Raw genomic sequence first — 72,089 nt, 5'->3', positions numbered from 1 at the left:
AATTGTTTGTATGATCCCAAAACCCCTTTCTGATGATACTTCCTGTGTGAATTATCGGCCTATCTCTCTGTTAAACCTCGATATTAAATTATTAGCAAAAATAATAGCAAAACGCCTCAATAGCATTATAGGAAAATTAATACATAGAGATCAAGTAGGCTTCATGCCAAATAGACAGGCAGGCGATAATATACGCAGGGCAGTGTTATTGGCACATATTGCTAAAAAACGGAAAATCCCTTTATGTTTTCTATCTCTCGATATTAAGAGGGCATTTGACACAGTATCCTGGCAATATATGCAATATTCATTACAAAAATGGGGTTTTGGACCCCACTTTTTAACATGGATCAAAGCATTATATAATAAACCCAAAGCCTATATAAAATATGCTGGATACAAATCTGAAGCCTTTAATATCGAAAGAGGTACCCGACAGGGTTGCCCATTATCTCCCTTATTATTTGCCCTTATACTCGAACCCATGGCCCAATACATCAGAACAAACCAAACTATAACTGGCATTGAAGTAGGAGGTATTACACACAAATTATGTATATTTGCAGACGATATATTACTTTTTCTATCATCACCACAGGTCTCTGGTCCTAACTTAATACCAGCTCTTGATGGATTTGCAGCCCTATCCGGCCTTATGATTAATCCTAAGAAATGCCGAGTGCTTAATATTTCACTCACAAACATGGAATTGATCCCGGCTAGGGCTGCACTCCCATTCACATGGGCAGAAAAATCAATCCCATATCTTGGAATTCATTTAACAGCATCTCATTCTGACTTATTCTCAACCAATTATCCTCCTGTATTAAGACAGATCACAAATCTAATAAAACAATGGTCGCAACTTCCTTTATCCTGGGTAGGGAAGATTAATGCAATCAAAATGATTATTCTACCCAAATTGCTTTATCTATTCAGAGTCCTCCCTATTCCAATTCCTTCCTATTTTTTGAGAATAGTACAAAAAAGAGCAACTTCGTTTATATGGGGCTCTTCTAAACCACGTATACCTATACACACACTACATCTTCCCAAAAATAAAGGAGGCCTGGGATACCCTAATTTTACTAACTACTACAGAGCAGCACATTTGGCCAGTCTGTCCAAATACCATGCAAAACAGGAAATCCCATTATGGGTATTTATAGAAGCTTCAGAAAATGACCCTCTATTAATATCAAATTTATTATGGCTTGATCCTAAAGACCGCTTTAAAATTCATAATCCCATAACTAAACACTTCTTATCTCTCTGGGATAAACTAAAAACCAAATATCAGTTACAATCTCCACACAATCCTTTCCTTTCTTTTATCAGAAATCCGGCCTTTTATCCGGCATGGATCTACCCAAATTCTTTTAAAGCTTGGACAACATCAGGCATTCAGACACTAAATGACTTCATAGCATCTAAATCATTCCTTTCATTCCCATCGCTTAGAGAAAAATATGATCTACCAAACTCTGAGATATTTAGATATCTCCAAATCAAAAATTTCTATACACCATTCCTAAAGGGGGATACACCATTATCCCAATTATCCATTTTTGAATCAATCTGTACAAAAGATCCATTTGCTAAAGGTACAATTTCATCACTTTATAATCAATTATATGGAGTAGCAAATCTTAATAGACCCTCTTACGTTCAGAGGTGGGAGGAGGACCTGGGACGAACTTTAGAAGACACGGACTGGTCTAACATATGGCTCACATCTAAGTCATCTTCACCCAACATCTTAGCACTGGAGACAAATTATAAAGTCCTAACTCGCTGGTACTTTGTACCCGTCAGAGTGGCAAAATATTCGCCTAATACCTCAGCTCTTTGTTTTCGAGGATGCCCAGAAATAGGCACATATTTACACATATGGTGGATGTGCCCAGTAATCCAAACCTTCTGGAAGGAAGTCTTCGTGATTGCATCTAAAATATTTAAAAAAATAATACAACCAGATCCATATTTAACTTTACTTAATCTAAAACCGGAATGGTTAACACTCTCTCAATTCAAACTTATGATCCAACTAATAACGGCTGCAAAACAAACAGTGGCCAGGGCGTGGAAATCTCCTACATTGGTACTAACAGAAACAATTCACAGAACGAATAATACAATGTCCCATGCTAAGATGGTAGCCATCGATCAAAATCAAATTCCAAAATTTGAAAAACTTTGGCATCCTTGGATAAAACAACAGTTCCTGTCAAACTTCAATGACTCTGTCCTGTTGCCATGGTAACAGATTAAATGACTTACAGAGACACCCATTCTAAGGCTTCAAAGAGAACTAAAAAGAATAATAAACTGACGAGCGGGACAACCTTGTGGACCATACCTCTACCTTTCAACCCTTTTTCTTCTTTCTCTTTCCTTTTCTCCACCTTACGATTAAAGCTCATTATCAGAATTTATTTGACCTATATACACTCTACTTGTAAACAATATGTATAGTAGGTATAAATCATTTAAATACCTACAAAAGTAACTAAGGAAATGATATATATCTTTAATCTAGGTTTACGTGAACCCAATGTTTAATATTTGAAATTTCATGATATTTACCTATATAAACCCTACTGTAAAACAATGAGCTTACTTTATAGATCCTTGTAAACTTACTTTATGTATCTTTATAACATTGTATACTCAATAAACTTCTTTTGACAAGGAAAAACAACTGTTGAGCTCGATCATTCATTTCTTGTAATTTATTCTATAGTGACACTTTTCACTGGGTGTTAAAGAAATTTTTTTCATGATAAAAATAATTTTTTTCATGACACTATTATTATTATTTTTATGTATAAGTAGAGGGTCATAGGCATTATGCTGCTCTGACCCATTATTTTACACAATTTATATTAGCGCCGCTGTCTCTATCTGTACACATGTGAGAGGTATAGTTTTAGGATTCTGATCAATTTACGTATTTATTTAAGTGGCAGCTTTTTTCACTGTACACTGTGTATGTACACACATTTTGTATTCATTTACACATCTTTTATACAGCTTTGCACTTTTCTTTGGCGCAGTGGAGTAAGAGAGGTTCGGGGGTGGTTTATTTGTACATCTCTTGCTACAAACCATTAACCCCTTGATCGCCCCAGTTAACCCTTTCACTCCCTGTCACAGTGCAACTAGCATAGTGTACAGATCTACAGTATATTTTGGGCAAAATGTATGAAAAAGGAAAGAACACTCCTATTGCCATGTCTGTATAATGAAATGTAGAAAAGAGGAAGGGGGAAGGGAAAGAGGTATGATATACATAACCCCCTAGTTGGCCTTTAATGGCACAGCAAATCAAGGAGATCATATGCAAAAAAATAAAATAAATTTTATTACAAATATAAATAACAAAGACATTGACAAGCAATAAAAAAGGGCATCTGTGTGAGAGATATACGTAATATGAGCCCTGGTGCGTCTACGCGTTTCGTTCTAAAGACTTCCTCAGGACACATCCAGGTTTCAAATAATACAGAAAAAAGGTCTCACTATCTAAAATAAGAAGCAGAAAAAGACACATAAGCATATAATACCATATAAAACCAGATGGGGCGCAATGAGCATTATACAAGGGGCAATTACTGTTCATATTACCTTAGAAGAGGCTCCCATAGACTCAAACGATTAGATGAGTAGAGAAAAAACTCTATAATTCATATTTTCATTGCTGATGCAAGATCTCATATCATAAGGGTAACCGTCAGCTAAAAAAAACAAACAAAAAAAACAAACACAGCACCAATGAGATAGAACTGCTGAAAAATGCATGAGAACCATTGTATGAATGAAAAAGGTAATATATACCTGTTGCCATATATCTAAACAGCTCTGGGTTAATTTCTATCAGGGGAGGCAATCAAAAGGTTGCCAATAGGCCATCAAAGTGAATTGTTAACAACGCCATAGCTTCCCCAACCATCACAGGGCGTCAAAGAAACCCATATGAGATATCCATTTAAAGGTCCATGTGGAGTCATAGGATAAACATTGGAGGAGCCTACAAAAGTGTTGAAAGAAGGTTCTAGAATGAGCATTCAAGGTCCATCCATTTTGTGGCAAAAGCGACCAAAGTAAACTGATAAAAGGTGAAACAGAGTACTTACTATTGATTGAGTTAGACGTACATCCCCCGGAGGGCACAGAGATGCTCACAGGCTGAAGGTCAGAAAGCAGATGCTGAAATAGTTAGCTCTGGCACCAAAAGAAGGGGGGTGGAGACTAAACAGAAATCAAAATTGGCGCCAAAACTAACATCCCAGAAGCCCCAATAAAACCCACAATAAAACCCACAATCCTGCGGGCGGGTAAAAGGGAGGGGTGGAGCCAACTGCAATACACAGTGCACATATGCAACCCGGCCTCTTGGGTCATCATATATACAATCAAGAACGGCAATTTCAAACGTATGTGGGTCATAGTTATGCTCAAATGCCACATGGTACCCAATGGCTTTATTGAGTATGCCATTGGTGGTATAGTATACATGATCCTTCACTCTTTTCCACAAGGGCATAATTGTTTTGCCGATGTAGAATGCACCACATCGGCAAAGAATAATATAGATAACTCCCTTAGTTAGACAGGTGATATGGTGACGCAGAAAATGCGTCCGACCATTAGGCAGAGTAAAAGAGGGTCCCTCCAAAAGAAGATGACAAAAGTCGCAACTGCCACATCGAAACAAACCAAGTGATTCATCTTGTCTGTCCCAAGATTTATGATAGTGGCTGTGTAAAAGACAGTCCTTGATAGATCTGGAACGTCTATATGTGATCTCAGGATGTGGCCCTAGATATTTGGAGAGTGTGGGATCAGCCAATAGAATGTGCCAGTGTTTGCTGAGAATAGAATGTACGGTCTGGTGCTGGTCAGAAAAAGTAGTGATAAATCTCACTGCATCCAATTTAATCTGTTTGGAATCAGAGAACAGGATCTCATGTCTGGAACGGCTACATGCCTTATTATAGGCCTTTTTTAAGCAAGTTTTTGTGTATCCCCTGGCCAGAAGATGCTTGTATAATGAGTCGGCCTCTTGTTTAAAATGAATATCATTAGAACAGTTTCTTCTGAGGCGTAGATATTGGCCGAAGGGGATACTACGAACAAGTTATAAATACGAATATTCCGCGCTTAGGACAGACACCAATAGGAACTGCAGCCCCCCCAAAAAAGGAAAACACCAAGGTGAAGTCCAAGGTGAAGTGCTAAAAACTCAAATAGGGGAATTGGCGCTGTTCACAAATCAAATAATTATTAAAAATCTCACCATAAAAATTGTATGTGCAACAAGGTGTATCATCAAACTAGGTGAAAAACCTGTGAAGAAACTAGAAAACCTATTAAAATCTATTAAAATATGTGTCATATAAATTGTGCACAAATCACCACAAAAGATGAAAAAATAAAAAAATTAAAATAGGTGTAGCTGAAACAACATAAATCACACTGTAAAAGGTGTAACACCTAAAGGCAGCAGAAAAAAGAGAAAAAAGCTTTCTGATGTTGATTGAAACAATCCAAAAAGTGATACAAAAAATATAAAATATATACCAAAAATGAATAAAATCTATGGTGAAAATATATGTGATAATCTTCTTTGCAACCAAATACTCCAAAATATATATATTATGTATGTCCAAAAATTGTCCTATGTATGAAAAAAAAAATGGCTTGTAGCCAGCCGGTGGAGCACTGCCAGCTCCCATTTTTATTTTATTTTATTTTAATTTATTTTATTTGTAAGCTGTATTGGTACAATAAAAATATTGTTTTGGATTTACGCTATGAGGCTCCTCTCTTCTCCATGTATATGGACACCTCCCGGTGGATACTACTAAAAAGACAGCAGTGATACAGGTGGGAAGGAGACTGCGGAGTCGGTGCGGGGGACATCGATCGTTCAGGAATCCGGCTACTGGATCTACATTCACATGCCCATTACCCCTGCAGGGGTTGGGCGTTCCGGTGAGTGAGGGCACAAGTGGGGGTTCCACTCAAGATGGTTAACACCAGCGACAGCAAATCTGTTTGGGATCGTTTGGATGCACACACCATTTGTTCACAGGGATTTTTTTTTTCATACATAGGACAATTTTTGGACATACATAATATATATTTTTTGGAGTATTTGGTTGCAAAGAAGATTATCACATATATTTTCACCATAGATTTTATACATTTTTGGTATATATTTTATATTTTTTGTATCACTTTTTGGATTGTTCCAATCAACATCAGAAAGCTTTTTTCTCTTTTTTCTGCTGCCTTTAGGTGTTACACCTTTTACAGTGTGATTTATGTTGTTTCAGCTACACCTATATTAATTTTTTTATTTTTTCATCTTGTGTGGTGATTTGTACACAATTTATATGACACACACATTTTAATAGATTTTAATAGGTTTTCTAGTTTCTTCACAGGTTTTTCACCTAGTTTGATGATACACCTTGTTGCACATACAATTTTTATGGTGAGATTTTTAATAACTACGAACAAGTGCACTGGGATGTGCACTGGAGGCATGCAATATCGTGTTACCCGCGGTGGGTTTACAATATAGTCATGTAGCGATAGTGCCATCAGCCTCAACAGTGATGGTAATGCCCAGAAAGGAGATCCTGCTCTCATGAAAATCCATTGTAAATTTTAAATTATAATTATTCCCAGCAAGCATCTGCATGAAACATTCAAGTATAGCCAAAGACCTGCCCCATATCATGAAGACGTCGTCTATGAAATGTCTCCATAAAAGGATATGATAAAGGAGGTTACTATGATCGTCACTAGAAAAAAGGTCTTGTTCCCACCCCCCCAGGTACAAGTTGGCATAAGAGGGGGCGCAGCATGTGCCCATGGCGACCCCCTGTACCTGGAGGAAGTGGGACTCATCAAAAGAAAACACATTTCTAGTGAGGATATGAGATAACAGTTGTAATATAAACTGGTTCATGCCAGAAAATTTGGGACCGCGTTCATCGAGGAATTTGGAGATAATTTGTATGCCTATACTGTGTGGAATGGAGGAGTAAAGTGCCTCGATGTCAATGGCGACAAGGAGGCAACCGTCCGGCACAGTCAGGCCATCAAGATTTTTCAAGAGATCAGTAGTATCCCTAATGTAAGAAGGCAATGTGATAACATGGGGCAAAGAAATTCATCCACCAGCTTACTAGCCCGTTCAGTGATAGAACCCACACCAGAGACAATTGATCGTCCCGGTGGATTTCGAAGACTCTTATGCGTTTTTGGAAGTGCATAAAATGTAGGGGTCTTGGGGTGTGGGACCTGTATGCCCTCAAGGATCTCATTGGTGATCAAGCCCTCCGCATGGGCCGAATGTATAGTTTGTTCATATTCAAGATTATATTTGGCAATGATGTTGGCTGAGATTGGTTTGTACCACTGTCTGTTCTTGAGTATATCCCAGCACATATTGCGATATTGGAGTTCATCCTATAGAACTACATTGCCTCCCTTGTCGGAGGGCTTGATCACCAATTGAGAGTTCCTGCTAAGTCCAACAAGTGCATTTCTATGGGCTTGACTCAGGTTGTGACTGCTCAGTTTTTTAGAAACCGTGAGTTCAATTTCTTTAGTTGTCTGCATCAAGAAAGTCCAAAAGGGGGGTTCTCTGGTTGTTGGGGAATTGATGTCTACATTTGCCTGGGATTGTCTGCATTCGGTGAGATTATTCATGAATACTGTGCTCTGTATTTGAGGGAGGAGAAGTCTGGAGCTCCGTGTTTTTTTTTTCTTCTTCTTTTTTGTTGTCCATATCTCAAGAGCGGAAGGACCCCCAGTTTTCTCCTATCTTTAATTTATGGAGGTAAATCTTAAAATTTTGGCCTGGAATGTCAGGGGCCTAAATGCAAAATTTAAACGCTCACTAGTTTTGACTACATTAAAAAGTATAAACCCCATCTAATACTTTTCAGGAGACACATCTCCAAGGCTCCAGGCTTCTCTCTCTAAAAAGGGCTCACATTGCCGGGGCTTATCATGCCAGTTACTCCTCGTATGTGAGGGGGGTTTCTACTTTAGTTACTAAGGCTCTGCCTATATCCATTCATGCTGTCCGAACGGACATTAAAGGGAGGTATGTTATTTTGGTAATAAAGGTGATGAATAGATTACTAACAATTGTAAACATATATGTCCCTCCTCCCTTTTCAGTAGCTCATTTGGATGACATGATACAAGCTACTTATGAGATAGCGGAGGGAAAAATATTCATTTTGGGTGATTTCAATTCTGTGTCTGTACCATCTTTGGATAGATTGGGGGCAGCAGCTGACACTCCAACCCCCCTTGTGGGGTGGATGTCTACTCAAGGACTTAGAGATGTCTGGTGCTTTCATTATTCTGATACTAGGGAGTACTCCTGTTATTTGGAAATGCACAAGACTCTCTCCAGAATAGACAATATCCTGTCAGAGGGGGAGTAAATGGATATGGTGGGCAAGGTTTCCTATCTACCCAGAGCAATATCTGACGGTAGATTACCTCCATCAATGCGGGAGGCCTTGGTTGTCCTGATCCCCAAAGGGGGAAAGGACCCCCGAGAATGTGACTCCCACCGGCCGATTTTGTTGATGAATGTTGACAATAAGATTCTGGCCAAAATACCTACAAGCAGGTTACAAACAGTCATCCCGAAGTTGGTCGATGCGGATCAAACAGGATTCATACAGGGAAGATGTGCGCAAATGAACATTAGAAGACTCTTTTTAAACCTTCAAACTGCTCATGACAACTCTGGGACTAGAATGGTGGCCTCTTTGGATACTAAGAAGGCCTTTGACTCCGTGGAGTGGTCTTATTTGTTCCACCTCTTGGGGTCATATGGCTTTGGACCTGTTTTACTTTCATGGATACGGCTCTTGTACATGGATCCATTGATTAGACTGAGGGTCGATGGTATTATTTCGGACCCTTTCCCAATATTCCGGGGCACTAGGCAGGGGTGTCCTCTTTCACCCCTCCTGTTTGCCTTGGCAATTGAGCCTTTAGCGGTTAAGATAAGATCTACCTCAGATTTGACTGGTCTGAGGATTGGGGAGTTTGAGGAACGAGTGTCACTCTATGCAGATGACATGCTGTTATATTTACAGGATCTGGGACCCTCACTCTCAGAAGCCTTCAGATTGATTCAGGAGTTTGGAGACTACTCCGGATTTCGAATAAATTGGAAGAAATCCTCCCTTTTCCCTATTGATGAGGCGGTGGTAGTTCCACCAGATTGTCCTATCCCTTTATCCAACTCTTTCAGGTACCTGGGGGTTGAGGTGCAGCTTCCCATCTCTAGGTACCTGGAGAGCAATTTGTTGCCTATTGTGGGAACTTTTTGAGAGAGGGTACAGAAATGGAGGATTTTACCGTTCAGCCTGTTGGGAAGGATAAATTTGTTTAAGATGATCTTCCTCCCTAAGTTTCTTTACATTCTCTCGAATTCCCCTGTTTTTGTGACATATTCAGACACATTGATTCTATCATTGTGGGATTACTTTGGGGCGCTAAAGCTCCCAGGGTATCCCAGGCGCTATTGAAACTACCAATTACATTGGGGGGTTGGCCCTTCCTGATCTCATCTCCTATTTTATGGCCTCACAATTCGTTTTTTTGCACTGGAGACTTTTCCTGCAGAAGCCTAATGTCACCATGTTGTTGGAGGCAGCAGTTGCTACCTCCCAAAAAACCCTCCAGAATATGCTCTATAGGAAGGGGATTCTGGGGAGGAGGGCGGGATCAGTTATGGCACTCCCTGGGAAGGTATTTCATTTGTGCTCCCAATGGCGAAAAGATGCACCCTTGTCAATGTCTCCGAACAGCCCTCTATGGTGTAATGGATCTTTGGGGGAGTTTTTAAAATTACCAGATGGACAAAGAACCTGGGCACAATATGGTATTAAAAACTTACACCACATCTGCCAGAATGACCATTTGTCCACTTTTGATCAGTTAAGAGCACAATTTGAAGTACCCAAAACTTGACTTTTCCGATATACGCAGCTGAGACATGCAGCGAAGGCACAGTTTGGGGGGAATACAATACTGGTCCAGAACACGGACTTGGAGAAGGTTCTAGGACCAAGGAGCGGTGGGTGGTGATTGTCTCGGAGTTGTCTGAAGAACAGTGGCAGGAGGTACTGGACACGTATTTGGTGTCTCTTATCTCCTCTACGGACAAAATGATTCAGTTTCGGTATCTTCGTCAACAGTATTATACTCCAGTTAGACTCTACCGAATGCAAAGAAAGGAAACTGCTATCTGTCATAAGTGTATGGAGGAGGAAGGCACTTTCCTACACATGATATGGGAGTGCAAAAAGGTGAGACCACTGTGGTCACAGGTGAAGGAATTTCCGATAAGTTTGCTTTGCCTAATATTTGCTCCCCCTTACGTTGCCTCCTTGGGGTATTTGATCAGGAGGAGATGAATACATGTACTAAATTGTTCCTTAGGATTCTATACTTTGAGGTGAGGAACTGATTGCCAGACGCTGGATTCATGATGAACAATTGACTCTGGGAATGTGGATAAAAATAGTAAATGCGGATGTGATGATGTAAAAGATGACCTATGAAGCTAGAGGAGCTCCCAAGAAGTTTAGGAAGGTTTGGTTTAGATGGGTGGATTCGAAAAACACACTGGAGGAGCAAGAACCACTGAATATTAGATAGTAAGGACTGTTTTTTTGCTGTTTTTTGTTGTCAATCAGATGGTGATAAGGTGGTAGGGCATAGATTCTCATGATTATTGCACAGAACACTGAGTGCAGACATCTCAGGGGGGGAAAGGTTGTTGTTTTTTTCTCTTATCTGGTTGGGGTGTGCGGAGGGGGCGTTTCACCTTCTAGGGTGGGATACCTGGTCTGTAGTCTCTCCCAGGAAGAGCACTGGGTGGGGGGACGGGGGGGGGGGTGTTTTAATGTTATGAATGGTTCTCTTTTGTTTTAAAAAGAAAATGCACATATACTACAAAAGTAGAATAGGGTCGGAAATCCATGTGGCATATGAAGGATAGATGGATATGTGCAATGGTGATGTAATGGATATGCAATTTCTGTTTTCTGGTTGATGTTGTAACATTAACTACTATAATGTATGATTATTCTGCTATGTGCACAATAAAAAATTTCATATGACAACACTGAAGAAATGACACTTTGCTACAATGTAAAGTAGTGAGTGTACAGCTTGTATAACAGTGTATATTTTCTGTCCCCTCAAAATAATTCAACACACAGCCATTAATGTCTAAACCACTGGAAACAAAAGTGAGTACACCCCTAAGTGAAAATGTCCAAATTGGGCCCAAAGTGTCAATATTTTGTATGGCCACCTATATTTTCCAGCACTGCCTGAACTCTCTTGGGCATAGAGTTCAGCAGAGCTTCCCAGGTTGCCACTGGAGTCCTTTTCCACTCCTCCATGACGACATCATGGAGTTGGTGGATGTTAGAGACCTTGAGCTCCTCCACCTTGCTTTTGAGGATGCCCCACAGATGCTCAATAGGGTTTAGGTCTGGAGACATGCTTGGCCAGTCCAACACCTTTATCCTCAGCTTCTTTAGCAAGGCAGTGGTCATCTTGGAGGCGTGATTGGGGTTGTTATCATGTTGGAATACCACCCTGCAGCCCAGTCTCTGAAGGGAGGCGATAATGCTCTGCTTTAGTATGTCACAGTACATGTTGGCATTCATGGTTCCCTGAATGAACTGTAGCTCCCCAGTGCCAGCAGCACTCATGCAGCCCCAGACCATGACACTCCCAGCACCATGCTTGACTGTAGGCAAGACACACTTGTCTTTGTACTCCTCACCTGTTTGCTGCCACACACGCTTGACACCATCTAAACCAAATAAGTTTATCTCGGTCTCAGAAGACTACAAGACATGGTTCCAGTAATCCATGTCCTTAGTCTGCTTGTCCTCAGCAAACTGCAGGCTTTCTTGTGCATCATCTTTAGAAGAGGCATGCTTCTGGGACGACAGCCATGCAGACCAATTTAATGCAGTGTGTGGCGTATGGTCTGAGCACTGACAGGCTGACCCCCCACCCCTTCAGCCTCTGCAGCAATGCTGGCAGCACTCATATGTCTATTTCGCAAAGACAACCTCTGGATATGAGTACGTGCACTTAACCACTTTGGTCGACCATGACGAGGCCTGTTCTGAGTGGAACCTGTCCTGTTAAACCACTGTATGGTCTTGGCCACTGTGCTGCAGCTCAGTTTCAGGGTCTTGGCAATCTTCTTATAGCCTAGGCCATCTTTATGTAGAGCAACAATTCTTTTTTTTAGGTCCTCAGAGAGTTCTTTGCCATGAGGTGCCATGTTGAACTTCCAGTGACCAGTATGAGAGAGTGAGAGCGATAACACTAAATTTAACACACCTGCTCCCCATTCACACCTGAGACCTTGTAACACTAATGGGTCACATGACACCAGGGAGGGAAAATGGCTAATTGGGCCCAATTTGGACTTTTTCACTTAGAGGTGTACTCACTTTTGTTGCCAGCGGTTTAGACATTAATGGCTGTGTGTTGAGTTATTTTGATGGGACAGCAAATTTACACTGTTATACAAGCTGTAGACTCACTACTTTACATTATAGCAAAGTGTCATTTCTTCAGAGTATATAGTGCAGTCTGTATAGTATATATAATACAGTTCAGAGTATACAGTGCAGTCCGTGTAGTATATATAATACATTTCAGAGTTCAGAGTACACATGGGCTGTGAGTGCACATGGACTACGAGTCACATGGGCTGCGAGTGCGCATGGACTGAGAGTACACGTGGGCTGTGAGTGCACGTGGACTGCGAATACACGTGGGCTGCGAGTGCACATGAACTACGAGTGCACATGGGCTGTGAGTGCACGTGGGCTGCGAGTGCATGTGGGCTGTGAGTGCACGTGGGCTGTGAGTACCTGTGTATTGTCTTGTTGAGTACCTGTGTATTGTTGAGTATTAGTGTCAGGAAGCTAGTTGTTAGTTAATTTGGATAGGGTATAATCCCCACTCCCATTAAATTAGTAGGTACGATGCCCGGCGAGTGTGGAGATGCGACTCGGTCTACAACTTGCGGCATGTATTCGTTCCTTGATCATTTGATCGAGGGCGAATACTACTGTGCAAAATGTAATTGTTTAACTGGAAGCCCAGGTTCTGAATCTAGGGAAGCAACTGTCAGCACTGAGAAGACCCTTCATACTAAAGGAGAGCCAGGAACGTACCTGGCAGGTACGGCAGGGGACAGCACAGAGGCGGGTGGGGACAAAGGGGTGCAGGCACTAGAAAAGATTAGATGGGTGACAGTTAGGAATGTTAGAGGGGAAAGTGCCAGGGAGGCCGATCCTGGGCTGGAACATCCCAATAAGTACGCTCCATTGAGTGACATTGGTAAAACCAGTCAGGGACCAGCACTGCTGGAGCTGAGGGATACCCCTACCTGCCAGGGGAAGAACTCCTCCAGTGAGAGTGGGGGGGAAGCGAAGGGAAAGGAAAGACAGATTCTGGTGTTAGGGGACTCAATTCTTATGCCCCGTACACACGATCGGACATCCATGGCTCAAACTTGTTTTGCATACACAGGGTCGCACAAAGTTGTTGGAATTTCCGATCGCCAAGAACGTGGTCACGTACACCACGTACGACGAGACTAGAAAAGGGCAGGTCCGATTCAAGCGCTGCACCCTTTGGGCTCCTTTTGCTAATCTCGTGTTAGTAAAAGTTTGGTGAGAGGCGATTCGTGCTTTTTCAGACTCGTGGCTTTCAGATCGTTTTCTGCTGTTCAGTTTGTGCTTGTGGGTTTGTATCTGGTCTTCAGTGCTTGCAGCGAGTTACACGCGACTCTGTCATTGTGTTCTTGTTCATTCGTTACTGTTTTTCAGGTCGCTCTTCACAGGCCTTGTTGTTCTTCAGTGCAATATTCTGTGAATGTCCCCTTTGTTTTCATGCATGCTGGATTTTTATGTAATTATTTTTTTGTCCATCATACATATTTGCCTTCACTTACCTCCCCAGCATGGTCTCCTGGCCCTATATTCACCTTATATAGTCACTTAACAATGTATTTTATCAGCTCCATAGTAGTGCTTTACCCTAAATACCCTCTAAAATGTTTAAAAATGTGATTTGTGCTTTAAATTCAGGCAGAGTGCCAGAGGCTTTTTGTTTGGGTTTCCCAAATCAATTGGAACCCTCCCTCCCCCCAACTGCTAAGTCAGCTGATACCAATTCTCTATCTATCCTCAATCATCTATCTGCTGACTTTGCCAAACCCATACACACTATACCCATCTCTTTTGTGGTCAGATGTATGGATGAATTCCCCAAAGCATGTAGTGCAAGGGCCTGTCTGTATACTTTCAAATGGTACTGTATAAAGTTTTGATATACTATTATTATCTTGATAGGTAATAGCAGAATGTCCAAATGTGCTAAAATGTGTACAGTGTGTATTTATATCTTTGTATTATGATACTTCTTACCTGTCCAGTGGGCTGTCAATAGTGTAAGTAAGGAGGGCCTGGCCAAAGTAATACACATCATTTAGGCATTCATCTTTCAATGAAGTGGAGAGGGTTACCTGTCCAAAAGATACCCCCCTAAAATGTTAGAAATGGCCCATGAGGGGGGGGGGGGGAATCTGATAGGTGGACCTTATACCTTGGTCTTTCAAAACTCCTTAAAATAAATGTTATACTGATGTTGGCCAAGAATGTTTGTGTCTAATCTGCTTTCCCTGTTTAGGTGCAAAATGATTAATTTTTTTCCTTCTTTGACTCCACAGTTTCCTTCCAACCCACAGGAATGGCAGACTGTGGCCTCCCACTTTACCCAGCGGTGGGACAATTGATGGGAAACACGTCCACATCGTCCCTCCAACCAACTTGGGGTTATACTATTATAATTATAAGGGGTTCAATAGTATTTTGATGTTGGCCCTGGTGTCGGTTACTTATGTGTTCCTGTATGTGGATGTGGGGAAGAATGGCCGGATGTCCGATGGTGGAGTCATCGCCCAGACGGAGTTCTACAGGCGTCTCCAGAATGGCAGCTTGGACTTGCCACCTCCTGAAGACAATGTGGAAGGACTCCCATTCGTCTTCATTGCTGATGAAGCGTTTGCGCTGGGGGACCAACTTATGTGGCTATTCCCGATGAGAACCCTCACCCTGGACCAGAGGGTTTTTAATTACCGGCTGGCCAGAGCCAGAAGAGTGGTGGAGAACACGTTTGGAATCATGGCCAGCCGGTTCCGCCTATTTCTTACACCCATACACATGGCGGAGTACAAACTGAATCATATTATCCTGGCGTGCTGTGTTCTACACAACTATTTACGCAAAATTCTGCCAACTATGCTGGCTCAGTTGGGCCTGGCTTGCCCCCCCTGAGTGCCCGCGAGGTCCGTCTAAGATACCTTGATTACTTTGCGGGTAGGGGGGCCATCAATATGCCAGACAATGTCTGAAACTCTCCCTAAAACATCAATGATGTTCTTCATTTTTTTTTGAACATCATTGATGTTTTCCAGGATGTTTTCCAAGTCCCTATTACACCCCATGATCTCCCCGATCAGGATCTGTGCACTTTCAGAGGTGAAATGATCTGGATCCACAACATCACGATCACCTAAAAAGATAGAAACAAAAGCACACCATGTATTATAAATATGCCGGCATCCATCTCTTACCTGAGCCTGTGGTCGCAGACACTCACCTGTTGTGGTGACAATTTCCACCACATCTCCCTCCTCCTCCTGTTGTCTTTGATGGGCCTCCACTTCTTCCTGAGGTGGGGGGTCTGTTGTCTCCTTGGATGAGGGGTGTCCTCCGAGTCTTTTATCCCTATGTAAAAAAAAAATAGGTATACTTAGCACACAGATATTTGATGGCAGAAATTGGAATATGAAACATTGCTTGGAAGTAGGGTACAATTGTCTATTTTGGCAGAGTTCCAAGATTAAGAAATTTTTTTGTCCTTTGTCAAGCTTGAATACGTACCTGTTTTGTACAAGCTTCACAGATGGAGTCACCCCTATAGTATACACTGGTGGGACACACTGGTGTGGGACCCCCTAATAAAAAGGGTGTTCTGGGGTCCCATACTAGTGCTTCAGTGTCCAGATGTGTAAACTGCTGCTGAGTGTCCTCTCCTTACACAGAATCTAGTTTGCATTTCATTCCACTTACAAACCCATCTACACAACCAAATTATTTTAAGAGAAGTAGGCCATAAAAAATCTATTCAAATGCATATGGCCAAAAAAATGGTGTTTTCTAGGCCGAACGAGCAATGTTTCATACGAATGAATAATGTGCCCATGAACATGAAAGTTGCCATTTTAAACTGTACAACAGTTAAGAAAAGCACATGGAGCAGCACGAACGTAATAAAAATAAAGAATAGGAACACAGCACAACTACTTACTTTTTTGCAGCACTCTCCTGATCCTCCTGTACTGCTCGTGCTCCCTTAATTTCAGGTCCGACCACCGCTTCCTGAGCTGATCTTTCGATCGTCGTACCCCGAAATTCCGGTGCAGACTCTTGACTACTTTCGTCATGATCTTGGCCTTTCGGACATTGGGATTTGGGTAAGGTCCATACTTCCCGTCATAGTCGGCCCTCTTCAGTATGTCGACCATCTCCAACATCTCCCCAAAGGACATATTTGAGGCCTTAAATCGTCTCCTTCTGGATCGGGACGTTTCAGGCTCCGGGCTTTTCTCCTCCTCCTCCTCGTTGCTGTAATTAGCACGCACCTGCTGTGTCTCAGCCATGTGCTCTTCCCCCACTGCGCCGAACGAGAAGGGGTGGGGAATAGACTAGAAAGAACGTCAGGGGCGGGCGAAGTTTCACGCATGCGCAGTGTATATAAAGCATAACACGCATGCGTAGTACGTATGATCTGTGAGTGGAGGAAGGAGTATCGGAGGCGCCGATCGTGATAATGAAGGTAAGATCTAAACTTGGGCCTATACTGCTTCTAGATTGAGGCCTATATTGTTACAAGATTAGGAGAGTTTCACCTGACATTAGGGTTTGTCTTGTGACTTGCAGATAAAATGGATGGCTTCAATGACCACAACTTCCTCCCCCTGTTCCTAGATAAATACAGAGAGCTGCCCTGTCTGTGGCAGGTGAAACAGCCACATTATAATCATAAACAAAAGAGGCAGACAGCGCTGGAGAAACTGCTGGAGTTGGTGAAGCCGGTGGTCCCCACGGCAACCATCCCCTATTTAAAAGCCAAAATTGGTGGCCTGAGGAGCACTTATCTAACGGAGCGCAAGAAGGTCACGGATTCCCAGAGATCCGGAGCTGCAGCAGATGACGTTTATGTCCCCAGACTGTGGTACTATGAGAGACTGCAATTTCTGTTAGACCAGACTGTCAGGGAATCCCTCTCAACTCTTCCTTCCACTCTTCCTTCCAACCCAGCTGAGGCTTCCGATGTCCAACCTGGGACTTCCAGCCAGGAAGAAGTGGAGGAGCCCAGCTGGAGCCAGGTATAGCATTGTTCTATAGATTTCTGGTCAATAAATAAATTATGTTTACCAGATGTTATTATTGATCACTAATTGTTGATTTAATAAAGTGTTTTACATATCCATAGACAGTAGTGGGCAAAAATAATTGAGACAAGAATGAAAAATGCTGGGCTCAGAATGATAGTCTGTTATATTTGTTAACATTCAATTTGCAACAATCATGAGGTGAAAATTGTGTATGACTGATGAATAAAAAACTAAAACTATGCCCCTTTTTCATACACAGGAAGACCTCAGCCAGGACGAGGCTGTGGAATGTGCCACACAGGAGGAGGCTGTGGAATGTGGCAGCCAGGAGGAGGCGGGGCTAAGTGGCAGCCAGGAGAAGCCTGGGTCCAGTAGGAGTCTGACCGAATTGCAGGTTCCTCCCCTCCGCCTTCCAAACAAAAGACCCAGGAAGGGGAGTCACATGCAGGATTCAGCACTCAGGCTGATTCAGGAGGCTTCTGCGTCGCTCAGAGCCACCCCCACTCCTGAAGAGGCCTTTGCCTGCATGGCTGCCACCAAACTGCAGGGCATGCAGGAGGGCCAACGCCTCCTGTGTGAGGACCTTATTTATAAAGTCTTAACTAAGTGGGTGAGGGGCGAAATCACACACAAAACCCACCTGAGTGAGTTGGACCATCCTCCTCCTGCCACAACTTCACCACCAGAGCCACAGCGTGGAAGGAAGCGTGGAAGGAAGACCAGAGAGAGATGACCTGGGTTCAGTCTGGTCTGACAAAAGATGCAGGCTCTTGTATGACCACAGCCTGGGGACACAGATGTCATCTGCTGCTTTCATGATCTCTGGGACTTCTGGACCAGACTGCACTCCCTTAGATACGGACTCCTCAGGCCACCAATTTTGCCATGAAATAATTCATGTGTGCCTTGGGGGCCAAAAGCTTTACCAATTGCTGCTGTTTCTCCAGCGTTGCCTCCCTCTTTGTTTGGTTTGGATCCCTTAATAAAGGAATTTTTGTTTCAATTATACTTGCCTATGTGTGTTTACTTCAAAAAGGACAGTTTTTTTGTGAGGAGGCAGGTACATTTCAAAAATACAATGTGAAATTAACAAGGGACACCAACAACAACCAATCTCCTTGAGATTAAAGATTACATAATACCAGATAATAATGGTGTTGTGGTAACTTGACACACAAAACACACCCAAAAATATTCAGGATCTAAAATAAAAAAAAAAAAATTAACAACAAGATCAAGCTTGAAAACAATACAAACCAAAAAATAAAATATATTTTTTCTGATGTGACAAATCTAAATATATTGATGAAATCACGATAAATAATAAAGAAAGAAGTTTGTGAGAAGTCTGTGTGAATATGAGCAGCAAAAATACTTAATTCTTCTAGCATTATAAAGAAGAAGAGAGTGCGCTGTATTAAACAATTTTAAACATTGCAGCCTGACAAAAGTGCTATATCCATTCCGAAAGCTAATTTTACCAGACCGAGCTGTTCCGTCTTGGAATTTCTTCTGAGCATGCGTGGCACTTTGTGCGTCGGAATTGGCCACACACGGTCGGAACTGACGCGATCGGATTTTGTTGTGGGAACGTTTTATAGCCTGCTCTCAAACTTTGTGTGTCGGAAAATCCAATGGAAAATGTCCGATGGAGCCCACACATGGTCGGAATTTCCGACAACAAGCTCCGATCGCACATTTTCCATCGGAAAATCCGACCGTGTGTACGGGGCATTAGAAGGACAGAGAGGGCAATCTGGGACAAAGACCTGAAGCGCCAAACTGTCTACCGGGCGCTTGGGTTTGGCACATCACAGATCTGGTGGACAGATTACTGGAAGGGGCTGGGGAAAACCCGGCTGTCATGGTGAACATTGGCACCAATGACGAAGTCAGAGGCAGATGGAGTGTCGTAAAGAATGATTTTAGGGACTTAGGAGCTAAATGGGGGAAAAGGACCTCCAAGGTAGTATTCAAAGAAATACTACCAGTACCTTGAGCCACATCAGAAAGGCAGAGGAAGATTAGGGAAGTAAACAAGTGGCCGAGAAGCTGGTGTAGTAAGGAGGGGTTTGGGTTCCTAGAAAACTAGGCCGACTTCTCAGTCGGTCACCAGTTCTATAGAAGGGATGGACTGCACCTAAATGAGGAGGGTGCAGATCTGCTGGGAGAGAAGATGGCCAAAAAGTCATGGGGGAGATGGTCCAGAGGTAGAGATAGTCAGCGCGGAACATATTGCAGAGGATAGTATTGGGGGCATTAGTGGTAGGTTGAATAAAGCACATAAACCCGAAGTAAGTAGTAACAAGTTCTATTTGCAATCTCGGAACACCCAATAAGAGGACAGTATGCGACCGGTTTAAACTACATGGCATGTTCACCAGTGCCAGGAGCCTGGCAGACAAGATTGGAGAATTAGAGATACTGTTGTACAAGGAGGATTTTGTGGGAATTTCAGAGACTTGGTTCAACAGCTCTCACGATTGGCTGGCAACCATTCAAGGGTATTCCCTTTATCGCAGGGATAGAGAGGGTAAAAAAGGGGGAGGGGTATGCCCGTATATCAATAATAATGTACAAGTGAACAACAAGTGAATGTGAGAGATGACATCACTAAGGAAGCTAGGGAGGAGGTAGAATTCTTATGGGAAGAGCTCCAAAGGGATGAAACGAAGGGGGAAAAAATACTGGGAGTATGCTATAGGCCCCTAACCTGAGGGAGGAGGGGGAGACGGACCTCCTATCACAATTTGGATTATCAGCAAGGATGGGAAGTGTCATCATAATGGGGGATTTTAATTATCCAGACATAGACTGGGCGAAAGGAACCGCACATTCGTCTAAGGCTCGCCAGTTCCTAAATGTCTTGCAGCACAATTTCATGGGTCAGATGGTTGATGCACCAACTAGAAACAAAGTGTTACTAGACCTACTGATTATCAACAATACAAACTTGATCAGGGATGTGGAAATATGGGGCAATTTAGGAAACAACGATCACAGGTCAATTAGCTTCAGTATAAATCACACAAATAGGAAACATAAGGGCAATACAAAGACAATGAATTTCAAAGGAGCAAACTTCCCTAAACTACAAACCTTGCTAGAAGATATAAATTGGGATAAAATCTTAGGAACAAAGAACACGGAGCAATGGGTTTGCTTTAAGAGCATATTAAATAAAGGCATTAGCCAGTGCATGGGAAATAAATTTAAAAGAGCCAACAAAAGTTCTGGATGGCTTAACTCTAATGTAAAAATGCATATAAAAGCAAAGGAGAAGACCTTCAAAAAATACAAAACTGAGGGATCATCATTGGCATTCAGACTTTACAAAGAATACAACAAGAAATGTAAGAGTGATATTAGGGCGGCTAAGATAGAGCACGAAAGACACATAGCGGAGGAAAACAAAAAAAATCCCAAGAAATTCTTTAAATATATAAAAGGTAAAAAAGGGAGGACAGACCATATTGGCCCCATAAAGAGTGAGGAAGGAAATCTGGTTACAAAGGATGGGGATATGGTGAAGGTATTGAATTTATACCTAAAGTATGCTGATCAGTCTGGGCACCAGTCCTCAGGAAGGATGTACTGGAAATGGAGCGAGTACAAAGAAGAGCAACAAAGCTAATAAAGGGTCTGGAGGATATTAGTTATGAGGAAAGGTTGCGAGCACTGAACTTATTCTTTCTGGAGAAGAGACGCTTGAGAGGGGATATGATTTCAATATACAAATGCCATACTGGTGACCCCACAATAGGGATAAAACTTTTTCGCGGAAGGGAGTCTAACAAGACTCGTGGCCACTCATTACAATTAGAAGAAACAAGGTTTAACCTTAAACTACATAGAGGGTTCTTTACTGTAAGAGCGGAAGGATGTGGAATTCTCTTTCACAGGCGTTGGTCTCAGCGGGGGGCATCGATAGTTTCAAGAAACTATTAGATAATCATCTGAACGACTGCAACATACAGGGATATACAATGTAATACTGACATATAATCACACACATAGGTTGGACTTGATGGACTTGTGTCTTTTTTCGACCTCATCTACTATGTAACTATGTAACTATTCTTCTCCTCAGTCTTTACGAGGGAATCGGGTGACTTCAGTAACCAAAACTGCAGTGTTTATCCTCATGACACATCACAGGAAGCACCCTCATGGCTAACAGAGAACAGAATTAGAAAAAGACTTGGAAAACTTAACATTAATAAGTCACCGGGACCAAATGGATTGCACCCGAGGGTCCTTAGGGAACTCAGTTAAGTAATTGCCAGACCATTGTTCCTAATTTTTACTGGCAGTCAACTGACTGGAATAGTACCAGCTGATTGGAGAAAAGCCAATGTAGCACCGATATTTAAAAAAGGGCCAAAACACATCCCTGGAATTACAGACCAGTTAGCCTAACATCAATAGTATGTAAGCTCTTGGAGGGGATGATAAGGGACTATATACAAGATTTTAGTAATGAAAACTGTATCATTAGCAGTAATCAGCATGGATTCATGAAGAATCGTTCTTGCCAAACTAATCTATTAACATTCTATGAGGAGGTGAGCTGCCATCTAGATAAAGGAAGGCCCGTAGATGTGGTGTATCTGGATTTTGCAAAAGCATTTGACACAGCTCCCCATAAAAGTTTACTGTACAAAGTAAGGTCCATTGGCATGGACCATAGGGTGAGTACATGGATTGAAAACTGGCTACACGGCGAGTTCAGAGGGTGGTCATAAATGGGGAGTACTTGGAATGATCAGGGGTGGAAAGTGGGGTCCCACAGGGTTCTGTGCTGGCACCAATCCTATTTAATTTGTTCATAAATGACCTGGAGGATGGGATAAACAGTTCAATCTTTGTATTTGCGGACGATACTAAGCTAAGCAGGACAATAACTTCTCCACAAGACCTTGCAAGAAGATCTGAACAAATTAATGGGGTGGGCAACTACATGACAAATGAGGTTTAATGTGGACAAATTAAAAATTTAATGCATTTGAGTGGAAAAAATATGAATGCAATCTACTCACTGGGGGGAGAACCTCTGGGGAAATCAAGGATGGAAAAGGACCTGGGGGTCCTAGTAGATGATAGGCTCAGCAAAGGCATGCAATGCCAAGCTGCTGCTAACAAAGGAAACAGAATATTGGCATGCATTAAAAAGGGGATTAACTCCAGAGATAAAGCGATAATTCTCCCACTTTACAAGATTTGTTCCGGCCTCACCTGGAGTATGCTGTACAGTTCTAGGCACCAGTCCTCAGGAGGGATGTACTGGAATTGAGCGAGTCCAGAGAAGGGCACCAAAAATAATAAAGGGACTGGAGGATATTCGTTGTGAAGAAAGGTTACAAGCACTGAACTTATTCTCTCTGGAGAAGAGACACTTGAGAGGGGATATGATTTAAATTTACAAATACCATACTGGTGACTAGGGATGAGCCGAACACGCCCCGGTTCAGTTTGCAGCAGAATATGCGAACAGGCAAAAGATTAGTTCAAACACGCGAACACCATTAAAGTCTATGGGACATGAACTTGAAAAATCAGATGTGCTAATTTTAAGGGTTAATATGCAAGTTATTGTCATAAAAAGTGTTCGGGGACCTGGGTCCTGCCCCAGGGGACATGTATCAATGCAAGCCGTTTTTTTCAGGAGCAGTAATTTTAATAATGCTTAAAGTGAAACAATAAAAGTGAAATATTCCTTTAAATTTCGTACCTGGGGGGTGTCTATAGTATGTCTGTAAAGTGGCACATTTTTCCCATGTTTAGAACAGTCCCTGCACAAAATGACATTTCTAAAGGAAAAAAAGTCATTTAAAACTACTCGTGGCTATAATGAATTGTCGGGTCCCAGCAATACAGATAAAAGTCATTGAAAAAAATGGCATGGGATCCCCCCAGTCCATTACCAGGCCCTTTGGGTCTGGTATGAATATTAAGGGGAACTCCGAACCAAAATTTTAAAAAAATTGCGTGGGGGTCCCCCCAAATTCCATACCAGGCCCTTCAGGTCTGTTATGGATATTAAGGGGAACCCTGCGCCAATTTTTTTTTAAAAAATGGCATAGGGGTCCTAACTTTTATTGTTTCACTTAGCATTATTAAAATCACTGCTCCCGAAAAAACTGCCTTTTTTAAAACTTTTTTTTTGCATTGATACATGTCCCCTGGGGCAGGACCCAGGTCCCCAAACACTTTTTATGACAATATCATTCATATAAGCCTTTAAAATTAGCACTTTTGATTTCTCCCATAGACAATTCATTATAGCCGCGAGTAGTTTTAAATGACTTTTTTTTACTTTAGAAATGTCATTTTGTGCAGGGACTGTTCTAAACACGGGAAAAATGCGCCACTTTACAGGCATACCATAGAAACCCCCAGGTACAAAATTTTAAAGGAATATTTCACTTTTATTGTTTCACTTTAAGCATTATTAAAATCACTGCTCCCGAAAAAACGGCCGTTTTTAAAACTTTTTTTTGCATTGATACATGTCCCCTGGGGCAGGACCCAGGTTCCCATTATGACATTACCATGCACATAACCCTTTAAAATTAGCACTTTTGATTTCTCCCATAGACTTTTGAAGGGTGTTCGCGGCTTTCGAATTTGCTGCAAACACCCCAAATTGATCGCTATTCGCCGAACAGGCAAACACCCGATGTTCGATTCGAACTTACGTTCGACTCAAACATCGGGCTCATCCCTATTGGTGACCCCACAATAGGGATAAAACTTTTCCGTGGAAGGGAGTTTAATAAGACATGTGGCCACTCATTAAGATTAGAAGGAAAGAGGTTTAACCTTAGACTGCGTAGAGGGTTCTTTATTGTAGAAGCGGCAAGTTGGCATTCCCTTCCACATGTAGTGGTTTCAGCGAGGATCATCTATACTTTGAAAAAACTATTAGATAAGCACCTGAACGACCACAACATACAGAAATATAAAATGTAATACTGATATATAATCACACACATAGTTTGGACTTGATGGACTTGTGTCTTTTTTCAACCTCGCCTACTATGTAACTATGAGAGGACTGGGAGAATGCAGTTTGGGATGGGTGCAGAACCAGAGGAACGGACTGTGGTGTCATGGGCAGTGGAGAAGGGCAGCTGCAGCCAGGAGGGCTAGCAGGGCCTGAAGATGGCTGACTGGGCTCAGTCTCTGGTGCTAGCTGGTGCACAGCTAGCACCAGAGACTTTCTATCTTGCTACAAAGGGCAATTTCTAAGGCCTAGCTGAGGCAGTGTCAGGCCTAACCATGTGGTGCTAGCTGCCCCTGGAAGCTCATGCAAGTAGAGTGCTGGAGGAGCTGAGAAGTAATAGTCTGCAGTAAGAGTTGTGCTGGAGGAAGAGAGGCCTGTATATACCTGAGAGTATAGTTGTCCCAATTGATTGTTCTAAAATTCACTAATTGATTGTTCTAAAATTCACTAATTGATTATTCTAAAATTCATTAATTGATTGTTCTAAAATTCACCAATTGATTATTCTAAAATTCACTGGGCACCCCATACTTCCTTTACCCTATCCAAGTTCAATCCCCTAAATAAAAATAAAAACAAAGCTAATGGACTGTTCATTGCCTTGGAGTGACTGAGGATTGAATGCCGTGCTGGGCAGGGTGACAGGTGGGCCACAGCACTCAGCAGCCCCTACGGGGGTATAATGTATAATATATATATATATATATATATATATATATATATATATATATATATATATATATATATATATATATATATATATATATATATATTACAGTAGACAGTATATAGTGCCATCAGTATAGTATATATAATACATTGCAGAGTATATAGTGCAGTCAGTGTAGTATATATAATACAGTGGAGAATATATAGTGCAGTCAGTGTGGTATATATAATACAGTGCAAGGTATATAGTGCAGTGCAGAGTATATAATACAGAGTATTGAAGTGGTTAAGGGGAACCCTATGACAGAATTAAGAAAAAAACAGTGTGGGGTCCCCCCAAAATTCATACCAGGCCCTTTGGGTCTGGCATTGATTTTAACGGGAACTCCATGGCAAAATTTAAAAAAATTGGTGTGGGCCCCCCTCCAAATCCATACCAAACTCTTATCTAAGCAAGAAGTCTGACAGGACGAGTGAGCGCCCCCCCTCCTGAACCATACCAGGCTGCTTGCCCTCAACATGGGTAGGGTGCTTTGGGGTGCCCCCCAAAGCACCTTGTCCCCATGTTGATGGGGACAAGAGACTCTTCCCAACAACCCTGATCATTGGTTGTCAAGGTCTGTGGGCGGGGGCTTATCAGATTCTGGAAGCCCCCTATAGCAAGGGGACCCCCAGATCCTGACCCCCCACCTATGTGAATGGGTAGTGGGTACATTGTCACCGGATGGCCTCCCATGGAGGCAGAGTTTTTTTGTTTTTTCTTTCAATTTTTCGTGTCTTTCAGGCAGCTTGATTGACAATGAATGTACACCGCGGGACACTAGCCTGGCTAATTTGTAGTCTTTGATATACTGGTTTCTGTCCTAAGCTTGAGTTTAATTTGTAGTCTCTCTCTTCTGTCAATAGGTGGTACTGTTGCCTTTGACATTAGGATGATGGATTACAGTGAATTCAGGTAATGAGTAAATATGTTGTCTCAGCCAATTAGCAGGAGTTCTCTTTGGCCGCTTTTCATGCTGGGATAAGCTATTTACTTGGAAGAAATCAGGTGATCGGGGTTCTTTCTACCCAGGCTGCGGCCTTGGGTGATGTGTGTGTGAAGCAGCAGCAGAGGTGTAGGTCTGAAGCCTGAGGCCTACCCACGTGTAAAAATGCACAGCCTGACGGGAGACTGATCGTTGCTGCAGGTAAAGGAGAGGCAGTTACCAGAGGGACGACCTCTCCTGTTAACAGAGGCAAGTACAGAAGGGATGGAGTTCTGAAGGAGTACCAGACTAGCCGGGAATGGTGAAGTAAGTGCGAAAGCTTCAGTAGAGACTCATCCAAAGATACAGGGGGTAACTGTTAGCAAAGTTTGAAGGAGTATGGCGAGTGGCTGTAAGTAAAGCTTGACGGGAAATACAGCGGTTAGCTGTGAGTACAGCGGGTAGCTGTGAGTCAAGAAAATAGTGGGAGTGCTGAGAATATATAAATTAAGTATATAAACCAAATGTTGAACACAAATAATGAAATTCTTATATATAATTCACAATACACCAGCCTACCTAAGTGGACCAAAAATAAATTTGGATAATATGACTATAACCATTAGAGGTGACAGTACAAAGTGATTGCTAAACAACCATAGCACACTGAGTGATTACAATATAAATAAATCAAGTGAAAAACCAAAATGTAGCAAGTGATGAATAAAAACAAAAAAATTAAAAGTCCATCAATAAATAACCAAATGATAGAAATAAAATCCTTGTCTGAATCTTGGTATCAAAGCGTGGACAGCAGAATCCCTTCACCATCACTGTAAATCACCCAAAAAAGTGCTAATGGAACGGGTGTCAGCTTACCAGATGGAGTTGATCAATTTAATGAAAAAAAGGTCAAATCGGCTTTAGCAAGATAATGCTTGCTGCAATGGAGAAAGGTGGACCGGACTCCTGTCCTCACATCACAGGGTCTCACATAAGGTATATAAAACAGATGGAGAGGAACCGAACATAGTGTAACACCGTTTATTGTAAAAATAGATAAAAACAAACATAGCCAAAGGGCTACTCACATAACAAGTGCCATCGCACGGCACTGAGGCTGGAAAGTGTGTCTATGACAATGGGTAACCTGCTCTACACGAAGTTCCCAGCAGATCGCGGCAGCAACGTGCGTTCCACCCACCACTTTTTTGGGTGATTTACAGTGATGGTGAAGGGATTCTGCTGTCCACGCTTTGATACCAAGATTCAGACAAGGATTTTATTTCTATCATTTGGTTATTTATTGATAGACTTTTAATTTTTTTGTTTTCATTCATCGCTTGCTACATTTTGGATTTTCACTTGATTTATTTATATTGTAATCACTCAGTGTGCTATGGTTGTTTAGCAATCACTTTGTACTGTCACCTCTAATGGTTATAGTCATATTATCCAAATTTATTTTTGGTCCACTTAGGTAGGCTGGTGTATTGTGAATTATATATAAGAATTTCATTATTTGTGTTCAACATTTGGTTTATATACTTAGTTTATATATTCTCAGCGCTCCCCACTATTTTCTTCTCTCACTTATGCACTGATGATTTTTTCATCTAGTTAGGGTGTAGCTGCTATCATCACTTTATTTAATTTATCAACACATTTTTGGCGCAGAATTTTGTTTATATTTGTTTTTTCACTAGCTGTGAGTCAAACCTGAGGGATCTAGCGGGTAGCGTGGGTTAAGCTTGAAGATTATAGTGGGTAGCTGTGAGTTGAGCTTGAGGGATCCAGCAGGTAGCTGAGAGTCCAAGAAGTCCAATGGAATACTGCGAGCCCGAGCTTGAAAAATACAGCAGGTAGCTGTGAGTAAAGCTTGAGAAATCCAGCAGGCAGCTGGGAGCTAAGCTTGAGGATCTACAGTGGGATACTGTGAGAGAAGTTGTTGCTATAGGAGACAGCAGTTGCTACAAGATCACTGCATTCAGCATAAAGGCCCTTTTCTGTATTGCTGTCTGCCTAGTTTTATTTTTGTCTGCGGAGTCTGCCAAGTTGCTATTGCATTTGCCTAATGCCGCGTACACATGAGCGGAATTTCCGTCAGAAAAATCTTGGATGGTTTTTCAGGCGGATTTCCGCTCAAGCTTGTCTTGCATACACACAGTCACATCAAATTCCGCCAGTGCGCCACCCTTTAGGCTCCTTCTGCTAATCTCGAGTTTATCTCGTGTTAGTAGAAATTTGGTGAGAGACGATTCACACTTTTTAGACTCGTGCTTTTCAGTCCATTGCTGCTCTTCAGTTTGTGCTTGTGGGTTTGTATCTGGTTCCCAGTGCGTTCTTGTCCGCTTGTTTCTGATTTTCAGCTCGCTCTTCACAGGCCTTGCTGTTCTTCAGTGTGTTTTGTTAGTTTGTTCTGACCAGCCGACCATTTTGAAGCCATGTTGCAGGTACGTACTCATTGTAGAGTTCGTGCCATGCGGGGGCTTGGTGTTGGGGTTCTTGCTTTGACCCAAGACCAGTCCATGAACAGGGTGGTAGTTCATGGACCAAGAATTGTTTGCTTCAGCGTGACCAATTCTCTCATATGCCTTTGTTGCGGGAGATCCAGAAGAATAACCCGGATGATTTCAGGAATTTTCTCCGGATGATGGACCCCCTTTTTCACCGTCTGTTGGCTTTGCTGTCCCCTTATATTACGAAGCAGGACACCTGCATTTGGCAAGCCATCACTCCGGAGCAGAGGCTAGTCACCACGTTGTGGTACTTGGCGATGGGAAAAGTCTACAGGAACCCAAGTTCTCTACAGGCATCTCCCCCCCAGGCTCTGGGGATCATTATTCCAGAGACCTGTTCTGCCATCATACAGGTCCCGCACAAGGGATATATTAGGGTAAGTTTTCTCCTTTAACATCACATTCTATGTATTTAATGTATGGTAATGTTTTGTATTTCTTTCATCATTCCCTAATTGTCATGATTGTAATATGCTGTGAATGTCCCCTTTGTGCCCATGCATGCTGTAAGCTTTTAATGCTCCTTTTTTGTCCTTCATGCATATTTGCCTTCACTAACCTCCCCGGCACGCTATCCTGGGCCCATATACACCTTGCCTAGTCACTTAGCAATGTATTTTGTCAGCTCCATTGTAGTGCTTTACTCTAAATACCCCCTAAAATGTGTCCAAATGTTATTGTTGTCCTTAAATTCAGGCAGAGTGCCAGAGGCTTTTTTTGGGGTCCAAAACTCATTTATAACCTTCCCCCCTAAAATGTTTCCAATGGGCCATCAGAGGGGGTGAGGAATCTGATAAGTGGACCTTATATTTTTGTCTTTAAAAACTCCTTAAAATAAATGTTATACTGATGTTGGCCAAGAATGTTTGTGTCTAATCTGCTTACAATGTTATGTGCAAAAGTACTAATATTTTTTTTTAATTTTTTGACTCCACAGTTTCCTTTAACACCACAGGAATGGCAGACTGTGGCTTCCCAATTTGCTCTGCACTGGGACTTTCCTAACTGCGGAGGGGCAATCGATTGGAACCATGTCCACATCGTCCCACCACCCCACTTGGGGTCATACTATTTTAATTATAAGGGTTTCAATAGTATTGTGTTGATGGCGGTGGTGTCGGCAACATACGAGTTTCTCTATGTGGACGTGGGGAAGAATGGCAGGATGTCAGATGGTGGCGTCTTTGCCCAGACCGAGTTCTACTGACATCTCCAGAGTGATGGCTTGAGATTGCCACCTGCGGAAGAGAACGTTGAAGGACTCTTATTTCTTTTTATCGCTGATGAAGCATTTGGTCTGGGTGATCACCTGATGAGGCCATTCCCCCAAAGGACCCTCACCCCGGAGAAGAGGGTTTTTAATTACTGGCTGGCCAGAGCCAGAAAAGTCGTGGAGAATGCCTTTGGGATAATGGCCAGCCGATTCCGCCTATTTCTTATGGCAATAAATATGGCAGAGTACAAACTGAACCACATAGTTCTAGCATGCTGCATATTTCACAACTTTTTAAAGAGAAATGCTCCGAATTATGTTGCCTCAGTTGGGCCTGAGGCCGGACTTCCAGAAACTACAATGACGGCCCTAGGAGCTGGCCATCCTGACTTGCCCCCCCAAAGCGCCCATGAAGTGCGTCAAAAATATGTAGATTATTTTACGGGTGGGGGGGCCATTGTTATTTTCGATATTAAAAAAATATTTTATCTGATAAAATCTTAATTTTTATTTACTGCTTGTGTTTCTTTTAGCTGTCTCCTAGGTTCTCCTAGTGCACTTGTAGTGCCAAGTGGTTTTTCAATTATTAAATAACACCCATTGTCACTGTAAATACCAACTTAATACAAAAACTGGTATTGAGCATTGAAAGAAGAAGCCACACATTGTTGAGTATAAAACCTTTCACTCCGTGCACATTCACATGTGTGTTGTAAAACTTATTTAAAAAAACATCTTGTTTTTATAAAGTTTTACCTTTTAGTACATAAACAGGCATGTTTCAAAACATAACATACACAACTCAGGAACTTACAAAGTTCAACATTGAAAAACTGAAGGCAATATTAGACATTATAGTGTCAAAATGTGTTGATATTGCCTTCATCAGATGGGGTGATGTCACCCCTGTAAAAGCCAAATTTTGGAGATGCACACAAATTGGGAGTCAAACTGGGGATTTCCCTCCTGATCCCATGTCTAATGGCAACATGTGCTATCTCCCTTCATGAGGGATCAATGGACGTGTTTTGGGGGTGCAACCACTTCCTCTCACCTACTTGAGTTATGAGAAAGGGGTTGCACCCAAAAAACACGTACATTGATATCCCCTGATGGCAGATAGCACATGTTGACACACTGTGTGCATCTTCAAAATTTGGCTTTTAAGATGCGTCAAAAATTAGAAAAAAATGGTCCCCAAAAATAGAAAATGGTGTCATTTTGTTGTTATTTAGATTCTTCCTAGTACATCAATCATGTTCTTCAGTTTTTGTTTTATGTCATTTGTTTTTTGCTTTATGATGTCTAAATCCTGACTACAAAACATTATGTCCTGGATTAGCCTTTGTGCACTGTCACTCGTGAAATGAGGAGATTGTTCTTCCACAACATGCACATCACCTAAAAGAAAAAATACACACAATGTATTATAAATATGCAGGAATACATCTATTACCTGAATCTGTGGTCTCAGACACTCACCTGTTGTGGTGACAATTTCAACCACCTCTCCTTCCTTCACATCCTCTGGTTGTGGTGTCCTCTGTTCCCCTTCTTCAGGAGGTGGGGGGTTCCTGGTGTCCTCAAACGTCCGGAGTCTTTTCTCCCCTATGAGAAAGAAACAAAAGGTATACTTAACACACCGATATTTGAGGCCAGAAATAGGAATATGAAAGATTGCTTGGAAGTGGGGTACAATTGTCTTTTTTGGCAGAGTTCCAAGCTGAAGATGTGATTTTTTTCCCTTACCAAAGCTGGAATACTTACCTTTTTTGGACAAGTTTCACACATGGAGACACCCCAAGTATCCACTGGAGTACCTGTGTGGAACTCCCTAAAAAGTTTGTTCTTGTGTCCCACAGTAGTGCTCCAGATGTATAAACAGTTGCTTAGTGTCCTCTACTTACATTACACTGAATCAAGTTTGCAATTCTTTCTAGTTTCAAACACATCTGGACAACAATGTCCTAAACTTCTTTTAATACAAATTAGCATGACCAAATGTAGTTAACCCTGTATCTGCCCAAAACATTGTATTTAGTTATCAAATGAACGATATTTCCTACTACCGATTACTGTGCCCATGAACATGAAAGTAGCCATTTTAAACTGTACAGCAGTAAAGAAAAGCACATGGAGCAGCATGCAAGTAATAATAATAATAGAAACACATGACAAGTACTTACTTTTTAGAAGCACTTTCTTGATCCTTCTGTACTGATCCTGCTCCCTCAATTTCAGGTCTGACCAGTGTTTCCTCAATTGCTCCTTGGATCGTCGTACTCCAAAATTCCTGTGCAGGCTCTTCACAACTTTAGACATGATCTTGGCCTTTCTCACTTTTGGGTTTATACTTCCCGTCATAGTCTGCCGTCTTCAAGATGTCCACCATCTCCACCATCTCTACAAAGGCCATATTTGAGGTCTTAAATCTCCTGTGGGATGATGTTTCTGGCTCTGGGCTTTCCTCCTCGTTACTGCTATTATGCACCTGCTGTGTCTCTGCCATGTTCCTCTCCCACTGCGACAAAAGAGAAGGGGCGGGGAATATTCTAGAAAGAACGTCAGGGGCGGGCGATACGGGCGGAGTTTCATGCATGCGTAGTGTATATAAGGCTGTGAGTGGAGGAAGTGCCAATTGTGAGAACGAAGGTAACATTGTAGCTTGGGATATCAGTGGCCTATACTGATTCGAGATTGAGGCCTATATTGGGATAAGATTAGGAGAGTTTAGCCTGATATTAGTGTTTTTGTCTTGTGTTTTGTCTTGCAGCAAATTTGAAACAATTCAAAGACTCGGAATTCATGGGCCAGTTCATAAACAGATACAGGGATATGAGAAATTTGTGGTAGCTTAAAACCCCCTTATATCGAAATAACCAGCTAGGAAGGCATCGCTGGAGAAACTGCTGCAATTTGTGAAGACACAGATCCCCGATGCAGACATCAAGTTTGTGGAGAAAAAAATTGGTAGCTTGAGAAGCACGTATAGGAAGGAGCTTAATAAGGTCCAGGCTTCCATGAAATCAGGAGCAGCAGCAAAGGATGTGTATGTACCCAATCTGTGGTACTACAATAGGATGCGGTTTCTGGAAGACCAGATTGAAGCCAGGGAATCACTTTCTACACTTCCATCCGCCCTTCCCTCAAACCTTCCCTCAACCACAGCTGAGGCTTCCGAGGACTAACCTGGGACTTCCATCCTGGAAGAAGTTGAGGAGCCCAGCTGGAGCCAGGTATAGTATTTTTGAACATATTTATTGTCCGAAAATTATTGTTGTTAACTAGATGTTATTATTGATAACAAATGAACGAAAAGTGTTTGACATATCAATAGACAGTAGAGGCCAAAATGATTGGGACAATAATGAAAAATGCTGGGCTCAGAATTATAGCCTTTTCTATTTATTAACATTCAATTTGCAACAGTCATGAGCTGAAAATTGTGTGTGATTGATGAACCAAAAACTAAAACTATATAACTTTTTCATACACAGGAAGACCTCAGCCAGGACGAGGCTCTGGAATGTGGCAGACAGGAGGAGGCAGGGGTAAGTGTCAGCCAGGAGGAGGCAGGGGTAAGTGTTAGCCAGGAGGTGGCCAGGCCCAGTAGCCTCAGCCAACCCCAGGTGCCTCCCCTCCGCCTTACAAAAAAAGGGCCAGGAAGGGGAGTAACGTGGAGGAGGCAGCACTGGGCCTCATTAAGGACGCTAATGCGGCCCTGAAAACACCCCCCGACGCTGAAGAGGCCTATGGCTGCTATGTAGCTGCAAAATTGCAGCAAATGGAGGAGGGTCAACGCCTCATGTGTGAGAATATTATTTTTTAGGCCCTTCAGAAGGGGTTGAGGGGCCAAATTAGTGAGAACATGCACTTATGTGCGCTCGCCCATCCTCCTCCTCCTCCTCCTGCCACAAGTCCACCTCCGGAGCCACAGCCTCCAAGGAAGACTGCAGGAAAGGCTGCAGGGAAGGCTGCAGGGAAGCCTGGAGGTAAGGCTGCAAGAAAGACATGAAAGTGATGGCCTAGGTTCAGTCTGGTCTGACAGAAGACGCAGGCTGTTGTAGTACTACAGCCTGGGGACATATATGTCATCTTCTGCTGTTCCTGATCTCTGGGAGTCCTGGACCAGATTGTGCTCCCTATTATATGGACTTCTCAGGCTACCAATTTTTATTTACAAAGAGTTGATGTGTGCCCTGGATCACAAAGGCTTCGCAAATTCAAGCAGTTTCTCCAGCGTTGCCTTCCTCTTTATTTTGTTATGAGCCAGAATAAACGGAGATTTTTTTATATGAAAATACTCGCCTATGTGTTTTTCTTCAAAACGGACAGTTTGTGAGTAGGAAGGTACATTTCAAAAATGTCAAATTAACAAGGGACAACAATCAACCTCCTTGAGCTTTACAAATACAAGATGATAATTTTGTTGTGGAAACTTGACACACACACAAAAAAAAAAAATATGGAGATCACTAGAAAAAAATTAAAGAATAATCAAAAAACCAGGAGATCTTAAATAAAAAAAAAAATATGACTATAAAAAATAATTCTAAACATTATTATGGAGATCTGGCTTTAAGAACAAAAAAGATTATTCAGGAGATCATACAAAATAATAAAGAAATAAGTTTGTCAGAACTCTGTGTGAATATCAGCAGTAAAAAAATTAATTCTTCTAGCATTATAAAGAACAAAAGAATGTGCTGCATTAAAAGATCCAAAAATTTACAGCGTGATGAATGTGCTGTCTCCATTACGAACGCTAGTTTTACCAGACAGAGTGGTTCCGTCTCGTACTTGATTCTGAGCATGTGTGATTTTTTTCGCACCCGAATTGCATACAGACGATCACATTTTCGCATAGGAACTTTTTCCGACTGGAAAACAGAGAACATGCTCCCAATCTTTTGCTGGCTGGAATTGCGCCAGCAAAAGTCCAATGGAGCATACACACGGTCGCATTTTCAAACCAAAAGCTCTCATCGGATTCCGATCGTGTGTACGCGGCATAAGGCTGTCCTGTGCCCTAACCTTCTCTCCCTTGTTCCTGTTAAGAGAAATAAAATATCTTTGTACATTTTTAAAAGTGACTGGCGCCCATCTTTCCATCTTGCACTACACCCGCCATGCCTAGTAACCTGCACCCTGAGGAGGAATGTCAGCTCTCCCTGACTCTGGGGGTCACCATCAGGTCCTTAGAGGTCAGGGAGACTGCTACATAATCATAGTGAGATGGATAATAACAAAAAAAAATAATTACCATGTGTATGTTATTGATTTCTACAGTGCCTTAAAAAAGTATTCATACCCCTTGAAATTTTCCGCATTTTTCATGTTACAACCAAAAACATAGATGTATTTTATTGGGATTTAATGTGATAGACCAACACAAAGTGGCGCATAATTGTGAAGTGAAAGGAAAATGATAAATAGTTTTCAACATTTTTTACAAATAAATATCTGAAAAGTGTGGCATGCATATGTTTTCAGCCCCCCCCCCAGTCAATACTTTGTAAAACCACCTTTCGCTGCAATTACAGCTGCAAGTCTTTTTGGGTATGTCTCTACCAGCTTTGTACATCTAGAGTGTGACATTTTTGCCCATTCTTCTTTGCAAAATAGCTCAAGCTCGGTCAGATTGGACAGAAAGCGTCTGTGAACAGCAATTTTCAAGTCTTGCCACAGATTCTCAATTGTATTTAGGTCTGGACTTTGACTGGGCCATTTTAACACATAAATATTCTTTGATCTAAACCATTCCATTGTAGCTTTGGCTGTATATTTAGGGTCGTTGTCCCGCTGGAAAGTGAATGTCCGCCTCAGTCTTAAGTCTTTTGCAGACTCTAATGCCGCGTACACGCGATTGGAATTTCGGCCCGTAAAAGACTGATGAGAGTTTTTTGTTGGAAAATGCGACCGTGTGTATGCTCCATCGGACTCCGAATGCAAGCCAGCAAAAGATTGAGAGCATGTTCTTAATTTTTCGGTCGGAAAAAGTTCCTATCCGAAAATGCGATCGTCTGTGGCAATTCTGACATGTAAAATTCCTACGCATGCTTGGAAACAATTCGACGCATGCTCGGAAGCATTGAACTTAATTTTCTCGGCTCATCATAGTGTTGTACATCACCGTGTTCTTGACGGTCGTAAGTTCAGCAAACTTTTGCGTGACCGTGTGTATGCAAGGCAAACTTGAGTGGAATCCCGTCGGAAAAGCCATCATATCTTTTTCCAACGAGAAGTCCGATCGTGTGTCCATTACAGGTTTTCCCTGTATTTGGCTGCATCCATCTTCCCATCAACTCTGACCAGCTTCCCTGTCCTTGCTGAAGCAAAACATCCCCACAACATCTTGCTGCCACCACCATGTTTCAAGGTATGGATGGTGTGTTCAGGGTTATATGCAGTGTTAGTTTTCTACCACACATAGTGTTTTGCTTTTAGGCCAAAAAGTTCAATTTTTGGTCTCATCTGACCAGAGCACCTTCTCCCACATGTTTGCGGTATCCCCTACATGGCTTCTCGCAAACTGCAAACAGGAATTCTTATGGCTTTCTTTCAACAATGGCTTTCTTCTTGCCACTCTTCCATAAAGGCCAGATTTGTGGAGTGTACGACTAATAGATGTCCTGTGAACAGATTCTCCCACCTGAGCTGTGGATCTCTGTAGCTCCTCCAGAGTTACCATGGGCCTCTTGGCTGCTTCTCTGATTAATGCTCTCCTTGCCTGGCCTGTTAGTTTAGGTGGATGGCCATGTCTTGGTAGGTTTGCAGTTGAGCCATACTCTTTCCATTTTCGGATGATCAATTGAACAGTGCTCCGTGAGATGTTCAAAGCCTGGGATATTTTTTTATAATGTAACCCTGCTTTAAACGTCTCCACAACTTTATCCCTGACCTGTTTGGTGTGTTCCTTGGCCTTCATGATGCTGTTTGTTCACTAAAGTTCTCTAACAAACCCCTCTAAAGGGGGCTGATTACAAATGCAAGCCACACTTTACAGATATTTATTTGTAAAAGAAATTGAAAACCGTTTATCATTTTCCTTCCACTTCACAATTATGTGCCACTTTATATTGGTCTATGTAACGGAAGTCGCTTTTGGGCACAGGGTGACTGAGAAAATATATCTTAGATTACTTAAAATGGTACAGTAATATTTATACACAATATCTCCCAGGATATGTGTAAAGACTATTCTTGGTTTGTTTTATTCTGAACTCAACATGTTAGTTGAGACAGCTGATCACATTGGCCTCTAGAACTGGGTAGGAGCCAGAAAGTCTACTCCTAGTATAGTTTGTTGCCTACTAGGCTGAGGAGGGGGGGAGATCACTGTTTGTATTGTGAATTGTAATCAGCTCCTGCTATTGTGAGAAGGTGTCCTGTGTTTATATTAATGTGTGAAGCTCGGTGACAACAAGTCTGACCTGTAGTGAAATCCTGATTAATCATACAATGCTCAGGAGGGCACAAAGTAACATCCACTGCTTTAAATGATTAGTTAATTAGCTCATGTTAATTGTGTTTCTGGTTACAGTTGTATTGTTAGAGTAATATGAGCAAGAGGGGGGACCTCCTTTTCTACTGTATATAAGACTGTATTTTGGTTATAATAAAAGAGTCTGATTCCTGTTTGACCCTCCGGACAGAGCCTCGTCTCGTACTTGGGGGGAAGAATTATTTGTATGGGTTTCTTGTTCGGCTGATTGGAGTGTTCGGTAGCTGCCTTTGTGTTCGGAAATGGAAAATTGAGTACTGTCCATGATACTTTTTTATTTGCACTAACATACAATTTTTCAGGACAAGCTTTCGGGGTATGTCCCCTTCTTCAAGGTCCAAGAAGTACTGATTCACACATTTTTAAGCAGAATGTTAAAGAAAAAAAAGAGAAAAACAAACACATACAAATCAATGGTAATAAAGATAGCAGCAGAGTTAGTGAGATAAGACAGAGGGAGAGCTATAGACTGGAGGAGGGGGGGGGGGATACTGGTCACAGAGGGGGTCGTAAAACTTTAGCATAATGTGTAAGGAAACCAATATCTAAATTCAGGCCATTATTTTTCATGTCAAAAAGAAGTATCATTCTTAGTTCAAACGTTTTCCTTTTCTGGATAGTTCTGAAACCCCCTTTAAGAACTAAAACATTGAGGTCTTCTATAGTGTGGTCTGGTTGTGAGAAATGGTTTCCCACAGGTGTGCATAAACTGTCTTCTTTATGTTCTTTGATGGTATGTCTGTGCAAATTCATCCTCGCTTGCAACTTCTGTCCTGTTTCACCAACATAAGATCCTTTGCTGCACCTTTTCCATTGGATGAGGTACACAACATTACTGGAGGTACAGTTGTAAGATCCCATGATATTGAAGGTCCCATTTGTGTGTGTAACACTTTTGGATGGATTGATCTGGTTGCTTAGTTTGCAGCGTTTTTTATTGCAGGGTTTGCTTCCATTATTTGTGACTTCATAATCAGAGTGAAGTTTCCTGCTGATTAGTTTGTGTCTGAGGTTGGGTGGTTGTCTGAAAGCCAATAATGGGGGTTGTTTTTATATTCCTTTTAGAGTTTCATCCTCTGTTATAATGGGTTGTAAATCTTTGATTATCTTTTTGATCCCTTCAAGTGCTGGGTTGTATGTGGTGACTAGAGGTACTCGGTTATTTGTTTTTTTACTCTGTGTATTGGAGGAGATTTTCTCTTCGGGTTTTCAAGGCTGTGTTTATGCTGTTGTTGATGGTTTTGTCTTTGTAACCCTTCCATAAGACATTCTGCTTAAAAATGTGTGAATCAGTACTGCTTGGACCTTGAAGAAGGGGACATACCCCGAAAGCTTGTCCTGAAAAATTGTATGTTAGTGCAAATAAAAAAAGTATCACGGACAGTACTCAATTTTCTATGTCACAATTGCACTAATACGGCTACAATCAAATCAAGCATGTTCGGAAATGGAATGTCCTAAATGGCTTTAACCCCTTTCATACTCGGGGGGTTGTTACAATTGGTGGCAAGCAGTGGGATGATTCCCACAGTCCAGAAGGACAACTACAAGAGGACACAGGCCAATGGAAGCATAGTATGAACAGCTAAAGCGCTCTACCCTCAAGGACTTACTGGAGAACTGGGGCCGATTTGCCAACAACCGTAAGAAGAGGGACATTATCGCAGAACTAGTCAAAATGGATAGAGCCAAAAGACCCAACATAATTGAAAGGCCCGGCGCAACAGACAGGACACCCGAAGAGGCAATTTTTGATTGGTCCGTTAACATGAGACTGGCACATTATGGCCCTAACCCTACAGCGGAGATCATAGACCGAGTTATAGCGACTGTGGAGGCAAATTGGCTACAGCAAAGAGGTGTTGTAGCAGCAGGAGTCACAGCATCACCAACTGAAAGGAGAAAGGTACATTTTGCTGCTTTTAAAAATTTCATTGAAACAGAAGGGGAGATTGATGGGTACCTTGCCGATTTTGAACGACAATGTGCCCTAAACCGGGTGCCCACAAATAAATGGGTTACCATTATGTCTGGGAAATTGTCTGGCCGGGCCAGTGAAGTGTTCAGGACCATCCCAGACGAGGAGATTATAAACTATGGGCTGGTAAAAGAAGCACTTTTGGCCAGGTATGCCTTCACACTGGAGGCATACCGGAGGCGGTACCGAGAGACGAGCAAGCAGACTGGAGACTCATATACCGAGTGGGCATACCCACTCGGTATATGAGTCTCAACTCGGGAGTCACTTTTGGGCACAGGGTGACTGAGAAAATATATCTTGGATTACTTAAAATGGGACAGTAATATTTATCTACAATATCTCCCAGGATATATGTAAAGACAATTCTTGGTTTGTTTGATTCTGAACTCATCATGTTAGTTGCGAGAGCTGATCACATTGACCTCTAGAACTGGGTAGGAGCCGGACAGTCTACTCCTACAATTTTTTTGTTGCCTACTAGGCTGAGGATGGAGGAGATCACTGTTTGTATTGTTAATTGTAATTAGCTCCTGCTATTGTGAGAAGGTGTCCTGGGTTTATACTAACGTGTGAAGCTTGGTGACAAGTCTGACCTGTAGTGAAATCCTGATTAATCATACAATGCTCAGGAGGGCACGGAGTCACATCGGCTGCTTTAAGAGATTAGTTAATTAGCTCATGTTAATTCTGTTTCTGGTTACAGTTGTTTGTTAGAGTAATATGAGCAGGAGGGGGGACCTCCTCTTCTGTATATAAGACTGTATTCTGGTTCTAATAAAAGAATCTGATTCCTGTTTGACCCTCTGTACAGAGCTTCGTCTTGTACTGGGGGGGAAGAATTATTTGTATGGGTTTCTTGTTCGGCTGATTGGAGTGTTCGGTAGCTACCTTTGTGTTCGGAAATGGAATGTCCTAAACCCCTTTCATACTCGGGGGGTCGTTACAGTCTATAACCTAAAATCCCAATAAAATACATTTACATTTTTGGTTGTAACATAACAAAATGTGGAAAATTTCTAGGGGTATGAATACTTTTTCAAGTCGCTCTGCTGTTATACCAGAGGAGCGGGAGGGAATGTCCCCTCCTCCCGCTGCCTCCCGCCGCTCTTACCAGGCCTCCCGTTCGATCGGGAGGCCTGATCACCAATCTGCCACCTCCGGCGGCTACTGACAGTTTGGAACGAGGCTGTGAGTGGCTTTGTTCCAGCCTCCTAATAGTAAACACGGAAGCAACGTCATGACGTCACTTCCTGTTTACTTGGCTGTCAACGGCGCAGGTTTTAAAAAAATATACAGTATTCAGAATCGCCGCTTTCAGCGATCTGAATACTTTGAAGTGCATACTTTGAAGTTTCTTTTAGACCCTTGATCCCTCCATAAAGAGTACCTGTCACCACCTATTACTGCCACAAGGGATGTTTACATTCCTTGTGACAGCAATAAAAGTGATCAAAAAGGTTTTTTTTTTTTAAAACACAATTTATTAATATAAAAATAAATAATAAGAAAAATTTTTTAAAACGCCCACGTCCCTGCGAGCTCGTGCAGCAAAGAAAACGCAAACGGAAGTCGAGCCCTCATATGTAAACAGTGTTCAAATAACACATGTGAGGTATCGCCGCGATTGTCAGAGCGAGAGCAATAATTCTAGCACTAGACCTCCTCTGTAACCCTAACCTGGTAACCGTAAAAAAATTTTAAAGCGTCGCCTATGGAGATTTTTAGGTACCGTAGTTTGTCGCCATTCCACGAGTGCGTGCAATTATAAAGCGTGACATGTTTAGTATCTATTTACTCGGTGTAACATCATCTTTCACATTATATAAAAAAATTGGGCTAACTTTACTGTTTTGTTTTTTTTTTAATTCATGAAAGTCCCTTTTCCCAAAAAGTTGCGTTTAAAACACCGCTGCATAAATACCGCATGATATAAAATATTGCAACAATCGCAATTTTATTCTCTACATTCTCTGCTAAAAAATATATATAATGTTTGGGGGCTCTAAGTAATTTTCTAGCAAAAAATATGGATTTTAACTTGTAAACACCAAATGTCAAAAATAGGCTTAGTCATGAAAGGGTTAAATATACATCTAAGGGTGCATATATAAGCATCTCTTAAAATATATAAAAGGAATTTTCCCCCCCTATAATACTTCATGTATTTGTTTGTATTTTTATCTATCATAATCTTTAGCATGATTTTCACACCCAACCAGTATATATAGATTATAATCATGAATTTATATTTTATCTTTTATTTTTTATCATCATTTTAATTTTAATTTTTTTATTTTATATTTGTTACTTCTGATTTCCCATTTATCATCATTATCATTTTATATATAATATTGATTGTAAGCATCTCCTATTATTTTGTTGTTTGACCAGATATTTACCGTAATTATTTTTAATGCATAATAATGTATCATGTTTATACGTATATTATGTTTTTACAATGGTCTCATATAGATATGCTAGAGTCTCGCTTTATATGCTAGACTACTAAGTAATCCTTCGGTCTGCCCCCCTCCACTTGTTTTTGTATAGTAAATTGACATATGTATTAGCGAATCAAATCTGTTCCTCCATCCACTCTACCTCTATTAGACTGACATGTCCGTCAGCCAATCAGGTCTGAAGAAGAAGCCGTTGCTTCGAAACGCGTTACCGCCCATCCACACGTCAGCACACCCTCCATAGTGACGTCACGTCTGGCATGGCTCCCTCTTGCATTCCACGCTTATTACAGCAGTGATCCTGCTTCCATCCAGTGATACAACCAGTGCTTGAGGCTGCCATGACACCCAGACGATTGGAGAGGCCTGGAAACTGAGGAGTCCTAACTATTTGAGCCTGTATTACTCATCTATCTTGTAAGTTGCCACTTGTCTTGCTTTTAATAAATGACTGATTTTAATGCTGCACTTAGTCTGCCACCCCTCTGTTCCTGTTTCCACTATAGAGTCATTTGCTTTGCTCTAAGGGTGCTGCCGCCAGGTGCTGTCTGATTACTTTTCATCTCATGGACTTCCATAATGGAATTACCTATTATATCATAATGTCTTGCTAATTTTATGTTTGTGATACATCCCTCTAGTGCCAATATATATTTTTCAAGGGGGAACAGATACACTGTATCTTTTCCTCCCTGCTAGCAGAGAAGTCTGTTGTCTCTCCTCTTCATAGAGGAAAGACAACACAGGCATTAGTTGTAAAACGAATGATCACTGTAGCTAGAATGATCACTGTAGCCAATCAGAGACTATCACAGCGATCATGTGATAGGTAATTTCCATTGGGTCCCGATTGTTAGTAGGGGACCAGGGCTGTGTCACACAGCCTGGTCTCAGTGCTGAGAGCATGAGATCAAGCATGCTTCCAGCACAAATATAGGAACATATACTCTATATTCGGTGACCAGGTTTAAAGCCCCTTTTCTGGATACAGCATATATGTGTTAGGTGGCCAGAAAGGGGTTAAACTCTTTCAAATAAAAACTGAAAATATTCTTCTTTAGACAAACCTTTAGCTAACTGTTCCTTTTTGTTCCTTTTCTTGTGTATCATATGCTTTTGTTTTCTTTTATAAAGAACTTTGAGACAGTTCCTTTAACCACTTCAGCCCTGGAAGAATTTACCCCCTTCCTGACCAGGCCATTTTTTGCGATATGGCACTGCGCTGCTTTAACTGACAATTGCACGGTCATGCGACGCTGTACCCAAACAAAAGTTATGTCCTTTTTTCCCCACAAATAGAGCTTTCTTTTGATGGTATTTGATCACTTCTGCGGTTTTTATTTTTTTGCGCTATAAACAAAAAATGAGCGACAATTTTGAAAAAAAAAAAAACACAATATTTTGTACTTTTTGCTATAATAAATATCCCAAAAAATTAAAAAAAAAAAAAAAATTTCTTCATCAGTTTAGGCCAATAAGTATGCTTCTACATATCTTTGGTAAAAAAAATTGCAATAAGCATATATTAATTGGTTTGCGCAAAAGTTATAGCGTCTACAAACTAGGGGATAGTTTTTTGGCATTGTTATTATTATTTTTTTTTTTTACTAGTAATGGCAGTGATCTGCGATTTTTATCAGGACTGCACCATTGGGACGGATACATCGAACGCTTTTGACACTTTTTTGGGACCAGTGACATTTATACAGTGATCAGAGCTAAAAATAGCCACTGATTACTGTATAAATGTCACTGGCGGGGAAGGGGTTAACACTAGGGGCGATCAAGGGGTTAAATTTGTTCCCTAGATGTGTTCGAACTGTGGGGGGAATGTGGCTGACTAGAGGAGGAGAGAGATCGTTGTTCCCACTTAGTAGGAACACACAATCTGTCTCCTCTATACTGATAGAACCGGGATCTGTGTGTTTACACATACAGATCCCAGTTTTCACTCTGTCAGTAGCGATCGCGGGTGCCCAGCGCTCATCGCGCCTGCCGCGCGCGCGTCGGCTCTGGGGACACGCTTCTGCTACAGCATCTTAAAGAGCCAACAAACAGCTACGACGGCTCGGGCAGCAGTGCCATCCTGCAGCAGTATAACTGCTGTATCTGGTCGGGAAGTGGATAAAGGTGCTATATAAACTAAGGTTTATTATTATTAAAATGTTACTAAACTTAGGACCCTGCATTCACTGTATCTGATCTCCCACAGTGCACAGAATATGGAAATGCAATAGTTTTAGTACATATAAACTGCTAAATACCTAATACCTAATACCTAAATACATCAGCAGTTAGAGCAGTCTTGTGACTTCTATCAGTATTCAGCAGAGCACTGTTTAAAGCTTGTAGGAGGAGTTTTCCTTCTCCTTGACTGTCCTATGAGGCTGCAGGACCACTGACCCTCTGTCTGGACAGTGCTGATTAGCCCTGTGTTGATCATACGCAGTCTCCCAAGAAAAAAAGAATCTCTACAGCAATACACACTGAACTGGGCATGTGCAGCTTGCCCCCAAGATTCTGTTCTATCAGCAGATGGTTTGGGGACTGTGGGAGAAGGGGAGGATCAGAGAAGACAGGATGAAACAGCCGTTTTACACAATACAGAGGATAACCCCTTAGGTTTCACAGTGACAATAACATGCATGCTTCACTGAATATACAGACTGAGTTTACTGTTGTGGGTTTAGTAACACTTTAAAATAAAAGTGATAAATTCACTATTTTAATTTGTAGATAGGTTAGCGCATTGCAAATTGCGCACGCATGCATGCATGCACACACGCACATAACTTACTGTATATATTTATTATATTAGTGAAGCCTGTTCAGTGCTGAAGGACCTTTTCAGATTGCCCCAATAAGTTATCCATGGCATTTTAGAGGTACCCCTTTTTGCATAAATGTGTTAATCACATAAAAGAATAATGTTATTTTCCTTTTTCTCCTGAAAGAGATCATTTCTACTTCAACAGCCAAACCAAGGTCACATTAAACTCACTTCAATTCCAACTGATGCACAAGTTAATGTCAATAGTACAGCTCCATGCCGAGCTTTAGAGTGATGGTAAGACATAGCCATTTACACAAGACTGGACCTTTCATCGTCTCATCGCTTGTGACATAAAAAAAAAGTATTAAAGTTGCTCTTATCTACAAGCAAAGACAGACAAATTTGATAAAATGCTTTTTTTCCCATTTGTCATAGCACATCGTCTAAAGAAAGGTTTTTGCCTTATGAGGTCACAGAATAATTCCACCTCCTCTCAAAAGGTTACTGAAAGGTATCCTAATTTAAACATCATCCTAATAAAAAAGAAAAGAAAAATCTATACACTGCATATATAATATATACCCATGAGGGATACACTTTGGAAAAAAAGAGTATGACGTATGTATTATTTTAAATTACTGGAAAGTACCAGTTAGAATTTAGATGTCAAAAGTACTGTTTTAAATAAAATCTAGAATGTCATGAGCTTACTTGTCAGGGTTGGATTTTCCACACAGGTGTGCTTTAGGCACACAAGTTCTGGGACCCAAAGCTCCACCCTTCCACTGAAAACATGTTTTACATACAAAGCATTTTCTTGGTGTACTAGGCCTAATCTGGTTTATACTTTTATGGTTATCTATAAATAAAAATATGAGATGACTGATTATGAGTAAAAAATGTGTAATTAATAACTTACTAACTTCCTTTATGCCTCTGCCACCTCAAGCCTAATGTGCTTAATGGTAAATCTGTTTATGTTACTGATAATATATAATTACTTATTTATTTATTACAGGTCTTTAAAAATCATCGGCATCACTTTCTTGTTATCCACTTACAAAGCATAAATGGATCCATACATAAGCTAAACACTAGATATGATTTCAGGTGCATAAATATCTAATGGGTTGTTTATTAAAGGTGTTGCCTTCAAACTGGGTTCAGGAGAGTATCAAGTTCAAGAGAAACTTCTACCTCTTAGCTTCTTTTGAAAGTAACTGAAGTGTATGTTTTCCTTTTTCTTTTTTTTCTTGAAAATTCTTTTTATTAGAAGTTTTTCACACAAGTTACATAAAACCGTATGAAACATTCAGCACTACCATTCAACAGCACCAGTGTACACTGTACTTTAGCTCCCAGATAAATGGAAGCAGCAATCTTCCCAGAGCAAATATATAAATATATATAAAGGGTACATATAGCATAAGTACAGTATCCAACACTATATCCCCCTTGCGATAACAAGAGATATCAAAGCGCCCATCAAGACCGACATAGACCCAGCATCTCGCCACGAAAAAAGCACCCCTAACCAGGGGGCAATTAATCAGATGAAGAGAGTAATTTATTTATTTATTTATTTCAGGTACTTATATAGCGCCGTCAATTTACGCAGCACTTTTACATATACATTGTACATTCACATCAGTCCCTACCCTCAAGGAGCTTACAATCTAAGGTCCCTATCTCACATTCATACATACTAGGGACAATTTAGACAGGATCCAATTAACCTACCAGCATGTCTTTGGAGTGTGGGAGGAAACCGGAGTACCCGGAGGAAACCCACGCAGGCACAGGGAGAACATGCAAACTCCAAGTAGGTAGTGTTGTGGTTGGGATTCGAACCAGCGACCCTTCTTGCTGCTAGGCGAAAGTGCTACCCACTACACCACTGTACCGCCCTTGTGCGCACACCCAGAAGGATTTAAAAAAAAAAGTAAATATTGCTAAAGGATTAATTTAACACAGGCTAATAATATTATATATATAGTAGCTGCCACAAATAAAAGTGTTCACACACCAATTAACAGGATGATTAAATAATGAATTGCGGCGCTAAACTGAGTGCTACATATGTGCAACTCTCACCATACCAAGAAGATCCAAAAATAGAAGCTCCAGGTATAAATACAGTCTACACAATTAATCTTCCACCATATTGTGCAAACAAAGGTCACAAAAAAAACAATATTGCATCAATCAATGAATCAGATAACTGCCATGAAATCCTTATAATAAGGATCGTAAGAGAAGTAATTTCCAATCAAAAGATTCCAGTTGTTTCCAATCAATAAAGGTTCCTCAAAGTAGATAAAAAACTGGGGAAAAAACTACTAAAATTGTCAACAATAAAAACTCCAAAAAATATTAAATTAACCAATATAAAATGTGAGGAGGATCAAACCCCGTTCAAGTGCCAAAGTGTCCTCACACAAATGTTCAAACATATAAGGAATATTGCAAAAAAAAGGGGGTATTTAATATAATAAATATTTCTAACAATAATATATGAAATTGTCAAAGAACAATCGTGCATAAATCCAAAGAGTGTGGCATTAAATAATCTCCAGCTACATAATAGTGAGTGCACAAAAACCAAGCAATGTGTGCAGCGTTCAGTTTGCAACTAATAATTAACCTAACAACCAGTTATAAAAACAAGTAAAAATACACAGTAACTAAATGTGACAAAGTGAATCCCTCCAAGTGTAGCAAATATTTGTGAAAGAATATGAAATAAGGTGACAAAAATTATTAAATAGTAAATAACATAAATAGTCCATAAAGAGTCCCATACACAGTTAAACCCCCAATCGTGACAATTAAAAAAAGAGATGTGTCCAAGATAGGTTCTTCCAGGTGCAACCGATAATGAAACAGTGTGATGGTTCCCCCAGCCTCTCACCTCACGGCTGAATACCAACTGCCAAGCCAGCAAAGGATGACCCAGGCAGCTCCCGATCTCCCCGATGACGGATCCCCCCGGGGGGTCACCCGACCTCCGCTTCCAGAGACCTCAGGCAAATTCAGCTCCAAGAACAAAGAAAAGGAAGGGCTCCATAGTGTAATCAATTAAAATACTTTATTTAAGCCTCTAAATCACTTACATAAGGCTCCAAAAACAGCGATAAAGGATGGCAACTGCTCACTGCTCACCGATCCCGGCCGTGATCGGGGAGCCGAGCAGCCAAGCAACTCGCCTCTCTCCTCCCTGATGCGTTGCGTGACTGTCACGTCACTTTCTCAAATCCACAATTCATTATTTAATCAATTAATCAGATGCTGCTGATTACCTTTCTAAACTTATCAGGTACCCCTCTGTTTAGATATTCCTACAACGGCAAAGCCTTATTTATCAATGCCTTCCAGGCCATTATGGTGGGGGACGTCGGCTTCTTCCAGGACAGAATAATTATTTTGCATGCATAATACAGGAGCAGGGTGAGCAAAGTGCAAATTACCTGCTTGGGTACCAACGTATCTACCAGGCCTAACAGACAGACCTCTATAGACGGTCTTATAGCGATTGTAGTGACAGACCCAACACAGTCCACCACCTCCACCCAAAACTGCCAGATGTGCGGGCAATGCCAAAAAAAGGGCAGAAAATTTGTTTCAAGGGCATCACACCTCCAACAGTTCGAAGGACGCACAGGGAAAATCCTCGCTAGTTTAGCAGGAGTGTAGTATATCTTATGGAGGAACTTAAACTGTATCAAGTAATCACATGCTGACACCAATCTAGCCAAAAAGGCACTCCATACATTGTCCCAATCATCATTGTCCAGCTGCGGGAAATCCAACAACCATGCAGTATGACAGGAGGCCAAAACCGTGGTAGTATCTATAAATAATTCCTTATAAATAATAGACAGGGCTTTAGGTAGATCTTTAGCTGTGAGCAGTGACTCCAGGTTCCCAAACCGCACCTCCAAATTGGAAGACCCAAATTGGGCAGAAAAAGCATGCCTAAACTGGAGAAAACAGATATGAGTTGGGAAGCCTGTATCTACTTTTAAGCTCATCGAATGTCAACAACATCCCATTGCTGACCACTGCGCCTACTGTTTTATTCCAATATCTGGTCCAAGTGACTGGATCCGTATATGAGAAAAAATGAGACAGCTAAGGATTGCGCCAGAGGGGAGTATGTGGAGACACCACACTGGAGGGGTTCAGCCCCTCCAGCCAAATCGCACACTCGGTTGACTGACCGCATGGACCTTTTCTTTAAAGGCTAACTATACTTTCATGGGAAAAAAATAGCAAATAAAAAAAATATATATAGCATATACAATGTCAGGGCCATGAAAAAATAAGATAGAGAAGTGGCCCAATGCGATTGTCACCCCTAACACCCATTTGTTTTATAAATAAATGTTACTCCTAATAGAGGGCTATGATGACTGTTAAGTACTATAGTTGCTTTGCTGGTTCTTTCTGTTTTGTGCTTCAGGTGAAAAGCTGCCTGCTTTTGCTAGGAAGATTTACCTCAGCTGCTGAGCACTGGATTGGTGACAAATCCTTTGGCGGGAAACATCTAGCCAATGAGTTTAACCTTTTACTTATATCATCTCCTGTCTCTGGGCAGAGTCAGCATTTACCTCAGGTCTGTCAGCTGGACTCACCTCTTGATTCTCCTCAGCCTTCCTTCTGGATCTTTTGACCTGTTCTCAGCCCATAATGAATATTGTACTTCATGTACTGTTTCAAAGGATAAATTCCCCTGGAGGAAAGCTTGGCTCAGTCATTTAATTTGTTTATTTTTTACTTTTCCCCCTTCAGTTTTTACTGGTGACAGCTGTATGATCACTTACATCTGTGGGCCCTGTGTACCTGTATTGTGCCTCTCATTCCTAAAGTGAAAAGCACACCCTGTATATGGATGGTAATAGCTTACCTGAGGTCAGCAGGGAACTTTTCACCCACCTGTAGGCAAACCAGGACCTGAGGCAAGACCATCACATCCCCACTGGGACTTTACAGGGACCAGAAGAGGAGGACCGCAGACTGGAAGTGTCAACAGACAAGCTGACAAAGCAGGCGCTACCATGAAAGAATATGCAGGACGGGGATTGGATTCAAAATATTAGACCTTCTAAATAAAATGGGAACTGTTCTGTCTACAAATAAGTGGTTTTCTAGGCCTGGGCTTCAGTTCATGGTAAAGTTACCATAAGATGTGAAGTGATTGATATGCTGATTTACTATATAATCATTATTAGTGACTTCATTTTTTTCTATTTTAAACTGGAGAGTTTCATCAGAGGTCTAGCAGTTTTTGGCTTAGCACCCAATTGTCCCTCCTTTGGGACCAAATCCCTCTGTCCCTCATACAGCTTCCGTTGTCCCTCGTTTTGGTCTGATGTGTACATCTCTATACAAAATGTACTATTTTACTGCCAAAAGTGTTATGCTGCACTAAACTTTTTATCCAGCCTCTAGATTACTGCATTTGTTATTTTGAAAAGCCATTATAAAGGAAAAGTAGAGGTAAGAACAATGCTTTTGTGTTGTTTATCCAATCATTTCCTGCATATTACATATTTGAGGTCCCTGAAACAGGGGACATGTCCTTTGCTACTTGTTGTTTAACCTTTTCGCCGCCAGGTCCATACGTCATATGGACCTAATGGCGATGGGTATCACACTCAATCTGGTGGCTGCAGCCACTGGGAATGTGTGTGAAACTGACAGGCAGGCTACTACCTGTCAGGAGAGAGCATTTGGCAGCTCCGCTGCCGCCCAATTGCTTGTGCACGCCCTGGTACCAGTGCTCCCCCTCACCACAGCGCACCGCCATGCTTACCGGGCTCCGCTTGCCCATCTGCAGCCACTGGGATTGTGTGTGAAACTGACAGGCAGACTCCTGCCTGTCAGGAGAGAGCATTTGGCATCTCCGCTGCCGCCCAATCGCTTGCGCACGCCCTGGTACTAGTGCTCCCCCTCACCACAGCGCATTGCCATGCTTACCGGACTCCGCTTGCCCATCTGTGGGCCCGGGATCTCCATAGCAGGTTTCACTTCCGGGTCAAGCTCTTGGTGTCCCTAGCTCACTTTGCCGAGAAAGGTTTTTATTCCAATGCGATCTGCATTGCAAAACATTCAATAGAGTACTGGGGAGACATGCAGGTTCTTTTAGACCCAGCATATATCAATAAATAGAACCTATCACCTAAAAATCATCACATGACTCTCTATGACTGCTTTGCTGGTTCTATCCGTTTTGCGTTTCAGGTGACAAGCTGCCTGCTGTTGCTAGGAAAATTTACCTCAGCTGCTGAGCACTGGATTGGTGACCTATCCTTTGGCGGGAAACATCTAGCCAATGAGTGTAACCTTTTACTTATATCTTCTCCTGTCACTGGGTGGAGTCAGCATTTACCTCAGGTCTGTCAGCTGGACTCACCTCTGGATTCTCCTCAGCCTTCCTTCTGGATCTTTTGACCTGCTCTCCCACCATCCCTCCTCTTGGTTATTTCCCCTTGTCACGGTCCACCTGTATTTGGGTAATGTCACCCACTTTGTGGATGGACAGTGATTGGTACGCTGTTACTTGGTTTTTATAAGATATTGCTGTTTATGTGTTAGTGCTGATTCACACAGGGGCAACTCGACTTACAGAGCGACTTTACAAAGAGATTTGGAGGTGATTTCAGCATGACTTTGAGCGACTTACAACACGACTTTAAGTCGCCTCCAGGACAGGCGACTTTGCCTGTGGCTAATAAGAGCTAATCAGCTCTTGTGACATAATTGTTGTTCCTGTTCTCTTCCTTGTTCCCTGTTTCCTTTGTCCTGTGACCACAATGTTCTCTTTGTGTTATTTAATGACAGCTGTCATAACAGCTGGTGTGGCAGTGTTGCTGGAAGAGGATGAGAGGAAGCGGAGGATGAGGATAAGAAGAAGATGTCTCTACTGGATCCATCCAATCATTGCTAATAGAGATAACAGAGGCCAGTTCTGGGCCATGTATTAGAATTTGCGTGCTTATGAGGGCAACTTTTTCAACTATACCTGGATGTTTATTGCAAGGTAAGTACATATGCCATATGTGAATATGCACATATTAACTAGCCTTTTTTTTTTTTTATATTTGTTGCTTACTCCGTATCTTTTGCTAGATAAAATCTTTATGAGCCCCAAACATTAGATATATATTTTTTTAGCATTGACCCTAGAGAATAAAATGGTGATCATTGCTATTTAGCTCATCATAAAAGAAACCCAAAGGTTATTAAGTTAAAATAAAATAAGGATGCAGTGCTAATAAAGTGGTGTAGAAAAATAATAATATTAATCCAAAAGAGTGATGGTGAAAAAACTCTCAATATGTAAAAACGAAGGCAGCTAACACACCCAAATGACTTATGCCCCGTACACACGGTCGGATTTTCCGATGGAAAATGTCCGATCGGAGCGTGTTGTAGGAAATTCCGACCGTGTGTGGGCTCCATCGGACATTTTCCATCGGATTTTCCGACACACAAAGTTGGAGAGCAGGAGATAAAATTTTCCGACAACAAAATCCGATCGCTTCAATTCCGACCGTGTGTGGCCTGTTCCGACGCACAAAGCGCCACGCATGCTCAGAAGAAATTCCGACACGGAACAGCTCGGTCTGGTAAAATTAGCGTTCGCAATGGATACAGCACTTTCGTCACGCTGCAATGTTAAAAATGGTTTAATACAGCGCACTCTCTTCTTCTTTATAATGTGACAAGAATTAAGTACTTTTGCTGCTCATATTCACACACACTTCTCACAAACTTATTTTTTTGTTTTTTTCTCGGGATTCCCTGAATATATTGTTATTTGTCACATCTGAAAGATTTTTTTTTTTTTTTGGTTTTCTTTTTTTTTTATTTAAAGCCATTTTTGGTTTAGATTTTATGTTTGTATTTTTTCCAAGGCTGATCTTTGTTTAATGTTATTTTTAGTTTTACTCCAGACTATTTTTGTGTGTGTTTTGTGTGTCAAGTTACCACAACACCATTGATATCTTTTATTATTTAATCTCAAGGAGATTGCTTGGTGTTGGTGTCCCTTGTTAATTTCACATTGTATTTTTTAAATGTACCTGAATCCTCACAAACCAACTGTCCTTTTTGAAGTAAAACACACATAGGCAAGTATAATTCAAAACAAAATTCCTTTATTAAGGGCTCAGAACCAAACAAAGAGGGAGGCAACGCTGGATAAACAGCAGAAATTAGCGAAGCCTGTGACCCCCAGGGCAAACATCAATTCTTGAACATCAAAATTGGTGGCCTGAGGAGTCCATATGTAAAGGAGGGCAGTCTGGTCCAGAAGTCCCAGAGATCCAGAAAGCAGCAGATGACATCTGTGTCCCCAGGCTGTGGTACCACAAGAGGCTGCATCTTTTGGCCGACCAGACTGGATCCAGGGTCCTCACTTTCTGGTCTTCCTTCCACGCTTCATTCCAGGCTGTGGCTGTGCTGTTGGAGATGTGGCAGGAGGAGGAGTAGGACCTGGAGGAGGAGGACTGGGAGGACCTGGAGGAGAAGGAGGAGGAGGACCTGCAGGAGGAGGAGGAAGACCATCTGTGAGTTCGCAAAGGTGTGTCTGAGATGTAATTTGGGCCCTCATACCTTTATTAAGAGCCTCCAATATGAGCGACTCACATATGAGTTGTTGTCCCTCCTCCATCCTCTGCATTTTAGAGGCAATGATGGCAGCGAAGTCATCCTCCACGGTGTGTGGTGCTCCCAGGGCCTCTGTAGCCCTCCAAAAGAGGCCTATGGCAGCCTCCTCTAGGGCACTCCTCCTCCTGCCACTTTCTCTTTCCAGGTGTAGGGGAGGGACCGGCATATCAGGCAGCCGTCTGGGCCCGGCCACCTCCTGGCTGCGACTTTCCTGTGTATGAAAAAGGGACATGGTTTTAGTTTTTGCTTCATCAATCACAATCATAAATTAGTACTCCAAACTAACATCTAGTTAACATCATTGATTGGACAACCAGCAATATTTAGAGGAATGCTATACCTGGCTCAAGCTGGGCTCCTCCACATGTTGCTGCCTGGAAGGCCCAGGTTGGGCGTCAGAAGCCTCAGCCGGAGGGGAAGGAAGCGTGGAAGGAAGACTGGAGAGTGATGACCTGGGTTCAGTCTGGCCTGCCAGAAAATGCAGCCTGTCATAGTACCACATCTTGGGGACATAGATGTCATCTGCTGCTCCGGATCTCTGAGAATCCTGGACTTTCTGGCGCTCCCTTACATATGTGCTCCTCAGGCCACCAATTAAGATCTTCAAATATGTGATGTCTGCCGTGGGGATCACCTGCTTCACAATTTCCAACAATTGATCCAGCGCTGCCTTCCTCTTTGTTTGGTTCCTGTAATGTGGGTGGTTGATTTCCCACAAACAGGGCAGCTCCCTGAACATGTCAATGAATATTGACATGAAGTCATTATCTTGTAATAAGATATCCATGTTCACTGCAAGACACAACACAAGACAAAGCCTAATGTCAGACAAAACTCTCCTAATCTTGTTACAATATAGGCCTCAATCTAGAAGCAGTATAGGCCCAAGTATGTCTCTTACCTTCGTTCTTAAGATCGGTGCGTCCAATGCTCCTTCCTCCGCTCACAGATCGCACGTAATACGCACGTGTGTTACGCTTAATACACACTGCGCATGCGTGTAACTCCGCCCGCCCCTGACGTTCTTTCTAGTCTATTCCCCGCCCCTTTTCATTCAGCGCAGTGGGTGAAGAGCACATGGCGGAGTCAGAGCAGGTGCGTGCTAATTATAACAAAGAGGAGGAGGAGGAGGAGGAGGAAAGCCCGGATCCGGACACGTCCCGATCCAAAAGGAGAAGATTTAAGGCCACAAATATGTCCTTTGGGGAGATGTTGGAGATGGTCGACATCCTGAACAAGGCTGACTATGACAGGAAGTATGGACCTTAACCCAACCCCAATATCAGAAAGGCCAAGATAATGGCGAAAGTGGTCAAGAGTCTGCACCGGAATTTCGTGGTACGACGATCGAAAGATCAGCTTAGGAAGCGGTGGTCGGACCTGAAATTAAGAGAGCCCGAGCAGTACCGAAAGATCCGGAGAGTGCTGCAAAAAAGTAAGTAGTTTTGCTGTGTTCCTATTCTTTTTGTCTTTATTACGTTCGTGCTGCTCCATATGCTTTTCTTAATTGTACAGTTTAAAATGTCAATTTTAACCACTTGCCGCCCGCCATATAGCAAAATGACGTCGGCAAAGTGGTTTCAATATCCTGACTGGACGTCATATGACGTCCTCAGGATATTGAGCCGCTGCGCGCCCCCGGGGGCGCGCATCGTGGCGATCGTTGTTGCGGGGTGTCAGTCTGACACCCCGCAACACCGATCTAGGTAAAGAGTCTCTGACGGAGACTCTTTACCACGTGATCAGCCGTGTCCAATCACTGCTGATCACGATGTAAATAGGAAGAGCCGGTGATCGGCTTTTCCTCACTCGCGTCTGACAGACGCGAGTAGAGGAGCGCCGATCGGCTGCTCTCCTGACAGGGGGGGTCTGTGCTGATTGTTTATCAGCACAGCCCCCCCTCGGATCCTACCCAGGACCACCAGGGAAGCCGCCCAGGACCACCAGGGAAGCCGCCCAGGACCACCAGGGAAACCAGACACACTGGACCACCAGGTATGCCCCCTAGACCCCCAGGGAAATATTGATCTGTACAAAGGCAGCTGCCAATCAATGCCCAGGCAGCTGCCAATCAGTGCCCACTCTCATGCCTACCACTGCCAGTGCCACCAGGGTTGCCCATCAGTGCCGCGTATCAGTGCCCATCAGTGCCGCGTATCAGTGCCCATCAGTGCCCATCAGTGCCACGTATCAGTGCCCATCAGTGCCGCCTATCAGTGCCCGGCAGTGCCGCCTATCAGTGCCCAGCAGTGCCACCCATAAGAACCCATCTGTGCAGCCTTTCAGTGCCCATAAGTGTTGCCTAACAGTGCCCATCAGTGCCACCCAGTGCCACCCATAAGTGCCCATCAGTGCCGCCTATCAATGCCCATCAGTGCTGTATATCAGTGCCACCCATCAGTGCCGCCTACCAGTGCCCATCAGTGCCGCATATCAGTGCCCATCGTCAGTGCCCGTCAGTGCCCGCTCATTGGTGCTACCTCATCGCTGCCGCCTTATCAGTGCCCGTCAGTGCCGCCTTATCAGTGCCCATCAGTGAAAGAGAAAACTTACTTATTTACAAAATTTTTAAACAAAAACAAAAGCAAAACTTTTATTTTTTTCAGAATTTTCGGTCTTTTTTTATCTGTTTCGCAAAAAATAAAAACCGCAGAGGTGATCAAATACCACCAAAAGAAAGCTCTATTTGTGGGAACAAAATGATAAAAATTTAGTTTGGGTACAGTGATGGATGACCGCGCAATTGTCATTCAAACTGCGACAGTGCTGAAAGCTGAAAATTGGTCTGGGCAGGAAGTTGTATAAGTGCCCTGTATTGAAGTGGTTAATGTTCATGGGCCCATTATTCGTTCGTATCAAACATTTTTTTTTCGGCCTCTAAAACACCATTGTTTAGGCCATATGCATTTTCATACATTTTTTAGGGCCTACTTGGATGCAAAATATTTGGTTGTGTAGATGGGTTTGTTACTAGAATGAAATGCAAACTAGATTCTGTGTAAGGAGAGGACACTCAGCAGCTGTTTTCACATCTGGACACTGGAGCACTAGTGTAGGACACCAGAACACCCTTTTTATTAGGGGGCCCCATACAGGTGCTCCAGTGTATACTATAGGGGGGTCTCCATCTGTGAAGCTTGTACAAAACAGGTAAAGTATTGCAGGTTGACAAAGGACAATAAAAAAGCTACATCTTGGAACTCTGCTAAAATTGACAATTGTACCACACTTCCCAAGCAATGTTTCCTATTTATAGTTCTGCCATCAAATATCTGTTTGCTAATTATACCATTTTTGTTTTACATAGGGGAGAAAAGACTCGGAGGACACCCCTCATCCGAGGAGACCAGAGACCCCCCACCTCTGGAAGAAGGTGAAATACCCCCAACACAAGTGGAGCAGGAGGAGGAAGAAGATGTGGTGGAAATTGGCACCACAACAGGTGAGTGTCTGCGACCACAGACTCAGGTAAGAGATGGATGCTGGCAGATTTTTGATACCTGTTTTTGTTTGGTTTCTCTCGTTTTAGCTGATCGTGATGTTAGGGATCGAGATCCTTTCACATCAGAAAGTGCCCAGATCCTGATCGGGGAGATCATGGGGTGTAATTTAGAAGTTGAAAACATCAAGAAAAAAATCAATGATGTTATTAAAAAAATAATAACATCATTGATGTTTTGGGGCGAATTTAAAACCCCACAAAATCACTTTTTTTGTGTGTGGTACAATGTTTTAAATTTTTTAGCAATGTTTCGAAAAGCCAAATTTGGAGGATGCACACAGTGTGCCAACATGTGCTATCTGCCATCACGGGAGATCAATGGATGCGTTTTAGGGGTGCAACCCCTTCCTAATAAAGTAGCTGAGAGGAAGGGGTTGCTCCCACAAAACACGTCCCTTGATCCCCCGTGATGGCAGCTAGCACATGTTGACATTCGTAAATTGGTGTGCATCTTCCAAATTTGGCTTTTCAAGGGGTTACTTCACCCCATCTGAACGCAATATCAAACACAGTTCCTAAATACTCATGTCTGATATTGCCTTCAAGTTTTACCATATGTGAACTTTGTAAGTTCAAGTTTTTTGTCTTTCTTGTTGGTTTTACACAGGCCTGTTTTATCGTAAATGGACATTTCTATTTTTGATAATGCCACCCCAAAAATTGTTATACAACAAACATGTTGGTTTGTTTTAAAAACCGTTTCTAAATGCACATGTGATTGTGCATGTATTAAAAAGTTTGTTAATCAAGAATGTGTGGATTATTGTCTCAACGCTACAACACTTTTGTGGTGATGTAATTGCTGTTTTCTGAGAAAATGGTGGGTATTTCCTAAGGGCAATTCCTCTTTGCACTACAAGAGCATTTTTATTGCAGTTTCAAGAGCACTTGTAGTATAAAAAGTGTATACGCCTTTAGTAAATAAAAGCCAACAGTGCTTTGTATAAAGGTTACACAATCATTTTCTGGACTCAACACATTTCTGTCAGGGTCAGCTAAAACAAACACAAGCAGTAAATGTCCACAAAGAATTTCTTTTTTTTGCTTTTTTATTTGAAAAAGGCTTCACAAATTTGCAGGCATATTGATGGCCCCCCTACCCGCAAAGAACTCCAGGTATCGTAACCGTACATCACGGGCACTCAGGGAGGGCAAGCCAGGACGGCCACTTTCAAGCGCCGTCAGTGTTGTTTCAGGTATCACTCCAGCCTCAGGCCCAACTGAGCCAGCATAGTTGACCGAATGTTTCCGTAAAAAGTTATGGAGAATACAGCACGCCATGATTATATGATTAAGTTTATACTCCACCATATGGATAGGTGTCAGAAATAGGCGGAACCGGCTGGCCAGGATTCCAAATGTGTTCTCCACCACTCTTCGGGCTCTGGCCAGCCGGTAATAAAAAACCCTCTGTTCCGGGGTGAGGGTCCTCATAGGGAATGGCCGCATAAGATGGTCCCCCAGCGCAAACGCTTCATCAGCAACGAACACAAATGGGAGTCCTTCCACATTGTCCTCTGGAGCTGGCAAGTCCAAGCTGCCATTCTGGAGATGCCTGTAGAACTCCGTCTTGGCGATGACTCCACCATCGGACATCCGGCCATTCTTCCCCACGTCCACATACAAGAAGTCGTAATTAGCCGACACCACCGCCAACATCACAAAACTAGTTGAAATAGTACGACCCTGAGTTGGGTGGTGGGATGATGTGGACGTGTTTCCCATCAATTGCCCCTCCGCAGTTAGGAAAGTCCCATCGCTGGGCAAAGTGGGAGGCCACAGTCTGCCATTCCTGTGGCGTGGAAGGAAACTGTTGAGGAAAAAAAATAAATTAATATTTTTGCTCAGAAACATGGCAAGCAGATTAGGCACAAACATTCTGGGGCAACCTCCAGATAGCATTTATTAAGGGGAATTTAACAACACCAAAGTATAAGGTACACCTATCATATTCCCCCTCCCCCCCTCTCATGGGCCATTTCTAACATTATGGGGGGTGTGAAAATCTTGGACAGGTAACCCTCTTCACTTCATTGAGAGACGAATGCATAAATACAGGGTATTACTTGGAACAGCCCCTCCTTAGTTGCACTATTGGCAGCCCACTGGACAGGTAAGAAGTGTCATAATACAAAGATATAAATACACACTGTACACATTTGAGCACATTTGGACATTCTGCTATTACCTGTCAAGATAATAATAGGATATAAAAAGTTTAAACAGTACCATTTGAAAGTATTCAGGCAGGCCCTTGCACTACATGCTTTGGGGAATTCATCCATACATCTGAGCACAAAAGAGGTGGGTATATTGTGTATGGGTTTGGCAAAGTCATCAGATAGATGATTGAGGATAGATAGAGAATTGGGATCAGCTGACTTAGCAGTTGGGGGGAGGGAGGGTTACGAAAAATTATTTGGGGACACCACAAAAAAAGCCTCCGGCACTCTGCCTGAATTTAAAGCACAAATCACAATTCAAAATAGTTTAGGGGGTGTTTGGGGTAAAGCACTACTATGGAGCTGATAAAATACATTGTTAAGTGACTTCATGAGGTGAATATAGGGCAGGAGAACATGCTGGGGAGGTTATTGAAGGACAATCTGTATGAAGGACTAAAAAATTAATTACATACAAATCCAGCATGCATGAGGACAAAGGGGACATTTGCAGCAAATTCCAATCATGGTAATTAGGGAATGAGGAAAGAAATATAATATATTATCAATCATTAAATACAATAAAATGTGATATTAAAGGATAAAAATCTTACCTTCATATACTCCTTCTGCAGGACCTGGATGATGGCAGAACAGGTCTCTGGGATAATGATTCCCAGAACCTGGGGGGAGATGCCTGTTGAGAACTTGAGGTCCTGCAGGCTTCTCCCCGTCACCAAGTACCGCAGGGTAGCGACGAGCCTCTGCTCCGAAGTGATGGCTTGCCTCATGCAGGTATTCTGCCTGCTGATATAGGGGGTCAGTGAAGCCAACAGACGGTGAAATACAGGGTCTGTCATCCTGAGAAAGTTCCTGAAATCATCAGGATTATTCTCACGGATCTCACGGAGCAAAGGCATATGAGAGAACTGGTCACGCTGAAGCAACCAATTCTTGGTACATGAACTCCTCCCCACCCTGTTCATGGACTGGACTTGTGTCAAGGTCAGGACCCCAACACCAAGCCCCCGCACAGCACGAACTCTACGAGGAGTACGCATATGCAACATGGCTAGAAAACAGTCGGCTGCTCAGAACTAAGTAACAGAACGCACTGAAGAACAGCAAGGCCTGTGAAGAGCGACCTGAAAAATAGTAACGAATGCACAAGAACACAATGACTACTTAAAGTCACGCGGAACTTGCTTGCACGCACTGAAGAGCAGTTACAAACCCACAAGTACAAACTGAACCGCAGAAAACGATCTGAAAGCCACTAGTCTGAAAAAGCGCGAATAGTCTCTCACCAAACTGTTACTAACACGAGATTAGCAAAAGGAGCCCAAAGGGTACCGCGCTTGGTTCTGAAATGGCCTTTTCTAGTCTCGTCGTATGTGCTTGACGTCACCGCGTTGTTGGCGATCAGAAATTACGACAACTTTGTGCGACCGTGTGTACGCAAAACAAGTTTGAGCCAACATCCGTCGGAAAAAATCCTAGGATTTTGTTGTCGGAATGTCCGAACAAAGTCCGACCATGTGTACGGGGCATAAGAGTGATAGCCCAACTGATTCTAATACAACAAACACAGAAATGTTGTTTGAAAATAAAAAATATAATAAATAAAAAAGATAATAAATAAATAGAGTGATAAATAGTGAAAATAATGACATAAACCAATCACTGAAAAGAAAATGAATCAGCAAAAAAAGTCCCGATTACAAATAGTGCAAAAAATAGTCCCAATTTCAAATGGTGCAAAAGAAATTCCAACCAGCAAAAAAGTTCATATATAATGTGAAAGTGATGCTCCAAAAGGAAATGTAGTGAAAAGCAAATCCTGCATCCAAGATAGTTCACACCCAAGTGAGAATTGAGGCTCCTTACCAATTATAGATGACCACCGTAAAGGTAGTCTCACCAGTCAACTGGGAAATTCAGGTCTCCCACTAACCTATACCGACATCCACAGTTGAGGCTGAGATCGTAGTGTTTATCTGTGCTGTGGCTGAGGAATCTGTCTGCTTCTTACAGTGTGTCCCCATAGCAGGCTGTGTTCTCTCCTCTCTCCCCCTTCAATGCAACTGCCGATATCTCCTCTTCTTAGAAGTCAAAAAAAGCGGCCGGCTACAGCATCGGTTGCTATCCAAATGATGCTTACCATCCACTCTAAACAATGGTACTGGGGTGATGGCTGCAGCTGCATGCCCCGGTGCAACCCGTTCAATCAGAGGCCGCATATTTTCATACGGTTGGCTTGAAGGGGTTAATGTGTGCGTGCAGCTACTATTGGCTGATATTTCTTATTTTCAGTATACTAAATTACCTTCTTCATTCATTTTTTATTAACAGTTTTGACTAATTGTTTGGTCTGGTTTCCATCCATCTGGAGCGACAGAACACATCATATAGGAGGAGTATCTCACCTACTGAAAGACTGATTATTACACTAAGGTAAACTATATATTTTTTTATGCACAACAGTAGTCACAACAGTAGCATATTTTCAACATTAAAGGAGAAGTCCAACCTGAGCTCATTTGACTGGGCTTCTCCATCGGGTCACATGAGTGCAATTTTGCACTCCTGTGATCCATTTTCAGCAGAGAGTGGTCAGAATTCCGCTCTGCGCTGATGTCACCAAGATCAGTTGAGGCAGCGTGTCATCCTGACTTCCGAAGTTCTTTATCCACCAGCTGCCTGGACTGATGGCAGCCTCAGCCTCTCAGCTCCCTGCTCCCTGCCCCTCCACAGCTCAGTCCTCCAGCGTGGAGGAGCAGAGCAGGAGAGCTGCTGACTGACAGTCAGCAGCTATCTGTTCGGGGAGGGGAGAGAACCGAGCCATGGGCGATGTTTGTTGACTCGGTTCTATGTGAAGAAGCGGCGTGGGACAATTGCAGCATCTGTGCAATGCTACATCCACCTAGGTAAGTATGATTCTGTCAAAAAAAACAAAAAAATCATACTGTATAACATATATTGCACAAAATAGCACACAAACATCCAATACAATACAAAAACACCAACATTGTAATATTATGGTACATCTTGAAAAATACAAAAAAAAAAGGAAAATTTTATTTGATTTGTAAAAGTACAGATGTTCGTATATTGGTTCATATTCAGAACGTGAGATTGCAGTGCTGGTGGAAGGCCTGGGGGACGGTGTTGCTGGAAAATTGTTTGATTCATGAAAGAATCTTGGGTTACCTGGTGCACTGATGGTGGAGGGAATTGGGGACAGAGATGGATATGGGATCAGTGGATGTGCAGGATTCATCACATTGCCATACTCATCAGAGTATGGGCGTAAGTGAGGGGGATAGTAGGGGTGGGTTCTGGGTGGTGGAGGGATTGGGTATGAATAGTAGGGACCGGATGGTGGTGGTGGTCCAAAAATATGTGGGGAGGAAATTGCTGGCTTGTCGTGCAGACTAGCAGCAAGAAGAATGAAATTCAATTATTCCTTGCTTAGGACAAAAAAAGGAACTGCAGCCCCCCCGACACAGAATATCACCTAGGTGAAATTCAAATAAACGAGATACTGTAATGGGGGAATTGGCGCTGTCCAAACAAGTGTACAATAAATATTAACTACTTGACCACTGGGCACTTAAACCCCCTTAATAACCAGACCAATTTTCAGCTTTTGGTGCTCTCACATTTTGAATGACAATTACTCAGTCATGCAACACTGTATCTATATGAATTTTTTGTCCTTTTTTTCACACAAATAGAGCTTTCTTTTGGTGGTATTTAATCACCGCTGGGTTCTTTATTTTTTGCGCTATAAAAGAAAAAAGACCGAAAAATCTGTAAAAAAATAAATTTTTCTTCATTTCTGTTATAAAATTTTGAAAATTAGTAATTTTTCTTCATATATTTTGGCCAAAATTTATACCGCTACATATCTTTGGTAAAAATAACCCAAATTAGTGTATATTATTTGGTCTTTGTGAAAGTTATAGCGTCCACAAGCTATGGTACCAATATCTGAAAATTGATCACACCTGAAGTACTGACGGCCTATCTCATTTCTTGAGACCCTAACATGCCAGAAAAGTACAAATACCCCCCAAATTACCCCTTTTTGGAAAGAAGACATTTCAAGGTATTTAGAAAGATGCATGATGAGTTTTTTGAAGTTGTCATTTTTTCCCACAATTCTTTGCAAAATCAAGTTTTTTTTTTTTCTTTTTTTTTTTTTCACAAAATTGTCATAGTAGCAGGTTATTTCTCACACACAGCATATGCATACCACAAATTACACCCCAAAACACATTCTGCTATTACTCCCGAGTATGGCGATACCACATGTGTGAGACTTTTACACAGCGTGGCCACATACAGAGGCCCAACATGCAGGGGAGCACCTTCAGGCGTTCTGGAGCACCCAGGCCAATTCTGACATTTCTCTCCTACATGTAAAAATCATCATTTATTTGCTAGAAAATTACATAGAACCCCAAAACATTATATATGTTTTTTTAGCAAAGACCCTAGAGAATACAATAGCGGTCATTGCAACTTTTTATCTCGCACGATATTTGCGCAGCAATTTTTGGAACGCGTTTTTTTTGGAAAAAAAACTGTTTTTTGCTTTAAAAAAAACAAAACAGTAAGGTTAGCCCAATGTTTTTGCATAATATGAAAGATGAAGTTACGCCGAGTTAATAGATACCTAACATGTCACCTCTCAAAATTGCACACGCTTGTGGAATGGCGCCAAACTTCACCACTTAAAAATCCCCATAGGCGACGCTTTAAAATTTTTTACTGGTTACAAATTTTGAGTTACAGAGGAGGTCCAGGGCCAAAATTATTGCTCTCGCTCTACCGATCGCAGCGATACCTCACATGTGTGGTTTGAACACCGTTTTCATATGTGGGCGGGACTTACGTATGCGTTCGCTTCTGCATGCGAGCACACGGACAGGGGCGCTTTAAAAAATTTTTATTTTTTTTTATTGTTCATTTTACTTTATTTATTTTAGTTTGACACTTTTTTCCAAAAAAAAAAAATTTTTGATCACTTTTATTCCTATTACAAGGAATGTAAACATCCCTTGTAATAGGAATATGGCATGACAGGTCCTCTTTACAGTGAGATATGGGGTCAATAAGACCCCACATCTCACCTCTAGGCTGTTCCTGAAATAAAAAAAAAAAAAAAAAAAAAGATCCTGGCTTCGATCATAGCGGTGAGTCGGTAGAAGCACCGGAGGGCGGCGGGAGGGGGGGCGTCCCCTCTCGCCTCCCGTAAGAATGATCAAGCAGTGTAACAGCCGCTACGATCATTCTTATGGTGTAGGGAATGGCCGGCTGAAAAAGATGATATCTGAATGATGCCTGTAGCTGCACCCATCATTCAGATATCCCCGCACAAAGTCAAGGACGTCGTATGACGGAAGGCGGGAAGTGGTTAAAACGCTTTTTTTTTTTTTAACACAAAGTTGTCCATTTATACAATATTTCTAACACATAGCATGTATATACCAAAAATGACACCCCAAAATAGATTCTCCTACTATTCCTGAGTACGGCGATACCACATGTGTGAGACTTCCACGGCCTGGCCACATACAGAGGCTGGGTACGGCTGAGCATGGCTGGGTATTGCAGAGTATCACCGAGTATGACTGGGTATGGCAGAGTATGGCTGGGTATCACCGAGTATTGCAGAGTATGGCTGGGTATGGCAGAGTATGGCTGGGTATGGCAGAGTATGGCTGGGTATGGCAGAGTATGGCTGGGTATGGCAGAGTATTGCGGGTTATGGCAGAGTATTGCAGATTTTTGTGGGGTATTGCAGAGCATGGCTGGGTATGGCAGAGTATGGCTGGGTATCACTGAGTATTGCAGAGTATGGCTGGGTATTGCGGGATATTTCAGGGTATTTCAGGGTATGGCAGAGTATTGCGGGGTATTCCAGGGTATGGCAGAGTATTGCGGGGTATTGCAGGGTATGGCAGAGTATTGCGGGGTATTCCAGGGTATGGCAGTGTATTGCGGGGTATTGCAGGGTATGGCAGAGTATTGCGGGGTATGGCAGAGTATCGCAGGGTATGGCAAAGTATTGCGGGGTATGGCAGAGTATTGCGGGGTATGGCAGAGTATTGCGGGGTATGGCAGAGTATTGCGGGGTATTTCAGGGTATTGCAGGGTATGGCAGAGTATTTCGGGGTATTGCAGGGTATGGCAGAGTATTTTGGGGTATTGCAGAGTATTGTGGGGTATTCCAGGGTATGGCAGAGTATTGTGGGGTATTCCAGGGTATGGCAGAGTATTGTGGGGTATTCCAGGGTATGGCAGAGTATTGTGGGGTATTCCAGGGTATGGCAGAGTATTGCGGGGTTTGGCAGAGTATTTTGGGGTATTGCAGGGTATGGCAGAGTATTGCGAGGTATTGCGGGGTATGGCGGAGTATTGCGGGGTATGGCGGAGTATTGCGGGGTATTGCGGGGTATTGCAGGGTATGGCAGAGTATTGCGGGGTATGGCAGAGTATTGCGGGGTATTCCAGGGTATGGCAGAGTATTGCGGGGTATGGCAGAGTATTGCGGGGTATTGCAGGGTATGGCAGAGTATTGCAAGGTATTGCGGGGTATAGCAGAGTATTGCGGGGTATGGCAGAGTATTGCGGGGTATTGCAGGGTATGGCAGAGTATTGCGGGGTATTCCAGGGTATGGCAGAGTATTGCGGGGTATTGCAGAGGGAATTGCAGAGTATTGCACAGCATTGCAGGGCATGCAGAGTAGTAGGGATGGCTGAGCATGGATGGATGGATGGCTGGATGTCTCTGTGCAGCGCTGTGGGCACTACAGATGCAGCCCACAACGCTGCAGCCATCCATCCATCCGCCTCTTCGGTCACTGTGTACCGATCGGTACACAGGAGGGGAGGAGAGGGGGAGGAGAGGAACCGGCGTCATCAGATGACGCCGGTTTGTTTACATGTGATCGCTCCGTCATTTGACGGAGCGATCACATGGTAAACGGCCGCGATCAGCGGCCATTTACTGGGATCTGTGATGCGCCGGGTCCTGTGGACCCGGCGATCACGGATGCTCTCGAGTGCGCGCCCTAGGGGACGTCCCTGGACGTCCTCCCAGAGTTAAACAACCGCCCTGTAGCCGTCATTTGGCTATGGGCCGGTTGTTAAGTGGTTAAATAATGAATAATAAATAAATGAATGAAAAATAAAAAATGAAAAAATAAATGAATAAATTAAGAAGAATATATATACGTGAAAATATACCAAAATGTTATACTATAAAGTGCAAAGTGCTAAAAAATGTGTATTCTGGAATATAGCAATAAAATTTTGGTATTTTGGTATTTTTGTCACCTCTTCAAAGTGGTTTAGAGTGGTTTTAGATTTACAATATGTCATTTGATGTTTTATATCACTGTCAGTATATTTTTTTGTATTTTATTGATATATTCCAGAATACACATTTTCTAGCACTTTGCACTTTATAGTATAACATTTTAGTATATTTTCATGTATATATATTCTTCTTAATTTATTAATTTATTTTTTCATTTTTTATTTTTCATTCATTTATTTATTATTCATTATTTAATATTTATTGTACACTTGTTTGAACAGCGCCAATTCCCCCATTAGAGTATCTAGCATCAAGAAGGTCCATCACAGCCCTCTTCACCTTGTTCTTCCGCTCTGGGGGAATTTTTTTTAGGATGCCTGCTACCAAATCCATAATCTTCGGACTTTAGATCATCTAATTTTTTTGTTCAGGTATTCAACTAGGTCCGTAAAGCGGTTGATGTTCTGACCATGCCTTAATCGTGTTGGTCTGCTCGTACACTGGCTTCAAAGGCCCAGCTGGCTCCTCCATGTACAATGAAGCTTCTGCTTGGTTGCTCTCTTGTGGTACTTGCTTGTTCCACCAAAGAATGCTCCTGCGACTGCGGCCCTTGAGAGTTTCCCAACTGGATTGTGTTCTGCATTAAACATATAATACTGTTAAGGCACACCCTTCTTTATATAAATGTAAAGTATTACTTTAAAAATATGACAGATGTTATCTCACTCTCTGAGATCCATGAAAGGTCTCAGAAACTCCAGTTCATCAGCGTGGACGTAGGGTACCACCCTTTTTGTTCCCGATCCACTCCTGGCCTCTTAGATTTTTCAGAGGTATCACTTTAGTCATGCAAGCCCTTCCATCGATTTTGTAAAATAACCACTGCAAAACATAAATAGGAACATAATGAATTATGTATTTTGTCTTTCAGGTACCTGGCAACCGGTCATTCCCTAGTGAGCCTATATTATGAGTTCATGGTGGGCAGGTTGACAATCAGCTACATCATCCGAGTAACCTGCCAAATCTTATGGAATGTGCTTAACACCATAGTTATGAAGAGGCCTACATAAGAGAATTTGGCGGGATATTGCAAGACTCTTTGGGAGGCGGTGCAATTTCCCCAATTGCATTGGAGCTATAGATGGGAAACATGTGCATGTGATTAAGCCTGTTAGCAGTAGAAGTATGTTCTTCAATTACAAAAAATATTGCTCCTTTGTACTGCTTGCCGACGCAAACTACTGCTTCACCTATATAGATATAGGATCCTACTGAAGTAGCTGTGATTCACGTATTTTTTCAAATTCCTCATTTCATGTAAGGCTACAAGATAATCGACTAGATATTCCTGAGAACTGTCCACTTCCTGACACAACTGAACCCCCACTAGCCTATGCGTTTGTCGCAGATGAGGCTTTTGCGTTGGGGGAACACCTAATGAGGCCTTACTCCAACAGGAATCTGACTACCCCTAAGAAAGTCTTTAACTATTGTCTCACAAGGGCAAGAAGGGTGGTTGAGTGCAGTTTCTGAATTCTTGCTAATAAATGGCGTTTGTTACACACGCCTATTACGTTAAACATTGAAAACGCAATTACTGCTTTCAAAGCAGCATGCGTGCTCCACAATTATGTCCAGCTACATGATGAGTACTGTTTTGAGGATTCCCTTATCCATGACATGGAAAGTGCACACCTCAGTGCTATTAGGGGATGCTGTGATGGTGCCACTGTTCGCCAGCAATTTGCTTCATACTTCCTTTCACAGGCTGGTGAACTGGAATGGCAATTGGATGCCATTTCCTAACTGCATTGCTAAGTTTTTTAAATATATATTTTGCTGCTGTTGCTTTTTCTGTTTTGATGTCTAAGGCATGTACAGGTATTATGTTTCTATGTTTTTATTGCTATGCTATACTGTCGTTAATGTTTTGAATCTATTTTTTGGTATCATTTAAATAAAATGTGATACTAAACAAATCATTTTTTTGCTGTAGTGATATTGATCATTCAATATCTACATATATTAACAAAGGTAAGTTATTCAACAATATAAAGCTGACATGATTCCTTTTCTGCAATAGGAGTAGACATCAGTTACATAGTTACATAGTAGGTGAGGTTGAAAAAAGACACAAGTCCATCAAGTCCAACCTATGTGTGTGATTATGTGTCAGTATTACATTACATATCCCTGTATATTGCGGTCATTCAGGATATTATCTACTAGTTTCTTGAAGCTATCAATGCTCCCCGCTGAGACCACCGCCTGTGGAAGGGAATTCCACATCCTTGCCGCTCTTACAGTAAAGAACCCTCTAGTAGTTTAAGGTTAAACCTCTTTTCTTCTAATTGTAATGAGTAGCCACGAGTCTTATTAAACTCTCTTCTGCGAAAAAGTTTTATCCCTATTGTGGGGTCACCAGTACAGTATTTGTAAATTGAAATCATATCCCCTCTCAAGTGTCTCTTCTCCAGAGAGAATAAGTTCAGTGCTCGCAACCTTTCCTCATAACTAAGATCCTCCAGACCCTTTATTAGCTTTGTTGCCCTTCTTTGTACTCGCTCCATTTCCAGTACGTCCCTCCTGAGGACTGGTGCCCAGAACTGGACAGCATACTCCAGGTGCGGGCGGACCAGAGTCTTGTAGAGCGGGAGAATTATCGTTTTATCTCTGCAGTTGATCCCCCTTTTAATGCATGCCAATATTCTGTTTGCTTTATTAGCAGCAGCTTGGCATTGCATGCCATTGCTGAGCCTATCATCCACTAAGACCCCCAGGTCCTTTTCCATCCTAAATTCCCCCAGAGGTTCTCCCCCCAGTGTATAGATTGCATTCATATTTTTGCCACCGAAATGCATTATTTTACATTTTTCTACATTGAACCTCATTTGCCATGTAGTCGCCCACCCCATTAATTTGTTCAGGTCTTTTTGCAAGATTTCCACATCCTGCGGAGAAGTTATTGCCCTGCTTAGCTTAGTATCGTCTGCAAATACAGAGATTGAACTGTTTATCCCATCCTCCAGGTCGTTTATGAACAAATTAAATAGGATTGGTCCCAGCACAGAACCCTGGGGAACCCCACTACCCACCCCTGACCATTCTGAGTACTCCCCATTTATCACCACCCTCTGAACACGCCCTTGTAGCCAGTTTTCAATCCATGTATTCACCCTATGGTCCATGCCAACGCACCTTATTTTGTACAGTAAACGTTTATGGGGAACTGTGTCAAATGCTTTTGCAAAATCCAGATACAACACGTCTACGGGCCTTCCTTTATCTAGATGGCAACTCACCTCCTCATAGAAGGTTAATAGATTGGTTTGGCAAGAACGATTCTTCATGAATCCATGCTGATTACTGCTAATGATATCATTCTTATTACTAAAATCTTGTATATAGTCCCTTATCATCCCCTCCAAGAGTTTACATACTATTGATGTTAGGCTAACTGGTCTGTAATTCCCAGGGATGTTTTTTGGGCCCTTTTTAAATATTGGTGCTACATTGGCTTTTCTCCAATCAGCTGGTACCATTCCAGTCAATAGACTGTCTGTAAAAATTAGGAACAACGGTCTGGCAATCACCTGACTGAGTTCCCTAAGTACCCTCGGATGCAAGCCATCTGGTCCCGGTGATTTATTAATGTTAAGTTTCTCAAGTCTAATTTTAATTCCGTCCTCTGTTAACCATGTAGGTGCTTCCTGTGTTGTGTCACGAGGATAAACACTGCAGTTTTGGTTACTGAAGCCCCCCGATTCACTCGTGAAGACTGAGGAGAAGAATAAATTCAATACCTTTGCCATCTCCCCATCCTTTGTAACCAGATGTCCTTCCTCATTCTTTATGGGGCCAATATGGTCTGTCCTCCCTTTTTTACTGTTTACATACTTAAAGAATTTCTTGGGATTTTTTTTGCTCTCCTCCGCTATGTGTCTTTCATGTTCTATCTTAGCCAACCTAATTGCACCCTTACATTTCTTATTGCATTCTTTATAAATTCTGAATGCTGTGGATGATCCCTCAACCTTGTATTTTTTGAAGGCCTTCTCCTTTGCTTTTATATGCATTTTTACATTGGAGTTAAGCCATCCAGGATGTTTGTTCGCTCTTTTAAATTTATTACCCAATGGGATACATTGGCTAATGCCCTTATTTAATATGCTCTTAAAGCAAACCCATCTCTCCTCCGTATTCTTTGTTCCTAATATTTTATCCCAATTTATGCCTTTTAGCAAGGTTTGTAGTTTAGGGAAGTTGGCTCTTTTGAAATTCAGTGTCTTTGTGTTCCCTTCATGTCTCCTATTTGTGTGATTTATACTGAAACTAATTGACCTGTGATCGCTGTTACCTAAATTGCCCCGTATTTCCACATCTGTTATCAGGTCTGTATTGTTGGTAATCAGTAGATCTAGTAATGTTTTATTTCTAGTTGGTGCGTCTACCATCTGACCCATAAAATTGTCCTGCAAGACACTAAGGAACTGGCGAGCCTTAAATGAATGTGCGGTTCCCTCCGCCCAGTCTATGTCTAGATAATTAAAATCCCCCATTATGATAACACTTCCCATCCTTGCTGCTAATCCAGTTTGTGATAGGAGATCCGTCTCCACTTCCTCCCTCAGGTTAGGGTGCCTATAGCATACTCCCAGTATTATTTTCCCCTTAGCTTCATCCCTTTGGAGCTCTACCCATAAAGATTCCACCTCCTCCCTAGCCCCCTCAGTGATGTCATCTCTCACATTCACTTGTACATTATTCTTGATATATAGGCATACCCCTCCCCCTTTTTTACCCTCTCTGTCCTTGCGGTATAGGGTATACCCTTGAATGTTTGCCAGCCAATCATGAGAGCTGTTGAACCAGGTCTCTGAAATTCCCACAAAATCCAAATCCTCCTTGTACAACAGTATCTCTAGTTCACCCATCTTGTCCGCCAGTGATAGTCTTCACCAGGGTTCTCCATACTCTAGCACTCCACTTGGTCATGAACTACAATTCCCATCATGCCTAGTCATGTCTGTGATTGTCAGAGTTTTACAATGCCTCATGGGATGTTTATTTGCACAACACCTGGAGGGCCATAGTTTTACAATCCCTGGTCTGCACTGATGACTTGCACTGATGACTAGCACTAATGATTAGCATTGATGCTTAGCACTGATGATCTGCACTGATGACTAGCCCTGATGAAAAGCACATTTGGGGATACATAGTGCATATGAATAACAAACAGACATAAATAAAATAAAGGTTAAACTTACATTTGTTACTACGTTCGTTCACCGACAAAATGTCCCAATTGTCAATACTTATACGGCAGATTTCCAGCCAGGCATTGTCCCTCTTCAGTTGATCCTTATAATACGGATCAGTTTTGTAATAAAGACATGTACACTGCCTCACAAGCCTAATGAGAGACTCATTATCAATGGGCTCTCTGTGCATGACCCCCCTGTGGGCTCTGGTAGACATTATATACTGTTAATCTAGCATACAGGTTGGCCACAACATACAGAGACAACGGCATACAGGAAGTGCACTGTGGAAGGGAGGGGGCTGCCTTTGTGTAAATGTAGGGAGTACCTGGGTAAATTATTTTCTTTTTCCTGTAAAGTCGCTTCACTATAGATGGGGATCTGACTTGGAGGCGACTTCCATTGAAATCTATGGGTACAAGTCACCGAGAAGTTGCCTTGAAGTAGTACAGGAACCTTTTCTGAAGTCGGAGCGACTTCAGTAGTGTAAATTAAGAGGGCTC

Source organism: Aquarana catesbeiana, linkage group LG02 (genome assembly GCF_042186555.1).
Source record: "Aquarana catesbeiana isolate 2022-GZ linkage group LG02, ASM4218655v1, whole genome shotgun sequence".
NCBI lineage: Eukaryota > Metazoa > Chordata > Amphibia > Anura > Ranidae > Aquarana > Aquarana catesbeiana.
Note: the sequence above shows the minus strand (reverse complement) of the source record.